Source organism: Glossina fuscipes, unplaced genomic scaffold, assembly GCF_014805625.2.
Source record: "Glossina fuscipes isolate IAEA_lab_2018 unplaced genomic scaffold, Yale_Gfus_2 108, whole genome shotgun sequence".
In the NCBI taxonomy this organism is placed as follows: domain Eukaryota; kingdom Metazoa; phylum Arthropoda; class Insecta; order Diptera; family Glossinidae; genus Glossina; species Glossina fuscipes.
Window position 1 is genome coordinate 57007 of NW_023998451.1, and position 72089 is coordinate 129095.

General features: G+C 34.5%; 3 protein-coding genes across 8 annotated transcripts in view; 1 reads left to right on the top strand and 2 right to left on the bottom strand.

Moving 5' to 3' along the window:
- LOC119638684 (protein sarah) overlaps positions 1 to 15562 on the top strand; it is a 37808-nt gene extending 22246 nt beyond the window's left edge. For 2 of the 5 annotated variants that reach the window (XM_038035628.1, XM_038035631.1), the window contains exon 2: positions 14514 to 15562. In XM_038035628.1, coding sequence (XP_037891556.1) covers positions 14515 to 15336 — 822 coding nt within the window. In that variant the 5' untranslated portion in view covers position 14514 and the 3' untranslated portion in view covers positions 15337 to 15562. Of the gene's footprint in view, positions 1 to 8511; positions 8569 to 12494; positions 12612 to 14513 lie in introns of those variants that run through there. The other 3 variants (XM_038035627.1, XM_038035629.1, XM_038035630.1) reach the window with 3 other exon arrangements.
- Positions 15563 to 22904: 7342 nt separating this feature from the next.
- Positions 22905 to 55412, bottom strand: LOC119638688 (organic cation transporter protein). Of its 2 annotated transcripts, none has more exons than XM_038035634.1 (3): positions 55314 to 55412; positions 24132 to 24760; positions 22905 to 24069 (listed from the first exon to the last, which is right to left on the bottom strand). In XM_038035634.1, exons 1-3 carry the CDS (start codon positions 55354 to 55356, stop codon positions 23089 to 23091), a joined length of 1653 nt encoding a protein of 550 aa, XP_037891562.1. In that variant the 5' UTR covers positions 55357 to 55412; the 3' UTR covers positions 22905 to 23088. The 2 variants fall into 2 exon arrangements, with proteins under 2 accessions (XP_037891562.1, XP_037891563.1); XM_038035635.1 differs by lacking the exon at positions 55314 to 55412 and adding an exon at positions 43961 to 44185.
- A 13355-nt stretch (positions 55413 to 68767) lies between these two features.
- On the bottom strand, positions 68768 to 69693 carry LOC119638700 (single-stranded DNA-binding protein, mitochondrial). The gene is made up of 4 exons (XM_038035645.1): positions 69539 to 69693; positions 69389 to 69479; positions 69215 to 69323; positions 68768 to 69147 (listed from the first exon to the last, which is right to left on the bottom strand). Exons 1-4 carry the CDS (start codon positions 69569 to 69571, stop codon positions 68931 to 68933), a joined length of 450 nt encoding a protein of 149 aa, XP_037891573.1. The 5' UTR covers positions 69572 to 69693; the 3' UTR covers positions 68768 to 68930.
- Between the last annotated feature and the right edge of the window lie 2396 nt (positions 69694 to 72089).

Below are 72089 nucleotides of genomic sequence, written 5' to 3' on the forward strand. Positions count from 1 at the left end.
GGGCAGTAAACGATCTGTGCAAAGCGTAAGATTTAATGAAGTTTGTGTAAAGTCTTGCACACCATCAGCTGGTATCAAGCTAAACTTCTTCATTCAACTCGTTTGAAAGAGATCAATTTCTATATCTACCAGCTGTTGTGGTTAAATCTGATTTTACCGGAAAATTCGCTTTAATATCCATCAATCGGCGTTAAATCTCACAGTTTTGTCCAATAGTAAAATTCTGAATCGATTTAAACCTTTGTCACAGGGACAAACAATGATTTAACAATGTGCTTGATCCATTTATGACTAAAAGTAAGAGAAATTGTAAAAAAATGTAGCTTATAAGTCATAAGAAATTCTAAAACTAAAGCTTTGAATAAATCTTCTCCTCCTGCGATAGATGAAATTTCTCAACTTACTAATGCAATAATTTTATAGGATAGCGGCGTATACATAAATTGGCAGTCTCAAACGAAATGTGTCATAATTGGCTGACATAAGTTTACAAGTTTCGGGTTTTGAAGCTACAGTCTTTTCAGTCTAAATGAAAAATTGAAACTTTTTGTGTTGGTAAAGCATTACTTTGCCGTTCAAGCAAAGCAATGGCTTGATAAGTATTCTTTGAACCCTGGTCCATCTAGACAAATCGCAGAGAGCGAACTTTAAACGCGACCATTCTGAACCCGCTCTAATCGTTCAAATTCGGCAATTGTCCCAGAAAATACAAAAAATGGGCACAAAATCATTTTGGAGGAGTGTAAAGTGAAGTTGTGTGACATTTTATGAGGGTAGATAGATCACTGAAAATTTTTCCTCTTAATGACATTAATATGCAGTTTAGTTGCCAGTTCGCAGGAGTATTTCTTCATGAGAAAGTGCTATTCGAAGTGAGTAACGTGTTTGTCCACTTCCAAAGGTCTCTTTGAAACTGTTTAGGCTAAATGAAAAGACGTTTTCATGCAATATTTGACGGCGGGTAAAACATGAATGCATCACTACACACCAGAGTTAAATTCGTAGTCAATGTCGAATGCAAAGGTCGGCTTATGACGTCCATATTTAGAGATGTGTCGACAATCTTGAAAGGAGTAATAGTGAATTTTATATAGCATCATTAGTGGGTTTCAATGATTGCAAAAAAGCTGGCCCGAAAGAAGATGAAAAAAGACACCAAGACATTGCACGGTGTCATGTGTTGGCCACAACAAGAGCAAAAGTGCGCAACTTATACTATTATCTGTTCGCGAATCTCAAAGGAATGCTCGTCAGAAAGAGAAGAGAAAAATCAATCTATAAGGATAGCATAGAAATATTAGAGAAGCCTTGGAATGAATATACTTTTTACTTTTCTTATAAATGACCAATCAATCAGTGGATGTGCTCTACTCGTATAATACAGTGACGGCGGTAAAGAAGTGAGGGGAGAAAATGAGATAGGGAAGCTGTCGCAAGCTTAATGGTTAAGCACCCGCTACAACTAAGACCAAAGTAAACTCTACCCCACTCAGATTTGAATCCGTGGACACTGACTTGGCAGTCGCGAGTCTTACTTATTCGGCTGCTCATGCTTATGTCACTTTTCAAGGGGATTATGTTAAAGTATAAAATTACATTCTGGCTAAGAGTTGTTTTAGTGGTGATCTTACGAGCTTAATGGGTAACGTGTTAACTGTTAACGAAACCAGAACTCGGAATTATAGAATGATTTTACGTCTTATTCCTTTCTCTTTCTCTCTTTTAATAAGAAAAATGAATTGTTTTTTCATGATCATACTTTAATAAAATATTGTAAGTAGTAATTATTGCATTAGTTGATTGTTTAAGCTTTACATTCGTTTTTAGTAAATACATTAATCCTCATTTATTTAATGGTCAAGCAATTGCAATTATTTGAACAATTTTACCCAGAACTGTTCTTTTATTTATTGACATATTCATAATTAACAAAATGTTTCATTTGCTCTTTCTATATATTGGCCTGAGTTTGTATGTATCAAAGACATACGACGACTTGCTTATTTGTAGTGTTCACAGTAAACGAACTTTATGCGATTAGTTGATGATAATAAAAAATACTTAATACATTATTTTATATATATATATATATATTTACATGGATATAGACATGGTATATATTGGTATTTATAAATATATTTTTATATGTATATAAAGATGAATAAAAAAAGAGATGCCCTTCTTCTGTCCATTTTTTGTTGTAATGTATGTGTATGCTTATAAATTAATAAAAATTTATAACAACTAGAAAAAAAACAACGTTCATATTTTATATATATACAAAGAGATTCAATAAATTCATCTTGCGCGTATTGTGGAGAATCACTAATTTTCGCAAGAAGTTGAAAGATTCATAGAATTTTCAGGTTATTAATAACTTTTGAAGAGACTTTATTAACTTATTGGATAACATCACGGCTATCTACAAACAACAAGCAAAGCTACTTTTACGGAACCCATGGTACGAAAATGCTGTTAGTACTTTTTATCGACAAGGTATTAAAGGCAATTAGTTTCATTTGTTGGGACAATTTGTTAAAAAATTGTTTTTATTCGTGATTTATAAACTGTTAAGCATTTCATTAAATTTACTTTGGACTAAAACGCTAAAACACCGCTTGCCGTGCAGGGCATATTAAGTTTGTGCGAACGGTTGTAACACTCAGAAGAATTTGAGATAGACACAATTTTTATTGCACTAATCGATTCAAAATCTAAGGAAGTGATAACATTATAGTTGGGCAAGGTCGACTATTAAATACCGTACTCCACATTGTCTAACACAATTCTTGTTTTTATTGTAGAACGCAAAGATTAATGTCTTGTTTCTAGATAAAGGAATATTTTTCACGTGCGTATTTATGGGGAATCATATCCAAAACTTAACCTAACGTAGTACAAGTTTAATCCTTACCTAGAGTAGGAGACCAAAAAGGCGTAGACAGATGGTTCAAATTATATAGAGTTGAAATTACTATTATGGATTAATTTCCATCACTACTTGTTAAAACTTATACTTTTGTGCTCTATAAAGAATCAATATTCGTGAAAATCGTTATTAGGTAGGATCCAAAATGTTCATCATGGAGCTTTGAAAATTATAACTTTCTTTGTTTTATGAACTTCAGTTCTCGCTCTATGGGGGGGGATGTTCAAAACTTGCCACAGCCAATCCAAAGTTTTCGTTCCAATTTAGAATGCCGAAATATTACTTGCTAATTAGTCACTTCTGCTGAGAAAATTTGAAAATTGCAATTATTTCCCACATAACGACTTTTCAGAATACGGGGTTAGGTGTGGGAAATGGTCAAAAAGTGGACCGATCCGAACCATTTTCAACAGCGTTCGTCCTTGGGCCAAATTTCATTAAAATATATTCAAAAATGGTGACCTGCTGCTTGAACACATATTTACATGGACAGATATTAGACGACCAGACAGGCTTACACTAATTCATTCTGAATCCATCGATGTAATAAAAGGTGGATCCATTTTAAGGCATTCTGCGTGTTACATACGACGGCACTAAGTTAATACACCCTGTACCACAAGTGGTGTAGGGTATAATTAGCGTTATCGAATTTGAACCAAGTAGGTTTGTTTTTTAGATCCCAACCCATAGAAGAGCTTTAATAAAAAACAAGACTTTATATGGAAAAAGATCTAACTTTTAATAAGGTATGAGGAAAATTTGTCCTTAGTAAATCATCAGGAAAGGGACTTTGGTTTACATAGGTCTGTTTTTGGACCAACCATATAAAAACGTTTTGATGAAAGCAATTGGTTTTATGGCAGCAAACCCCAATTTGGGATTCATTATGCGTGAAGCAAATGGAAAGTAGTGAGAGCTTTGACAGGTTGAGGTTTGCGTATTCTTCAATATGAAAATTATGCGGTTACATAAAAATAATTTATAATTTTTGATAATTTATAATTTTTAGTGAGGCAAAGTGGTGTTGTGTATCTAATGGTCGGCCTTGCCAGACAATAGCATTCTTACTTGTTTCTCTCTCTTTCTTGCTTGTCTTCATGATACTAGCGAATAGAAAGAGAGTTTAATTAAAATTTAAGCGAATTTGTATGACAGCATGCATTGTGGTACAACGAAATTTCGTCTATCATAATCCCAACGCGATATTAATGATTGAACGCGTAAATAATATCGTCGACCTTAATCGCTGTTTTAAAAAACTATATTCACCTTAGAGTGATTACATACATATATTGATCTTTTCGATCGAAATTTTTATCTGTATAGCAATTTCGAAGAAAGAAGGTTCCCCCTAGGGCTCCTATGGAGAGTGAGCATTTATATGGTGACCTTTACTATATGATATTAAAAATTAATTAATTAATCTTATATTAGGCCGAACGATGTAGGCTTCTTAATCGTCAGCCTTTGCCAACTACAATAGCAGGTGCTTGAATTAATTTTAATCATTTTTTTAATAACAAAAAACATTTATTGAGAAAAGTTGGTACAATGTATATTAATCAAAATATTTCCCATCATTTTCTACGATTTTACCTGTGTTTCTGGCAACATGGCGACAGCGTGTCGAAATAACTTGTATTGGTTCGACAGCGATTCAATCATCGATCCATTTTCACGCCTCTTCAACTTTGCGAAGCTGTGTGCCAGTCATGCCACGTTGTATGGATCTGAACAAGTGCTAATCAAAAGGAGCTATATCTGGTGAGCACGCTGGGGGCAGCAGAACTTCCCATTCCTAGCTGCAACAGGCTACCCTTGATAACTCTGGCAACAAGTGGCCAAAATGATATTTGCAGTCAATTCGCGTGGTAAAGATTTTAGCCGCTGTTGCAAAAAAGATCAGCAATAGCGGCTAAAATCTTTACCACGCGAATTGACTAAAAACGCTATGTTGGCCATTTGTTGCAAGACGTGTTACAGCTCGAATAAAAAGTCTCCCACACCCAGCCTGCTCACTAGACGGAGCGCCTTTTGGTTACCACTTGTCGATGCAGCATGGCTTCGTTCGCATGCGGTTTCAACACGCTGAAGATGTGCAAAAAAGGTTCGTTGATTGGATCGCCGCAGAATCAATATAAATTCTTGCGACACGCTGTCGCCATGTTGCCAGAAAGATGGAGAAAAGCTGTACAACCTGCAAGCACTTCATAGCTCGTCTCGAAATATTTCATGTTGATCAAGGAGAATTTGCAATCTGTTGTGCCTGCTCTTAGGTGTTGCAAGCAGAATGACAATTTGATTTTACCTTTCCTTTAAACGGTGGTGTGGCTTATAAATAAGGGCTTTCAGTTAATAACTTGGTCTTCATCAAATATTATTATAAAGATTGCGGATTTTATTTCTAGATTTCGGAAAATTAATGTAGAGAAAACAATGAACTTTTTCTTAAAAAGCAATGGCTATGTGCAATTGTCCTTTTTGTTATTTTTAAATCATTGTTATATTATTATTATTGTATTTGTTGTTGTTTAATAGGAAAACAAACAAATGCCTTTACATTAACATCGACCTTGTTCAGATATATGTATGCATATATGCGATTTCGTATTCCAGTGAACGTTGTGTGTGTAAAGTTTTTGATAAAATTCTCAAATTCTACAGAAATTGTGTATTAAATACTGGCTGACTGGTCTGGCGTCTTTTAAGTGCATATTCAACGTCGATATTTACGTATACGTGATACTTGCGTGAGAGTGAGTATCTTATGGCATACAACACGTGGTATGAGTGACGTACAATAATGTGTGTATTTTTACAATCATCGCTCATACGTTCGTGTACTTTGTCTTTGTACACATACGTATTGTTTGTTTGCATGCATGCATCCATGCATGCATACATTTTTTGTCTCTTCCTCCCTGCCCAGCTGTTTGCTTGCGAAACTGCTTGACTGTTTGACTGACTCACTGACTAACTGCTTGCTATGTACGTACTTTTTAAGTACTCGTTCTTGTTGTTGTTGTTGCACATGTGTATGTATTGTGAAATCAATTTAAATTTTATTGATTTAATTTTGCAAAAAAGGAAAAAATTAAAAATATTATGTACGTATGTACGTATGTACTGATTGCCATTACCTTTGGGGAAATGGAAATAATATTAAAAAAATAAAAACTTTTAAAACATTCATAGCTGCGTACAGCCAATCGTTGTTGATAAATGTAAATAGCAAGTTTTTCTTAAGCCAATTTGTCACAAAAAACTTTCAATCTCTTGAGTTTCCCTTTGACAGATGCAAGGGATTAGTACCCGCTTTCATAGAAATAGCATAGAATATGTGTACGAATCAGTGCATATATTTGCACTCAGATGAAAAATTTCTATCTGTTCTTGTGAATCTTTGCAAAAACAAAAACGTTGACAACGCTATCGATTTAGAGTAACTGCGCAAAGCTTTTACCATTGTTTACTATCTAGTATTCATTACTATAGAGAAAGTTAGTGTAAAAAAAGTCATGAAAAGTGAATTTTTGCATTTGTTTCTTACGTACTCGGTACGATATGTACAGCGTCCTTCCAGTTTCTGAAAGTTACAAGCCCTCTTCAGATAGGACCACTTTATGTTCTATTGGCTTTGTGCGTTCAAGTGTCTTACCTCTAAGCTTTTTCAACACTGACAGCAAAAGCAATGGCAGCTTGTCAACTGCCTGAATAAACTGCTGAAGATGTAGCCAATTGCATATGTGTTACTAGTCACTATATCTGTGAGCTTGCATCGATTACCAAAGACAGCTCTGTATTCTAGGGAGCTGAGCGTAGTAGCATTGCAGATGGATGATGAATGCGTTGATGGGTTCTTTCTATGTTCAATAATGCACTCGTTTTTGATATACGGGCTCTAGTTTTACACTGAAGTCCTATTAGAGTTGTCTGCACTTGGGAACAATACAAGTAAACAATTATTTCGAGTGACCGTTATCATCATTAAAGCTTCACGCGTTCGCAAACTATAGCGACTATAAATTTAAATTGATGCGAAGTATGGCTTTGAATGCTAAGGAGTTGAGGATGGTAGCATAACTTTACAAATAAATATTTATCCGTATTCTCCTGACGACGGCTCTACTCCCGATTGAATTTCGCGAGTTAAAGTGATCAAACTTTTAAAGGACTGCACGTGAACGCATGTTCACCTTGAATTCATCCTCTGATTATTATCTCTAAAGCGTAGTACCCCGCCCTTGTTTTGTTATGAAAATTTATTGACTTCAGCTTAAGCTTTTTCTTTTTTTTTCACATACAACAGCAATTCAAATCTAAAATAAGTAACTCATCGAAGGTCACAAAAACGATTCTAGCTTTAAGCCCAACTAATGATATTTGTACGCTCTTAGAAATGAAGTCTTTATAGACGACCACGAATTTATTCTCCATTGTATGGATAAGTCGACTACTCCTATGAACGGGCGAAAGCTTCCTGATATAGCCTCTGCTCATGCCGATTACGTTCAACGAAATTCTGCGATACTTATGGGCGATGAAAACATGCCCCATATTCTCAATACTTTTCAACATTGGCGTACTGTGAGCTGTTCTGAGCATATGTTCCTGGGCCAGTGTTTTTATGCCACGTGTTCTGCACGGACTAATCGGCTTTTCCAGCTTTCCTACCTTTAGATGTACGTTCCCTATATACCTGACGGCATGCTCCCGTGACTACCGCACAGCCCACCTTACGAACAATGCACTTGTGGAAGCCTTTTCGTACTATTTTTGATGCTTCTTTAGTGGCTTCTACGAAACAATTACACGCTTATAATTGCAGTCTGAAGTTAAATTGACGGATATTGCACTATTGCTGTTTAGCACGAAAATTTTTATTTCGTTTTAGGTCCATATACAGCTTACGACCAGCATACAGTTAGGATAACGCATTCTAGGTTTTTGCTGGTGTTTCGCACTCTGTAAAGGGATATTTTTAGGCTGAAGACCGTTGTATCATGTTTTCTGACATATTGCCGCGATTCATTGTTTGGCGATCGGAACAATTGCATTTGTTTTTATGAGTAGCGTTTGTAGTTCAAAGTTCTGTCAGGTTGGACCAAACTGTAATATCTTACATGTGATTTCCTTAAATGTCTTCGTCATGACTATACAAACTTACTGGCAGTGTTAACAATTCGCTTGGCCTGCATCATGATTCTTTCGAAATTGTCGTGTTTGTAAGCATTTTTCATCACCCGTCTCGATGCAGGAAGACTTTCTTTTGAATTAAACACGAAGATTGCATGATAACTGCATATAATCAAAGCTCAAGAAAATGTTGCTTGCACTTCGTCTAGTATAGAATGTAAAAGTAGTGCTTACAGAGAGTGAAGAACTTACATTGCTATCCAGTATGGTATTTTATCAAAACCCCACGTCTTAGACAAGGCCACGAAACTTGATCATGTAACTAACCCTTTCTTAATTGCACTATAAATCAGTTGCTTGCTCTAAGAAGTAAATAGAAATTTTTCCTTTTCTTTCTGAAATATTTTATAATAACATTTGCTTCATTTTACCCATAGACGCCTTTTTAAATGTACGGCGACAGTTTGTCTTGGACGATTAATGGTTATTTGTAGCGATAGGTAAACACAAGGTATTCAAAATATGGTATAAGTGTAAAGCTAATGTTTATTTTTTTTCGCATATATATATATATTTATTTCCATTGGTAACAGTCACGATTTTTCATTTATTTATCTATCAGTTTACGTTATACACGAATATAAGTCTTATTTGTCATCACAATGTTTTTTTTTCTTTTGAAAATATTTTATTGAATGCATTTATTTATTAAACAAGATAAATTGAGACATGAGTAACCATACGTATGCAGGCATGCATGCATATGTGCATACAATATCATCTATACAGGGTGTTCATAGTAGACTACTGAACGAAGTTGCAAAACTACATTTACTGCTTTTACATACCCACCCATCGTTATTAGTCAACTTTTATGAAGATCGCTCCGTTTTTGGAAAGTTATAGGAATATCGATGCAGCGTTATGAAAGCCAAAAGGGTTACTGGGAGCTCTTATGAATCTTTGAAACAAAGTATAATTCGATTTCCGCAAGAAACTCTTCAGTCCTTACTTAAAATCACTTAAAAATTATCGATTTTTTTGCAACTTGCATTCCTTTCGGACTTTGCGGGCATGTTTGTGGGCAGGTAGCCTGACCTATGAAAGGGTGTCAAGTAAAGCTGTGAAGAATCGAAATAACTCATACACTAATCTTGACTTACCGAGCCGCTCAGAATATTTTCGTTTATAAGACAATTGGTTAAGTCGAAAAAAGCAGAAAATCTCATCATTAAGTACTACGCAAGTTGTCATCAGTGAAGAGATGATAGGAAATTGGTTACACGCATGATCATGTTGGATTCCATTATAAATCAAATGATTTTGCTCAGCGGCGCATTTGTCCATAAATCGATCGGCATAATAAAAGGTGCGTCGATTTTAAGACTTTATGCGTGTTACATACGTGCCCACAAACTTAATATACCTACCACCCCAAGCAATGTAAGGCATAATAAGTAACTTTATTGACTTAACTAACTAATAGCAATGTCGTAGAAGAAACAGAGACGGCTTTGTGTCCTCACATTAGACGCAAAGTCTCCTTCACATTGTCTCTTCAGTTTTTTTGACCTTGGAAAAAGCAACACCGCACATACCGCAAGGCAGCCAGGATCATATCTGTTCGTAATCTTATCCTTAGTCTACATATACTTTGATAAATCTTTGTCTCGTTAATTTTTATATTACAAATACAAGGATCATAATATAAAAGTTACACTCCAAATTTTCCAATACAACTCTGATTACTTGACCAGCTAAATAGGAAAACTTTCCCAAATCGTAGCTAAATTCAGCCTTTTTTCCACAGGGAAGTAATTACCATATCCAGCATTCCTGAATTCGCCTTCCAGTTACAGTTATTAACTATCGAAATGATATAAAAGCAAGCAAATTTAATTTAATCGTTTATTATACCGCATACACGTGTATGTGAAATTGCTGTCATAATAATTTGCGTAACGGTCTTCATAACAATTACCATAAAAGAGATTTTTGCAAGGGCATGAAACGTTATCTTTAAATATATTAAAATAATATTAAAATATTCGAAACGAGAACGACTGTTAAATATTTCAACATTATGGAAATTTTATATTTTGCTTACATGTCCAAGGAATCATAACAATAGCTACTGTCGTAGACAGTAGTTCAAGTTTGTTGGGCGATAATCGTAAGCTAAATTTGCAAACTAGTGAGAACTAAGTGAGATCTTCTACATGATTTACAAATAATGAGATAGTGCTTCAGCTAATACATGACCTTTGACTTTTCCATTAATTTTGCATGTAACCTGCTTCAGGATAAGCCTATTATCTTACTCATCAATCAATTAAATGCACGAATGGAACGAGTGTGTTGTCGCAGGTTACTTTGTTCAGAGGCTTTCTTTTGATATATCTTCAGAATACTTACACTTGTGCGGAATCTATAAGTGATGGCAAGTTACGTTTTAAGGGACAAGAAAGTAGTAAAAACAAAAATCATATGTTATTGTATAAATGATAAAGCAAAGGAAAGAATGAAATTAATGGAAGAAATCGCTTATAAGGAGAAAACTAGAATTAAGCTTTACCACGACAACATTGAGATGAAAGAAAAATAAGTTGAAAGTACTGTTGATCATACAACACGTTTTGTTTATAGACTCAAACTTAGACCATATCAAGACCATATCTTTTCTTTCGTCCGTGTTCTCTTAAAACTCTTCTTTCATTTAAACTCGACTCCGAAGCCTTTGAATTGAACGGCTGGAATTTTATATTCATTTGGGTTCACCTTACGCTTTGTTGCGGACCTGTGCTCTGATCAGTTTCAAATTAAACCCTTCCCATGTTTTTACTAAACTGGAAATTGATATCTTCAGTTTTTTTACTAGAAGAGCGTCAACAACACACACTACACATACGCACAGACGGACAAACAGGGCTTAATCGCTTCAGAGTTTCAAGCCGATCAAGAATTTATATACGTTATAGAGTCTCTGGAGCTTCCTTTTGCGCAAACATTTTGTTGCAAACATTACAACAAAAATAGGAGTAGGACTACACCTCCATCCTTCAATGTTGAGCACGAAAAAGCAAATATTTATGTTGGGACTTTATTTAATGAATTTAATTTTTGTTCTTTTTCCGGCATTTCTCTTTTCCTGTTACTTTTGAAATTAAACAAATACAATATTGGATGGGCGTGGCAGATTTTTTCAATTCCTGTAGAATAAAACTAGAAATTTATGTCATGCATCTGTTGCAGTTTATGGACACAGATACTACAGAGCCGGACAGACGGGCAAACGAACAGACAGATGTGCTTAGGTGCCTTCCCAATGCGACACTAGTCAAGAATGCCTAGTTTGCGGAGTCTTTGAAGCGTACTTTTTACATTGTGCATTGCAAAGGATTTGACAAAAAAATAAAATTTTGATACACTCTAATATTGGGTGGTTATAGTAACGAGTAAGTAAGGGACTAATAAAAATTTTTTTCTTTGGGAAACAGATATGGTATCTGGTAATGATGCATAGTGAACATGTCTTCTGAGCTGCCAAATTTGAAGGCGGCTGCTTCATTTTTGCAACGAGAAGAATGGACAGACGGAAAGACGAACCGATTTAGGATTCAAAAATTGACACCACACCTCCAAAGTTTTCACACCAGTTTAGAATGTCGAAATACTATTAGTTAGCTCATTTTGTCGACAAATTTTGAAAATTGAATTTTTTTTCCAAATAATGACTTCTCAAAACGGACTTTTTTATGTGAAGCGGTCGGAAAGGTGAACCGATTCTAACCATTTTCAATACCGTTTGTTCTTGGATCAGAGGAAATTAGTGTATCAAAATATTCCAAAAATTGCGGTCTGTAGTTTGAACAAAAATTTACAGAAGGACAAACAAGCTCAATATCATTTTCTGAATCGATCGGTAGAATAAAAGCTTGGTCTGGTTTTAGCCACTGTTGCTGCATACTTTCGCACGAACTTAATATAGCGTTTACTGCAAGTGATGTAGGGTATAAAACCACTTTCTACATTTCCGAGCTATTATGTCTGCAGGCATTGTGAGCACAAATTCAAACCATTTTTATATTCATGATCGAAGAATGAGATGCGCATTCATATTGTCAAAACGCTTGCAACAGGGAGTCCCCATTAAGTCCTTATGCTTTTGATCAGCATTAAATTTTGAATCGATTTAAGCATATCCGTCTTTTCGTCTGCCCTGGCCGCATAAATAAGGCTAAGGTTGGCATTGAAATTGGGCCAAATCAGAAACGCCTACCATGTCACGTAAACTGAGATCATCTCTATTTTTCCAAAAAGAAAAAAATGTTTGTGTCCCCTTTCAAAAAATCATTCAATATTGGAGTATGGAAATTTATTTTTTTGCTTTCCTTTGAGTCTTCGTTTAGAATAACGGCGAGAGGCATAAAACATTCTCGATCGCAGCTGAATATAATTGTCTTATTTATTAAACTAGATAGTAGTAAAGAATTTTGATTAACAAAATTCAGTCAGAATTTCGTGATTACGCAAAAAGGTACAGGTGAGCAATGATAAATTAAAATAATTTCAATATTAAAATATTGTAAATAAATGGATTTAATTTTGCGGAAATTCTCTACATCTTGTAAATAAAATAGAAAATAAAAATGGATCTTGGATCTTTGGAGGAGGATTTCAAAAGAGAAAAGATAAGTGCAAATTGAAAAGAATCTGTTTGTAAAATTCTTCGGTCACGGCAATCACTCTTCATGGGTATCATCCGGGAAAACCTGATCCTCTTTCGAAAGCCGTTGCAACTAGTTTATATGCGATAACAAGGCTAAGAAAGCGTTGTTTGTTGTTTTGGTATTTTGATGAACTGAATGCTGAAATGTTATTTGGCTAGATAGGAATGACTGTTTCTAAATAGGAGGCAGTGAAATAGGAATACAAAGAAGAAATAAAGTCATAATTAAGTGAAAACATGTAAAGAAAGAAAAATAAACAAAGCAATGCAAAGTTTATGAAAGCTTAGGGCTTAGACCAATGGAAATTTTTCATACCCTACACTATTTATGGTACAAAGGTGCACTAAGTTTGTGCGGACGTATGCAATTCGAGATCGGCCTAGCTTTTATTATATACATAGATATATATTATACTGTCTGTCCGGCTGTATGTATTGTTTTCTTGTCTTCAACCTAAAGACCCCAATCATTGAGATATTCAAAAAAAATTTCAGTACATCGACTTCTTTTAGGTCAAGGATGACCGTTGTTGAAAACGGCTCGGATTTAACCGCCTTTTCGATCACTTTCCCTGTCGTGGCGCATTATAGTGTTTTTGCTTACTTTCATTACGAGAAGAGTTTCTTCCTTAGTCTAAAATTGGACTTTTTCACTTAAATTCACAACCGTCACACTAAACGTAATATTTTTAAAATGTACTTCTCGGACATGTATATGAAATGATTTTTTTTTTAATTCCTTTTTGTACTGACATAATCCCCTGACAGGTATGAGTCCAATGTTGCCCTTTGTTAACAGTTTTCAAGAAAATTTTTGTATTGTTTTTCTAGTACTTAAAGGTGTGCTTAATAACCATAAATTATATTCTAATATTATTCTATATAACTATAACCCTTCCTTCTATTCAAAAAAAGTCAAAGAACCTACATTTTTTGTAGGCCGTTGTAGTGGTCTAATCATTCAAAGATTTTCTATGCACTAGTCGTGCTTTATACCACTTTTGGCACAAGAGTATATTAAGTTTTTGTGGATGTATGCAACAGAAGAACGTGAGATAAACCTCCTCCATCCTCAGAATCACCTTCTAAATCTATCTAAGTTCATCTGTCCGCCTGCTTGGGTGTCTTCCCTGTTTTCTTATGTTCAACCTAAGGATTGTCATTTTCGAAATAATTTGATAAAATTTGATGCATCGACAAGCTTAAGCGCAAGAACAAGCGCTGTTGAAAGTGATTCGGATCAGACTACTTTTTGTACACTGCCTATGTGAAGGCTTATTTTGAAAAGTCGTTATACGAATAATTATACAATACTAAGAGGTATCGAGCATTTAATAGTGAACCGCGTCCTGTTACAAGGTTCTCATTTTTTTCAATTCGTTTAAGCATTTGTGTGTTATGTAATAGAAACAATAAATTGTCTCCATATGTTAATTAAAAGAAATCGTTAGCTTAGCTCATCACAGTGGAATGGAAAGTAATCATTCACAAGCAACTTAAATCGAATTAAGAGGAGAAAAATTTACAGAATAGTTTTGGTAATAACTTATAGCATTATAGCGAATAACATAACATTCTTTCATTTGTTTATCTTACTAGCCTCGTTACTGGAAAACTTCAAACTTCAAAATTCGTTCTAAATCAAGCATAGATCTATCTCTATCTAGTCTTTTATTCGTTTCCTTTTCTAACAATTCTTCATTTCGTATTTTCTAGCATGTCATCTGCCATGGATAACAATTTACCAACGAATGTTGCTGCAAATGGTACAAATCATAGTTCACACAATAACACTGAAAGTAACAGTGCAAAACTTAAATCGGCACAAAATAGCAGTAGCAGTGAAGTGGGCAGCGCCGAGAAACTTTCACCCGATAACGATATTTTCATAAATCCCGCCGATGGTTTGTCCAGTCAACATCCGTCATTGCCGCCAGAATGCGATGTTGAAAGCGAAAATGAACCCGAAGTTGATCGTGACTCCTTTGACGATTTGCCAACATCCATTATAGTGACAAATATCCATTCAGAGGTGTTCGCCGATCCTCAGTTAAAACAGGAAATGGAAGATTTATTTCGGACATTTAGTGAATCGGCCACATTTCAATGGCTGCGCAGTTTTAGGCGATTGCGCGTCAATTATGACAGCGCCTTGGCAGCGGCGAATGCGCGCATCAAACTGCATCAGTATGAATTCAATAAGAAAACAGTAATTACTTGTTATTTCGCTCAGCCGGTAACGCCAGTCTCGCAAATAAATTTGCAACCACCTGCACCCGTTAAACAGTTTCTTATATCGCCACCGGCTTCACCGCCCGCTGGTTGGGAGCCACGCGAAGAAGCTGAACCATTGGTAAATCATGATCTTTTAGCAGCTTTAGCTAGTTTAACGCCGGGCGCATCACATGAATTGCATCCGCAAAGTGATGACCAACCCGGTATTATTGTGCACACAGCTAAATTGCCCGATGATGGTTCTGGTGTAATAGCGGGTCCTAAACGTCCCATTGTTCATACCAAATGTCCAGAAAGAGCATAAAAATTGAGCTTGATTTTCTACTAAGGATCGCTGATAGTTTAAGGATTAGTTAAAGTGTGAGTTGAAGTTGTTCGAAAAAAAAAAAAAAATAATATAATGTTTATATAAAAAATAAAAGAAAAAGTTTTTCTTTTTCTTCTTTTTGTTTGTTGCTGTGAATATTAAGCTCCTTTAAGTTTAGTTGAAAGAGAGAAATATGTGTAAAAAAAAACAAAAAAAAAAAAAACAAAATAAATAAATGAAAACAACAAAAATCGTAAAAAATGTTAAAAGTTCAAGCTTAATGAGTACGATGAGGCTGCCGTTTGTAGAATTTTAAACTGTAGCTGTTGCTATATATATATGTATATGTACATATACGTATATATACGTATATATAAAAGAATTGTTCTCTATAACTATATACAACAAAACAAAAACCAAAAACATATTAATATTTTATCTACACTTTGAAGTAAGCAAAGCGGAAGAAAATATAGAAAAAGTTAATTTCATGAAATGCTTGACCGCTCAGAGAGTTGTTTAGAATTTTTAATTTTTAGAAAAAATGAAAACATCAAAATATGCGCTCAACTTTAATCACATTAAATTTTTATATCTATATATATGTATACATATTTACACACTCACAAAAACGCATACATAAATATATACGCATATAAGTATATCTATATATATATTGTGTATGTAGGCGAAATTTCATATACGTTTACATACGCACATGTATATATTTACGTATGTGTAAAGACTATAAATAAAAAATCCCCATGCTAATGTGTGGAATCTATGGCCACCACCGAAGGCTATGGTATACTTTATCAATCCATTTTTAACGGACTATGTTTTATCAGCGTGACACTCATATCCGTCCTGGCCGTTTATGTTTTTCTTTCTTTAAAATGCTGTAAGTCGCAAAAATTGTGGCGTTTAGTTAAAACTGTCATACGTGGCAAGGCAAGGATATAATCAAAAAAACTCTGTTGTTAACAGGGTTTACTTTATTCTTTAGTACAAGTACACGCTGAAAAGTTTTCCAGAAAAATGTATTTTATTAAGGTATTTCATTATGTATCTTATTATTACTAGATCTTTAAAAAGACTTATCTACAACTCCGCGAAACCAGTCTTTTTTGAAGGCCCGGCATCCTGTGGAAACGGGTTTTTAAGTTTATGAATATTTTTGAAATATTTGGGGGGCCAGTTATTGCAAATACTGGTAACACTAAGAGCGTCCTAATGGAACTCCTTTAATTTGGTCTTTGCAAGAGCAATTCTATCAATCACGGATATATCTGGATCTTGCCTTTTCTAAATCAGAAACTTTTGATATCATTCGATCTGAAAAGTCTTTTATCCATATTTTTGCATCATTATATTGTATCACATCGAATGGATGAAATGCTTTTCGGCATTATATATACGTTGTATGTTATTGTGTACAACTGGAAGTTGCGATATTTCACGGTCATGTCAAGTACGAACTATGGGTTCAGTTTTAAAATTTAAACGCTTTAGAAATTTCTTACAGGAACAATTATTTATTATATGTAACCATATCATGTATTTTTTCTTTTCCTTTAGCTGAGAAGATTGAAGTGGTCGGCACGATTGTTAAGTTAAGTACTTTCGCATAGGAAAAAAGGGCCCTTTGGACTACATTAAAGAAGTCGGTGACTAAACTCTTCAATTTTTTGTCTCTTAAGTACGAACACGAAATACATTCGCTTTTCACCCTGGCGTAGGAGGAGAAACCCGCAATAGTTTTCATCCAAACATTCATGCTGGTTGTGTTTCGGAAGCAGTTCCGCGTTCTTAACAGCGTTGAAGTAAAAACACTACAGTGGGACATGGCCCGCCATTAAATATACCACTTCGTTTAATACACTAATTCATATAACAGAAGAAGGCTTTATACGGATACTGGTCCAAAACGTTGTCTGATTTGACCATTTTTAACAATGTTTGTCCATGGAAGCGCATACGACGGGGTACCAAATTTCATCAGAATATCTCAAAAATTTCAAACTGTTGAACGCAAGAAAATAAGGCGGACATATAGGTTTGCAGACAAGCTTAGTTATAATAAAAGTTAAATGGCCCATCTCAAGACCTTTTGGGTGTGGCATACGTCCGCACAAACTTAATATAATCTCGTACCATAAGTGATGTATGACATAAAAATGGACAATTTTCAATTGTGATCCTCTTCCAGAGCCGTAGCTGTTATGTGATGTAAAATCAAAATAATTTTATTATCGGGCGATGCATTGCTCACACTCTTCAAGAGGTACTTTAGGTACACTTATCTTAAGCTAAGCAATACAACTTCTCTTGCCATTGCAGTGTTAAACTTTACTTGGCTTTCTATGTGACCTTCTGAGGTCTATAGTCCACAGTTCCCCGCTAACAATTATCGAAAATTATGGGAAAATTTGGTCTACTCTTAGGGTAAAACATATCACGTTAATAATTTGTTTCATCTAAGAGCACTTATTTACCTTGACTAAACTTCAATTTGTTACGCACGTCGATTAGATTGGTTAAATATGTTTGACAGGTCCTGATAGGTCCATTATAATTAAAAACAAAAAATGTCTCTTAGGTGGTGGGCCTTTAAGATTCACTTTAAAGTGTCCGTAACTACCTACTACGTTTGTTCTCATTATTTACAATTAATATGAGTTTTTTTGTTTAATTTATTTTCAAATACTTTAAGCATTAAATTAATGTATGTCTAAGCGCGTATATAAATAATTTTACGCTAAATTGTAAGTATATTTATTACAAAATGTTCATAACACCGTGTGTACGATAGTAAATAAATATATAGAAATTTGGCTTAAATAGAAATTTGTACTCTTATGGTTCGTGTGTTATTTAGTTCTTATTATTATTAAATTATTAAAACAAAAAATTATTATTATTATAATTATTATTATTATTATTATTATTGTTATATAAACACAATTTAGTTAGAATTGATAAATTAAAAGAACATAATTTAAAATGATAATCAAATTAAAAGCAAAATAAAAACAAAAAAACCAAATAGTAAATAAATGTATTGAAGAAAAAAAAAAAAATACTTTTAAGTTCTTTCTTTTAAAACGATTAAAAAAAATTATTACTAATTGTCAGAATATAATTTTTAATTTTATTCCTTTTTTTATAATTAAATTACCAGTAGTTCTGAAGTTTAGCTTTTAAAGTTTAACCATGATGTGAATGAAACCATGAAAAGAATCTAAACCAAAAAAATGGTAAATGCATTGATCGGGTTACTCATAAACCATTTTGAAAATTTGATTAGCGGTTATCTTAATTAAAACAAATTCGTTGTACACTGACTTTTAAAAAAACAAAGAGCATTGAAAGCGTTTAGCGAAATACTTCGTTTTAAAAGGAGATAAAAACAAAGATTCACACACGGTTTCATATCGCCTTGTAGTGATTCACATAATTGCACAAATTTCTCCTGTAACTACATGCATTAGCAGTAGTCAGTACTGTTCTGCTTTGGTCATGATACCTGATGGCTTTGACGGAAACCATAGGTAGATTTTGGATCATATTTAATGATCTTTGTCTAAGGATGGTCATGTTTTGTCTCCAACTGATCAACGCTTTATATCTATACCGATCATCGAATAATCTCTCATAAGAAATTTGTCCCGTATGCAATATTCCAACATACGCTTTACAGATTCCGTAAAGTATATACTTTCGTGGCCAGCTTACGATGTTGAACGTATTTAGATCCTTTGGTTGTCTCGTCATCTTTCATTGCAACTATCTTTCCGGTAAAGAAAATCGATAACTTTTAATTGCCAGTTATTTTAACACTTGGGGCAAATATTTGCAAAGAGAATTGAAAACTTTGGCGTAGAAAAATATGGGATCCTCGTATAAAGACGTGTCTACCGTAAACGAAGCCTTTTTAATTCGGGCTTGATCCTAAAGTTTTCTGCGGCCATTTTAAAAGAAAGTTTCGATCGATCGGTCGACATAGTATAAAATTTTTATCTAGACGCCTTGAATATTGAAAATTCGCTCCCATGTAAATAAACATAATTTTTTTTATTTGTTAAATAATTTCTTTAGTCAAGTGAATATATTATTATAGTGATTATTAACTAAAGGATGAATTTTTCTGCCCACTTTTAAAACAGGTTTTAGATACTCAAAAATATAAGCAAGAAAATTATATTCGGCTGTGATCGTATCTTTTATGTCGGTCGCCGTTTTAGAAGAAACAAAGCAAGGTTCCCTTCTGTAATATTGAGTGGGCGTGGCCGATTTTTCCCACTTTGTATAGATACCGTAGGATGACCTGTACGAATTTCTTTGATGTGTTGATCGGTAGGAATGTGGGCGTATTCTTTCACTGATTTCGCCCATAATTAACATAAACTTGCCTACAAAGACAATCTAAAGTATTGCTAGAGACGAAAAACGAAAGGACAGGCGTGCCTAGAAAGATAGAATATTTCATACTGATCAAGATTATGTGTAGTTCATAGGGCCCTTGATACTTATTTCTGCTGTTTGCAGTTGTTTTAGCAGAAGAACTAACCTCCGTTAAACTATAATATGGGGCATGAACATGGCCGATTTTTTCCATCTTTGTACAGGGACTAAAAGCTTATCCATACAATATACGTTCAAATTTTTATAGCGTTGTCTACTGTAGTTTGCGAATGATGAGCAAAAAATTTATTCTTTTTTTGGCTTTTGGCAACAGGGGATCCCAAGTTTATATGCTATCGTACACACGTCCATTTAATATCGACCTGTGTGCAAGAATTTGCAACGTTTGTGATAAATTCGAAGCCAATTGTTTCGTTTTCATGGAAGTGGTTAGTTTGCCACAGACATTACACGTTGACCGACGAATGGACGGACATGCGTGGGCATGCTTAAATTGACACTGAATTTTATGGTGCTGCTGAGTGGGAGAAAGGAGGTCTCCAAAACATTTTTCTGGGTGTTGCAAATGTTTTGGCCAAATCAATAGGCCTTCAACTTTCGGTGACGGCTGTAAGAATAGCTTTCGAACTATTTGTTGCCCCATTATTTTTTTTCACTATGCGGACTATATTTACAAGGTAATTAGGCTGAATGGTTTTTAAAATTCTACTGAGAACGTATGAACGTGATTTCCACTTATCCATAAGTTCTGAATAGTTCAACTAATAATTCCAAACATAACCTCAAATAAAACAAATTAAAGCAACTTGGCTTACGATAAGGATATACGCTTCTTCGACTTTGCAAATGTCAATAATAGATGGACTTTGGCCACAAATGACCAAAATCAGATCTGGTTAAACATATCATATATATATTGCTTTTTGGTTGCTTCGATGCTTCTTTTTGAGTGATGCATATACCATGAGGAAACTAACGTACCATTGTACCAGGTTGAAACGGAGGAAACGATATTAAATTTTTTGAAAATTAAATGAAATAAATAAATAAAAAACAAGACTTAATAGAAATATATATATATATATATATATATATGTACTTTTTTTTATTAGAATTTTTAGTCAAGACTTAAAATGCTAATGTGATTTGATAACGAAAACGAATTAACCATAAAACAACTATGAGTAGAACATAAATAGAAATAAAAAGAAAAAAAAAAAGAAAAGAAAATAAAATAACAAAAAAATTTCCAACAGTGTTGCAACAATCCATTCTATGTATTTACTGGCAATGAAATATTATTAAATTTAAATGCAAAAAACCAAAAAAAAGGAAAATTTCACTTTCATTATTATTGTTTACTGTATGTATGTCGAGAAAAAAAGCTTAATGTTTTTTTCTTTAGTCCACAAAACACCTTACTGCTCCGTTTTCGATTTTAAATGTCTAAAACTTACACTATTAAGAAGATGATGCGAAGAAGCTGCATCACAATAACAAATGTCATAAAATCATCTTATGAAGGCATCTAAGAGTATCCACTGATCCATCTTTCTACTATTTAACAAAAGCATTATCGTTGAAGGCAATTGGTTGCGATTTACATTGTTGTTACCACAAATGACCGTAGAGTATATCCAAGCACGTCCCTGTTTGCGCAAATTATTTGTTAACCGGGATGACAAACGATTTGTAAGCAATCGCTTACAACGTGTATTCTTAACAAGAGAATTTTATAAGATAATTGGTTTAGAATGTTAGACTTTTTCAAAGTAACCGTTTACAGATAATTCTTTATTAAACTTTCAACTTGCTTCTTTAAGGTCGACCGTGCGTCCGTAGGCGTCGCTAATAATAAAAATATCACTGCTCAAGGCAATCACTTAATGCTTACGTAGCCACATTGATTTTTAAAAATGATTATATTATCCGAAAATGTCTAAAATCGTTTGTTTTTTTTTGTTACCACATGTGACGTCCCCTATTCGAGTATGCGGTGACGGTCAGAAACAAGTGAGCAAAGAGAAATAAAAAAAAGTAATAGGTAGGTGATGGCCGCAACCTAGGTGCATGCTGAATCGGTAAGTTTTATGCCTTTACCGACCGAGTACTCACAATAGCTACGACCGAAGTGAACTTTACCGCACTGGGTCAGTCGTGATTCCTACCCACTCGGCTAATCATTAGCCGTTCGTTCGTCTTTGAAAAAAAGTCAGCGTTGATCTAATCGTTTCATTCTAAAAGTCTTGCTTTACGGCTTGCTTTCGAACGATTACGTACTAGGTTAAAAAATAATTTTTCTCGAAAAAGGTTTAACGATTAGTTTCGAATTTATTTTCAAATTTTATTTATGTATAGCGTAACATTCCTCCTTGGCCCGATTTACAAAAGATTTTATATTTGAAAATGATCATTTGTAACCCATACAACTACAAATGAAAACAATTGCCTTCGAAACGTTTTCCGAATAAGGATTTCGTCCTCCGCCCGTTGGGACTTGGTTTGGATTAAAAAAGAAAATAAGAATCATGCACGATTTGCGTAATTAAGAGGACTAAACGTCCCTCCGTTAAGATGTCCATCCGTCTGCCTACGAAATTTCAAATAATTACCTTTGAACGGCTTTCAAAATCCATGTAAGGATAGAGGTTGTTCTGTTTTTGGGTGTTCACAATAACAGATAAGACAATAATCACTTAACAATACTTATACAATAACGCAATTAAATGGATCGAGACGTAGCTGGTGTAAGGTATTGAATAATCGGATATTATCGATTATGCAATTATCCGTTGTTTCTCTATATGTAAATTGAAAGAAAGAAATTTGTAAAAACCAGTTTTGAATGTACCTAAACCACATGCTATATACGTACACATAAGCGAATATATTGTTCACAAACACATAGCCACAGTCAAAGGAAGTCAATCATAAATCCTGATCATATAAAAACCATACCATATATTTGATAAACATATAAGTGTTACAAGGATTTGAAATATAATCAAATAAATAATAAAAAGAAAAAACTAAAATTTTAATGTATTTAAAGACAATGCATTTTTTAATTATTTATTATTATTAAAATCTAAAAATAAAATTTTTTTTTTTTTATATATTAAATTCAGGAATTCAAGCGTTTAAAAAGAAATTCTTTTCTAAATCTTTTCTTTATCCTAAAAAGATTCCTTAAAAACTTTCTACCAAAGAAAATTCTGATAAAATTTTCTAAACAAAAGTCATAGGGAAGTCAGTTAATCTTCTAATTATTGCTCTAAATTATTGGTGAGTATATTCCAAAGGGATTCAAATATAATATATGGCTTATTTCTTATCCATTGTCTTTAAAGGCACCATTTGTTCGGGGCTTTCTAGTTCGGTGCTCTCTCGCCGTCCGGCACATTGAGCAAACCATGTATCGCCTATACCAAAGTTTTCACCGTCTTCTATCGACTCCGGCATGGCTTTATCCATTGTTTCTGGCAAAAACATTACCCAGATTCCAGATATTAAAGCTAAAGCGCCAAAGGTAACGGCAGGTATTTTTGGATCAAAAGAATCTAAAAGAGTAATTAGAGGAGTTAACGCCCCCGAGAGACGTGCACACATTGAACCCAAGCCCATGGCTGAATTGCGTACCACAGTAGGAAACAACTCGGCCGAGTAATTATAGATGACTGCAAACGAGCCTGCTATAAACAATTTACCCATCATAACGACGGCAGTGGAAGCTGAAGAACCTTGTGCCATATTAGCAGCCACTATGCAGCACAAGCCACCAGCAATCATTAAGGTACTGGTAATGGATCGTCGACCTAAACGATCTAATATGAAGACTATTACAATATAGCTGGGAAACTCGACTAAACCCATTATAAATAACATCAAAAAAGGATTGCCTTTCAATTTCCCTGAACTTAAAGAGAGTCCGTAATAAACTAATGAGTTTGCGAACCAACATAGGCAGACATTTAGCGTTTTCATTCGCAAGTTAGGAGTTTTAAATAAATCACCGAGACCAGCACTCGTTTTATCATCTGCGCTCTGTTGCATTTTGGCTTTTTGTAAGAAATAATCTTTATCGATGGGTATGCCAGAGCGGTTCGTGCTTAAACCTTTTGCCACAATATCGATGGCTTCTCCACAGCGTCCCTGCATCCATAGCCAACGGGGTGACTCATCTAATAGCCACCAATGACCAATAAATATCAAGCCATGCAAGCCATAGACAATTTGTAAAATCTGACGATCTTTTATAACTGCCCCCCAGCCAGCCACCAACATGATGCCACTAGCGAAAACGGCCTGAAATGGTTATAATTTTCAATTATAGTTCCTTAAGTCCTTATTTCTTTTCTTTTACTCACCTGAAAAGCTATGCCACAGGCAGTTCGTTTACTGGTACCGACCAATTCCATCGTTAAAACAAAACCGCATATATACGAGCCGGCCGAACCGAATATTCCCAAAAAATAACGCGCCACCATGAACGAAAAGTATTCGGGTATAAAGGCAACTGCTACACCGAGTATTAGTTGCAATAAAGCTGACCAACAGAATACTGTCTTACGTCCTACCTTGTCTGCTAGACCACCCAAAGTCACAGCTCCCGTGAAAACACCCAACATGAATATGGTCTGCACAATACTACCCATCCAACGGCGATTGCACACGAAATTCCAATCAATTGTACGCGAGGTCTCATAATAAGTCCGATCATAAACATACGCATTACATGGTATAGAGGAATTCCCTTCTGCACTACTAAACATGCGACATGAATCTAAGTCACCTGTTGATGTAAGCGGTATAGAATGTAGAAAGTCTTCCTTATTCCAAGGAAAGTAACCATAACTGCTATTATCGAGACCGTCTATAAAGCAGCGATGTTCTGGTACGGCGGCGACTGTCACCAAGGAAAGCATATGCAAACCAGCTGTTAAGGCAGACAATATTTGGAGGAAGAACTGACAGGCTTGATAGCGACCGAAATCACCTGAAATATATCATTGATAATAAATGGAAAAAATTTGGAACAAAATTTCAGATAAATTTCACAAAAATCCTTATCCTGCTTAAAGCTTTTTACAACTTTCTATTTAAATTTAATATTTTTAAATAATTTATTAAAAATATTTCAAGTATTCCTTAAAATCATTGATTTTTTTTGTTCTTATTGCGAAGTATACTTTTAGCCATTGTTTCTTATAAGAGCCAGTTACTTTATCCAGTGCTTAAGGTAAATATATTAAAAAATATATAAGTTTGCTTGGAGATGTGCTTCGTTTAGCTACAGTATATCTTAGGGTGGTTCAAGAGATAGTGATTTTTAAAAAAATAAATTTCATTTTCATACCCGTCACAGAAGGATGAGGCGTATATTCATTTTATGAAACGTTTGTAACGCCCAGAAATTTCAGAGACTCCACAAAGTATATATACTCTTGATGAACATCAAATTCTCTCCGTCCGTCCGTCTGTCCGAAGTCTGTTGCAAGCATTCTCCTGGCCGCAAAAATGAAGCTATCGACTTCAAATTTGGCAGAAGCTTTGGAATTTCTTGCTCACAGGTTGGTATTGAAAATGCACCAAGTCGGTCGGATGACCCGCCTGCACTATTGCGTGAAGTGAAAACATCGCCGTTTTACAAAAGGAATCGAAAATAGGTTTTTTGTCCATTGCTCATAAAAATCTATAAAATCTATACAATTTTACCTTTACAAAAATGCTAAAGATTCGCCACGCCTCCTTAGCGTTACAGTGTATCAAAATTGAATTATGTTTTCAATACCTTTATAATGCGTAAAAACAAGTTTCAAAAACCCCACAGAGTATATAAATTCTTGGCCAAGTTCTAATTTAAAATTCACCTAAATATGATCGTACGCTTGCTTGTTCATCTGTCTCTCTGCGCAACTTTTTAGTATTTGTGGTAAACGTTGTCCCATTAGCGAAAATGAAAATATCGCTTAGAAAATGGCAAAAGAATTTGGAAAAGACTTAAGCTTTTCCAAGGACACGCCTACAATGCACACACGCCTATGCGAGAAAAACGCTTACTTTGAAAATAGAAAAACTCAGCCGCACCCACTCTATTTTATAGAACATGGAAATTTAGTTCTTGTATTTATTTTGCCTTTTTTAGGGTAAGGGTGATGGGTATAAAACACAAATATAATTTTCTTACTTGCCATTAAATGCAAAATAATTTCGATATTGACTGAAAAATCTAGGCACGTGTGCGCTTATTAAGCACGTGCAAGATTCACATTTAAAATCATTTATGAAATAAAACAAAAGACGATGTAATGAGCCATTCTAATGAAATGCAAGCATTATGCATAGAATTAATTACTATTTTAGTTTTCAAATTTGGAACCAAAAGGAGAAATGAAATTTTTTTGAATTTTTAAAACTAAGCAATCACAAAAAAATTAGTTTAGATAACATAACCTCACTTTTGAAAGCTTTATTAAATTCTTTAATTGAATTACAATGGAAACTAAAAGAAATTGACTTAATTTTTTTGTAGTCACTTAAATCAAAATCAAAAACTTGGTCGCAATTTAAGGCCGATTGAATAGATATTTATGTGAAAAGAATTCTTTTTATATATCTTCACAATTGTGGCTGAATACATAGATATTTATATTTTTTTTAGGTAAATCTTAGGTCCGACTTCTGTCGAGATTATGTTTGTGTCACGGATTTGTTGTTTTTTAGAATAGCACAAGTTTCATTTTACAATTTTTAGGAAATCTATTTACAGTAACTTATATTTGCAATGCCTTTTCTGGTATTGCCGTTTGAAAATTACGATTCAATTCCCTTGGCTTGCTGTCGGCAAATATTCTGCTTATATACCCTTTTATAATATAAGCAAGCATTAGTATTGGTAAATACCTAAGTTCATTGTGTGTGTGCGTTCGTTAATCGGTTTTTCCGCGAATTCTGGTTAATCGTTTCTTGAGCTATCAGCTGGGCCGGCCGTAGACAAAGAATTGGTAAGAAATGCAGGCGATTTTAAGCTGAATATTAAATTTGATTTATTTTTCCAAAAATTCACTATCTTACAAAGGAGCGACCGAGTAGGATAAAGATCTCTATTAACAACACATTGGTCGTGGGTTCAAATTTCAACTGCGGCAGGGTTTTCAATAAAGCCGATGCCCTCAAATGCTAGTGTTCTGCTATTGTTTTGCGGCCAGGAGGATGTTTGCAACAGACATTACCAAGACGGGCAGACGGGCATGCCTATAAGGATTTCGAATTTGATGCTGACCAAGAATACATATACCTTGTGGGTTTTCTGATGCTTGGTTCTGGGCATTGACAAAATGAATATACTCTTCATTCTTCGGCGATAGGTATAAAAAGTAAAAATTCAAAATGTAAGGTATGTCACGAAGTTGGCATTCATCTCTCATCTGATTCTCGCACTTATCGCAAATAACAAAATATAAATTTCGATCTATATAGAAAGAATAATAGCGTTCCCTACTTGGTTACAGTTTTACAAAACCTACGTTTTCTTTATATTCGCAGCAAAAATGAACGAAAGGATTTTAAGGTAAAAATTGGGTCCCTCCGGAGGGTGCGTGAACACGACTTTGCCTGTCGGAATAGGTGTCGTACTGCTTGCATGCACTATAAAATCGCAATATTTATATTCGAGTGCGAGATGCCAGCAAAACTTCATTCAATCAAAAGTTGCAGTCAAATCAAATGAAAGAACTTCATCATCGGGTAAGTCACCATTATCTAGTTCCACATTAGATGTTATTGCAAGTATGGGATTTAAGTCAGTGACGCCTGTAATGTGTGCACTATTTCCAATGCAATATTAAAGATTGTTTTTATTTTGATAACCAAAGGTTGCTGCTTTACCGTTGCCTTTGTCACGTAAAGATGTTTCTGCCTTTTTTGGTGTCTACTCCTGGAGTGGGTTCACGTTATTTTTGCCTTGCAAAGATCCTACAAACTACACTAAGGCGATTCCGAATTCGATATTGATATTGACGTTAATAGATCCGTACAATTGCATTGAAGGTAAAATTTCGGGACCTTTGATCTATTAGTGATACCAAAAGCGGGATTCGGCACTGAAAAAGATTTTGAATGAATATAGTTATCAGGCGCTGAAATCACATCAATTGTTCTCGGCTTTACTTGTGATCGCAGGGATATCCAATTTGCAGGGCACGTCGACACTCGTGTCGGCCGCCGTATTATCCTCTCTCTTATTCTGGTCTTATTAACCATTTTTCACCAATCGCAACGATTATGGTAATGAGAGGATAACATTTCCAAATGGTAGATTGTGACCCCTTAAATTTTAAAAATCTCATCGCAACTAACAGAACTTAAGATGACATGACGCACATACTTGACGTACAGGATAAAATTAAAGTTGCATATTATAAAATACACCAACGATGTTAACGAAATGGAAGATAGTCCTTATAAGGGTAATTACAAAAGCGCGTGAACTAAGACGGCGTTCTGGAAGCCCCCTTAAAGAGCTTAAGGGCAAAGAATAGATCCTTGACAAATTTGAAAATAACGGTTCACTTTTAAATGCATAGAGAATTTGTGGGCGTATGTTGAGCTCAGACGCAAATGTTATTCGGCTGATTGGCAATGGTTTCGATTTTCTTTCTTATTATCTTCCTTTCATTTTAAGGTATTGTAATTGGCTATGCGTGTGTAGGTCCTGATCAAGTCTTCAACTTTGCAAAAATATTCGAGATGAATTAAGCAAACACCTGCATTGGCTTTAATCACTTTATCCCTAAAATCAGGCAGATGGATAATATACACAATAAGCACTATTCCTTAGTTGTGTTGTAATATCACTTTCAGTTCATATTTTTGAGAAAACATTTTTAATCAATAATTTTAATTGGTTTTCATTCATTTCATTAAAAAATTATATAAAAATTTCAAATTTCCATTTTTATTTATTGCAAAATGATATTAAAATTTCTTTTTTTTTATCATTTACTAATACCACGCTACTTTTCTAATATGTTAATTTTAAATGAATTTGTGTGTTTATGTGTATTAAGCACAGGGAGAATTGAATCCCACCCAAAAATTTTTAAAGAAATTGCATTGGAAGCGAACAGACCTGATGTGATATATTAATCGATCAACAGTTTACAGAACGTTTGATAGAATGGGAACAGGCAGAATAGTTATAAAATAAAACGAGTAAGAAAATTAAATTCGTTCAGGGCCGAATTTTTTATACCCATCACTGTTGTCCTAAAAAGAAAGACGAACCAAGTAGAAGAACAACATTTCCGTGCTCCATAGTAAGGAGAGGGCGCAGATGATTTCTCCTACTTTCAAAACGAAAGTTTTTATCGCATAGGCGTGTGGACGTTGTAGGCCTGTCCTTGGAAAAGTTTAGGTCAATTCCAAATTCTTTTACAAATTTGCAAAAAGTTTTAGGCGAGATCTTCATTTTCGCTACCGGAGGATGTTTAGCATAAACACTACAAACCGATCATGAATTTATTTACTGATCATGAATTTATATACCTTATGGGGTTTTTGGAGCCTGCTTTTACGCGTTATAAAAGTGTTGAAAAAAAATTGCATTTTGATAACGCTAAGTAGGTGTGGTCAATTTTTATCATTTTTGTACAGGTACTACATCGCCCATAGACTATCCTTAAATTCTTATAGATTTATCTCTTTATGAGTAGTGGACAAGAAGCCAATTTTCGATTCCTTTTGCAAAACAGCTGCATTCACTTTACACAGTATTGTAGGCGCATCCTTCGTCCGATTTGGTGCATTTTCAATACCAACCTGTGTGCAAGAACTTTCAATGCTTCTGCCAAATTTAAAATCGAGAGCTTTAATTTTGCCGCCAGGAGAATGTTTACGACAGGCATTACACAAACGATCAAGGGGACGGACGACCAGACGGACACGCTTAAATTGATTTAGAATTTGATGCTGATCAGAAATAGGTATATAGGTGTGGGGTTTCTGGTGTTTCCTTCTGGACGTTGCAAACGCTTTGACAAAATGAATGTACCCCTCAACCTTCGGTGATGGTTATGAAAAAGAAGAAGTAAGAGCAAGAGAAGACAAATGAAATTCATTAAGTTAATTCTTAATGTAAATGTTTATTGGTTTTTTTTCATAGTTGAGTTTTTTTCAGTATGCTGAATTTCTCTCTCTCTCGAGCTTTCTTGCCATGAATATTTTCATATCTTCCATAACTTTATTTTTTCCCTCCCTTTCATTATGTTATGACAACATCTGGTCTTTGCTCACTATTGCATGAAGCATAAATTGCATTAATTTCAAATTCAACATAAATTATGCGTTGCGAGCGCGACGACAATCCCACTATAATAAATATATAAGCACGATTCTTCATCAAAGGCCTCACCAAACTTCAATTATAGAGATGCAACCCTTATGCTAATTGTACAACGTTTTCCAAAGCTCGTGGGAGAAGCTTTTCCAAATTTTCACGAAATACTATACTGCATAGCTTGGCAAGAAAATGTAAGTTATCATTGATATGAATTGGAAACCAAACAGTGACATTAAAATTTATAAGTTGGTGGAGGCAGTTTTGCTTCCTATTTGCCTGAAAATGGATCTTATCGTTGAGCAAATTTTTCCAGTAAAGTTTGCATGTTTCGTTGCCCACATTGAGTGGGACTATAAGTATCTTTTTATATTGCTTAACTTGCCCTTGGAGTGTTATGTGAGTTCTTCTGTGCTTGCTTTTCCTCTTTTGATTTCAAAATGACTTTCAACGTAATAGGTGTTTGCATGTATTGTGATCAGCGACATCCATCTATTGGTAAAAATGACAAAGTAATGCAAAGTATCAATGTACATAACCGTCAAATTCGCTGATTTCAACGTTTTTCTGTATAAAATGAAAGATCCCCATTTAATGTTATTGAGTTAATGAGTAAATGCAGGGATTCCCCAAAATTGCATTGCCGACATTCATTACTTTTGTTGCTTGTTTTGAAGAAACGTACCGCCAAAGTACATCAAAAACTTTCATAAGCTTATGATGATGCTGCTTCATCATATTTCAATTGTCGGTTTTGGTTTCAACGGCTTAAAACTGATGATTTTGCTGTCAATAGCAAAGAAGGGCTTGGAGAGCTCAAAAAGTTCGAAGACAATGAGTTATTGGATGAAAACCCAGCTCAAACTTGCAAAAAACTTTCGAACAACTTAGCAGTTGAGGAATCAACCGTTTTCTTTGGTGTATTGTGAGTGGCGATGAAAAGTGGCTCTGCTACGACAATCCCAATCGAAAAAGTTGTGGGCTATTCCTACAGAGTCATCCACATGGGCACCGAAGCGGAATATTCAGGTTCATAAAGGTAAGTTCTGCATGTGGCGGGTTCAGCACGGTGTGGCTTATTACGAACTGCTACGACCGAATGAAACGCTTACTGCAGATACCTGTCCATATTAGTAGGACAAATTGAACATCGTATTGTTGCAAAAAAGCCCAACAACAGGGGTTAACGGACGCAAAGTCGTCCTCTTGCATGGCGACGCACGGCCACACGTTGCAAAAGTTGTCAACGACACATTGTTGCAGCTCGAATGAAAAGTTCTGGCGCATCCACCGTACTCATCAGGCATAGCGTCTTCTGACTACCACTTGTTCAGATCGCTGGCATATGGTTTGGCTGACACACTGTTTCGAAATGCTGAAGAAGTGCGAGAGTGATCATGTTGTCAGAAAGATGGGAAAAACTTGTAAAAAATGGCGGAAAATATTTCTTAATAAATATATATTGTACCAATGTTTGCCTTTTTTAAGTGAAAAAATGATCAAAATATATGCAAAGTATTAGATATTTATAAGCCACCGATTTTATTTTAAGTCATTTAATTTACACATTACTTTATAAATTTTTTCGATCGTAGAATTACTGAAAACTCATTGACATATTTTCGATATTCCTGTTTTTTGATTCTTTAAGGATATCTTGGGAGTGCTAATAACTACTTCTAGCGACCTGCCACCTGCCTATATAGATAACAGCATATTAGATGTTTTACAAAGGACTTCGGATTGCTTTGCGCCGGTATTAGTTTGAAGAATTCTGCTTTTTCAGGAACGTTTGAATCGATTTTTCTTATTCTTTCGCTCAAGTTAAAGAAAACCGAGAAATCAGCAAATGTTTGTTTAAATGATAAAATTTCTTCTCAAAGCTATACAACATTTTGGATATGTCTATAAAATAACATATTATGCCTATCGAAAAGTTCTGTCCCTTTGTAAAATCTTTCTTTCCGAATATGATCCGAAATGACTTGTTAAGCTGGAACAAGACTTTTTGCACCAACACGATCTTGGCAGTGTCGTTGTCGGTTAAAGACGGTCGCTCAGAGCGTTATCTGGGGGTCGCAATAACGTATTTGAAATTTTTTGTTGGAATTCCTAGGAAAATCTAGTGGTATGGGTGAGCTTTGTCAGCAGCCATGCATACAGAAACGTGTCTCACTTGATACTAATATAAAGTTTTCGTTTTAGCTCATTTGCTAAGTCAGTATGTCAGCAATAAAAAGAGAGAGCCAAGTAAACTTCAAATGAATATGCTTATTCTTGTTGAAAATCGAAACATCGAGTTTCATACAGAAGTTTCCGGGAGACCTGCTATTAGAATTTTCCAAAAATTTTTAAAATGTTAATTTTTATATCCATTACCGAAGGATAACAGGGGTATATTCATATCGTCAAAACGTTTCCAACACAAAGTGTTGGTCAGCATTAAGTTCTGAATCAATTGTCTGTCCATCTCTGTAGTATTTGTAAAGAACATGCCCGCAAAAATGAAACTAACGACTTCAAAATTACCAGAAAGACTGTATTGAAAGTGGCCAAATCGGTCCAATGACACGTAAACTGACCATACGTCTAAAATAAAATTGAATCAAAAATTTCATTTTTGCTCATTACGCATAAACTACAGCAGTAAATCTCTAAAAATTTAAACATATATTCCACAGCCGATGTGGTATGACGTCTACAAAAATTCGGACGCGCCTATTCAATTGCCTGGTGTGCCATAGTTTCATTTATTTTTCAAAAACTTGATAACGCAAAGAAACATTATTCCAAAACCCCATAAATTATATATATTCTTGTCCAGTTTCAAATTCAGAGGGCACATAAGTGTGTCCGTCCGGTCATCTGTCTATTTGCCCATCTGCACAACTGTGTAGTATCTGTGGTTCGCAAAAATGAGAATATCGCCTCGCTATAAACTTGCAAGAGAATTTGAAAAGAATCCGAATTTTTCAAAAAACACACCTACAAAACGCCCACAAATGGATGCAATAAAAACTGCGAACACCTTTGCTTTCTCTGTTTTTTTGTTTACTATTCTTAAAGTGCAACATGTACATCATGTAATTTTCCAATTTTATTCTGAAAATAGAAATAATCATCCATCCATCCGTCCAATCCATTCAATGTTATAGAGTATGAAAATTTAGATATTTTCTTTTTCTCTAGTTTTTTTAGGATAACGGTGATGGGCATAAAAGATTCCGTCACCTCACTAGTCGAGCTCGTCACTTAGTTTGTCTAAATTTGAATTATCTTTGGCTGGCTTTACTAATTAAGCTATAGCTGAATTAATATTTGACTAAAAATAAACTTTAAATAACGTCTGATTAAAAATAGTATGCTTAGAGGGAATTATGCAATTCCATCGATAACATTTTCCCTTTTATTTTCGTTTATAATGTCGTTCAGCAGTAGACAAACTTTCTTCTGCAGCAGTCAAAGTTAAACTACTAAGCAATTTGCTCTCATTCGCACTGAGTGCAACTTGGTTTAAGTGAAAGTGACGCCCTTCCTTTCCTTTGGAGGGAGTGCGCCTTTGAAAGAGAGGTCAGTTTTCCGAGTAAGGACTTTAAAGGAAGTTTCAAACTTCACTTATATTTCCTAATAGCATTTTTAATTGGAGGCGAATTTTAAGCAAATGAATAATGGCCCTACTTCAACCATTTATAACATTTTGAATTCACCTGCGCACAGGTGTAAAGCATTTGTGACAAAAACGTTTATTAACATTTTGTTTTCTTTATAAGCAAATTTGGGTTATCCTAATAGATACACACTTACGGGCACACATTTATGTTCACATAGCGCGCATACATAAATAATTTCAAATTTTAATTGTAGATTTTCTTTGTTGCCTATTTATTTATTTATTTTTTTCAATGAACAAAGGTGCACGAGAAGGTTCAACACATTAAAAAAGATTCACCTTAATGACGATATAAATTTTAAGTAGAAACATTATTTTAATTAAAAAACAAGGAAAAATCTTATAGTCGGTCACGGCGGCCGTTAAATACCCGACACCACTTCTCTTATCTTTTTTTTTGTAGAGTGACTTGTTAAAGTAAAGCATTACATGGGAAGTAATCGAAAAAGTGATCCGACCCAAACATTTCGAAAAGCTTTCGTTCTTGAACCAACGCATGTCGTTGTACCAAGTTTCATCAAAAAATCTCATAAATTGCGAATATAGGTCGGTCCCAAGTCCCTCTAACTATTGCACACATTCGCATCAATTAATCCGAGTTTATATCCTTCTAGGAGATTTTCACAAAAAATTCAGCTTCATTAACTTATAAAGGTACCCAAAATAGCGAAAAAATTGCTAGAAAAATAAATTATTCCAAAGCTCTTCTTATGGTCACTACAAAAAGTTGGGGACACATTCGTTTTGTCAAAACATTAGAAGCATCCAGAAAGAAGCTGTGCATTCTTGATCAGTATCAAATTCGGAGTCAATTTAAGCAAGCCCATGTGGTAGTCGATCCACGTGCAAAGTCTGCGGTAAACATTTCCTTCCCAATGAATCCAGCCTCTTCAAATTTACCAGAAACATTGCAAGTTCTTGCACGTAGGTCAATATTAAATAAAGAAGCCCACATTACTACGTTAACTGGGCCTAACAAAAAAAAGCAGACGTAATAGATTATTTGCTCATTACACTGTCTTCCCAACCGTCACGTTTGTCAGAAGAAAAGAATTTGGAAAGATTGGGCCATTATCAATTTAATATACCAGAATACTAACACTCATCGATCTTTATAGAGAACTTGTCAACGTGTAATTTTTTTTTCAAGTAACGGCTCTTTCAAACGGCCTTATGTGAGAAATGATCGAAAAAATGATCCTCTCCAAATTATTTTGCTGGCCCGAAATATGTCAGTGTATCATATTTCATTAAAATATGTCGAAACACTTGTAGGTTGTGAACATGGACTTTAGACGGACAGACGGACAGACAAAAGAACAAGGTTAGATTGGAATAATAAATAGATAGGTAAGTATAATCCAAGCCCTTCCGGATGTTGATTATATATCCCAACAAACGTTGTAAATAAGTAAGCAAACAGCAAACACTTTAATTAAAAAGCGGGTCAAGGAATTTTTCTTCTTAATATTCATATATAAAATATACCCCTCCTAGATCTTGATGAGCCGGTGAAGCGAGGTGGAAATGGTTTCTTTACATTACTCTCAGCTCTTCCCTTCATTTTTATCTTTGCGTTTGCCCAATCGGTCTGCCTTCGTAGGGTTTACAATTTTATTATTCGGAGACATAGGCTTCAAGAAAGAAATTATGCAAATTTTTAATTTTTTCGATGTGAAGCTAATACAGAAATGTACTAACGAAAGATCTTTAAACTCAGCAAAAACAGCGGATCAATATGATTTTTGGATTCGCTTAATTGGTTACCCCTTCCGAATTACAATGAAGATTCCGCTACTATGAATGGAGAGTGCTGTAGATAGATGCCTATCGTTTGAATGGGATCTAAACTACATCTCGTAAAATGCGACCAGAGTACTCATGGACTTCGTTTCAGTAAGACGTGGCATAATTGATGTTGCGTCTAGATGAAGAAGAAATTACACCGAAAAAGCAGTGAGCATCCAGCGGATGTGCTTACCATGCGCAAGGCAACATCAAAAAAATCTTGAAAATTATTCATGGTGACCGTACAGTCGCTAGAGATGGTCAAGTTCCTAAGTACTGGAAAATTATATGAAAGTTTGGGTATTAAATATCTGCCTTTCTAGTGAATACCCTGCTTACCCTAAGTGGATGTAACGTATGTTGCTGATTTGAAGCGCTCGAAAAATGGTGCGAATTAGAATTCGAATTCCTACCCTGCCAACGATATTCTGCAGATTTGGACTTCAGCGGCTATTCATCTATAAGAAAATCTCATGCTACGAGGGAAGTGATTTGTTAGCTCATTTTGGAACTTTCTTACTTACTTACTTTTGGTCTTACTAATCTTAAGTCAAAGAGAAATCAAGATGTGAAAGAAGCGTTGAGTTTATTACATAAGCTTTGTATAAATCTGATCATGGATGGACAAAGTCGAACTTTGAAAAGAAAAATGGGTTTTTGCTTACTTAGTCCAGGGAGGAGTTATTGTTCAATATATTAACATACAATTGCTAGATGAAGTACTTATGGAGATATCAGTTACTTAGAGCAACTAACGGGTAGTAGACAACGCTCTTGTATGCGAAAGTATTTCTTGAACAGAATTTTTCGTTTATAGCGACAAGTATGAAAATTGAATAAATTGAATATTGAATCGAATTGAAAAATACTTCTCATAAGCAAATTCGATAATTTACAAACGTTCTCCAGGCGATTAAAGATCTCTCTACCAATTTTTTTTAGTTCCTTTTTTTTTCTTGTTTTTTATGGAAGGTCAATCCAAGCAAGTGAGGAAAACGGGATAAGACGTAGCTACAGCCTGGAAGATATATCTTCAATCTAGATAAGGCCGCAAGCCCATCGTGAGTACAATATACTCTATGCTCATCCAGGCTACGCTGATTTGATAAACGCTTTCCTTACATAGTATATGAAGAAAAAAATCTGACCTTTTCAAAGTAAATAAATCATAATAAAACATTTTATAACAAAAATTAAGAGCATTTAGCATGAGATGATAATAAACAATTTATGTTCTTTTCACTGAAGTTTCCTGTAGCGTCATTTATAAGCAATGGCCGCAAACACGCGAATGAAAAGACTAAATTTATTTTAAAACGGATGTTGCAATTATGGACATTTTAGCGAAATTATTGGAATGGCATAAATGAAGTGACTAAAGTTTTTTGCAGAAGCGACATTGATACTTGGCATCCATTTCCGATATTTTGACGTCTAAATATGAATTTCCCTTTTACTTGTGGCAATTCTTGCAAAATATATTCGATTGTGATTGAATCCTAAGAAAGACAAAAAAAAAATGTAAGGAACTGAGAAGATATTTTCATCCTCTACAATATGGAGTGGCCGAGGTTGATTTATACTATTTTCAAATCAAAAGTTTTGTCGCAGAAGCGTGTGAGCATTGTAGGCTTGTCCTTGGAAAAGTTTACGTCACTTCCAAATGTTTTGTGCGAATTTGTAGGTGATATCTTCATTTTTGCAAACGAGAGGACTAGAGACAAACAGACTACACAGTTGAGCAGGCGGTTTTTTGCTCATTACTCGCAATTTGTAGGAGACAGAAGAAGGAAATTTTCCGGAAAACTCTACTGTTTATGTGCAAAGTTGGGAGTGTGTGAGTTTTTGGGTTTTTGGGATTTTCTGCTTATCAATCCTAAGGTCAAGGAAATAGAATGTTCAAAACTACTTTGCACATTCCTCAAATGCAAAGCTTTTGAAACTTGGGCTACCTCAGTATACATCTACTTCTTAGGTGTAGTAAAATGTAGTAACACGGACCTAGAGACAACAAGAACAAGAATCAACGAGGACAACCTGCATCACCCAACGTTAAAAAGCGACTCAACCCACCTCGCCAACTCGGCAGTCGTAGGCCGCTCGGCCGTACGTGATGCTCAGATTAAGAACTTCAGATGGCTAACATCATGTCCTATCAAAGAAATGTTGAATGAAAACATATAAAAATTACGCATCACTAAATTTAAATAGCCATGAGATTTCAAAGCGCATTAGCTGACCAACAGATGCTACCTAATTGGACCCAAAAACACGCATATGGAAATCGTGCGAGTGAAATGAGAAAATACAATAATATGCATACAGAGTACATAACAAGGGTCAGCTCTTTTCCGATCGCTGCTATAGAAAATAATATAATATCCACAGGACATTATCAATGGGATGACAAATAGAAACAGACTCATGCTGAAAACGCAGAATTGATATAGAATAAATTTATATCTCATTGCTGAATGCAGAATGCTACCTAGCGCGAAATACCTTAACACGCACAACCAGATTTGCAAAATAGTGCATCAAACAATGGTGGAGAAACATAACGTACGAACGCCCAAAGTCCCATATTACAAGAAGACGAGAAAGCTGTGATGTACTGGACCACAAAGGTTATAATCGACCGACAAATTAACTCCAGTAAATCGGATGTAGTTGTACTAAATTGGCAGAACAAGATGATCGACATTGTAGATGCGAAAATCCCGTTTGTGCAAAACATGCAAACAACGTACTCCAATAAGATTGTCAAACACATGAAGCTGGCACAAAAGATGGAAGTTATGTAGGAAAAGTTACAATAACTTAAACCGCGATTTCATGTACGGAAGTAGTGCCATGTACGGCAATGAAGCGCCTAAATAACTTACGAATACCTAATGTACTGCAGAAGGCACAAAAAGCGGTCCTGCTCTCTACACCGTATTAGAGGCGCATATTTCTAAATAAAACTAAATGCTGAAAACGGACCCATTTCTTGAGAACCATTAACGTGGACGATGGAACCGAATATGCTTAGATTAGCTCGGTATGCAGTGCGTTATAAGCTGCTTCAACACGATCAAATCATCGCTCAAAGAGTCTACTATCAACAGCTGTGTGTTCACAGCAGTGGCCTAGAATATGGTACTATCCGGGCAATATCCACTAGACAAACGCTTGGTTTCCTGAGCACTTCCTTAAATCAATGACTTGTTGTCTGTCAGCACAGAGCTTCCATCCTTACCACGATGGCTTGCGCTTACATAATCAATCTCGGTATTCGGGCAGAAAGGCGAAAAAAATGACTGATTAGCGCTGGACAATATTTTCAAACAAAGTATCCTGTCAGGATTGTCTTCTTCATGTAGCACCATATTCGCGTTAATTGTGAGTTTGCAAGGTTTCTTAATCCTCGATTGGTTTATATATTGGAATCAACTGTGCTTTGCTTGTATATTTGTGCTTTGTGTTTACCTTAAGTGTACGATTTGCGACGAATATTTCATTAAAAGCATTAAAAATTGAAAGAAACCGTAAACATGATTGTAACAGACTTCAAACTGACAATCTTATCGAATTATTAGGTTCATCTTATCAAACTATACGGTCTTTCAGAGGTCTGTCAGCGGAAAACATCTGAACTAAACAATGGAAAACGAAGATGTCGAAAAGACATTCGAGGAACTACTTTCTTGTGACATTTTATGGAGATTAAACAGGCAATTGACTAATGTTACTATGAATTTTTATATCAGAAAATGCAATATACATCGCTAGGGACAAAAACTCTTACGTGATTGCCGTAAACGAAGGGTAGTCTTTATTCTCTCCAAGATAGACATAGTCTTCTTTTTATTTATTCTGTCTTCCTTGGAAAGAGCTGGTAAAAGTACATCCATGGAGGTTACCAATTAAAAACCTTATAATGGTTAAATGGGCTGTTAATCGATTCAGGGGCAATTTGTGGATCGCGATTGTTTGCTTCTCTTGTTATCGCAACTTATTTATTTTCATTAACTATCAACGTTGAGCGGTCCTCTTTTTTGGATGGTAAAGAAAAAGCAAGACCTCCCGAAAATGGGTTTATTTGGCATTAAGCTTAAAAGGAACAGCTGCACATAGAGTTACCGAAATCATTAGAATAGATATCTCCAAAAACTGTTCATATTATAAATTGAGTTCCATTCCATTGAGTTCCATATGTCGCGTTCAGAAGTGGAAAAGAGGAAGAAGAAGGGAGAACAAAGAGCGAAAAGGAATTGCTTTTTAAATGTATTCCGTAACAATTTGGAACTAATAGTAGATATCAAACTTTAAGTCGGCAATAATTCTTATCAGACAGTGTGTATAAAAATGTGTATGAGAATGCTTTCAATCAATCTATTTTTCATGTAATAATCACAGATACTATATACGGAGCTTTCTCTACTTGTTTTTTATTTTTTGTTGGCATCAATTATCATTGATAACGAACAACAACTATTCGAAATTGTAACATAGAAGCATAGTTGTGGTTTTTATCGTAAGTGTTCGATATAAAAACATTCACTTTACATTTAAGGCAAATTGTTAAAATGTTTAGTAGACTAAGTAAATTTGTGTGGTTTTAAATTGAGGCTGATAAGATTTCATTGAAATCTAATAACTCTTTACGTAACATCGCTCAAATCAAAGAAAACACAAAAAAAAAAAAAACAAAGCGTAAAAATAGTGTAGAAAGAGTATTACTACCGTATCCATAATATTATCCAATGCTATAAACCGTATTAGTTACACCGTCTCTTGAGAGTTTATCAAGTATTTATCGGCTTCGAAAAGAATCGAAATTAAACGTTTGCTATGTTCCGCAAGTATATAAAAATGTAATATTGTAATATATGGTTAATTGTGGACTTGCTAGTGAAACGACTGGAACGGGACCGAATCAGATGTTAAGCTAAATTTGAAATTCTTGCAAGTTTACGAAAATCTTGCAAGTCGAGAAATGTTTGCGTTTTTGCAATACGGATCACTTTGGGCGAAGACGATTGAAAGAAAGGCGGATAGATCGCAAATATCCAAGGCCAGACCTAGCATTAAATATCTCCCCCACATTGTTCAGCCATTTCTGTGATAACTCACTAAGAATGACGTGCAGTTTCTCATGTGTAACCATACCTTGTATGAAAACCATTATATGGTCAAACCGTAGTAGGGTCCATAGTGAATTTATATTATTTTTCACCTATTTTCACCGCAACAAAGCACATCGTTGCCATATAAAAGCCTAAATTTCATAAAAACGCTTAAGTAGGATTATCCGCTACAGTTAAGTTTTGTATCAAATTACTATAGTGAACCGAAGTTCATCATGAAATATAACAAAATTAGAACCTTTTTACAGTACAAAGTTTTATTTTTCATGGTCAGTTTCATGGGGTTCAAAAAACAGATCTAGGTGTTGCAAATTACGCATAGTGAATTTTTAGATCAAATTAATGTTATGGACTAATTTTTACTAGAAATATTGAAAATTAGACCTTTTCGTCTTCGTAGGAACGGTTATATGGGGAAGAGGATTGACCCAATTCAAATTTTCTAGACCAATCTCGTATTCTGGCATTCTATTATTTATTGATTATTTGATTTTTATTGAGCAATTTTGAGAATTGCAATTTTTTAAATATAAGGGCTTTTTGAAAACAAGGCATTGTAAAAGAAGTGGCCACAAAGGTGTTCTACAATAGTGTAGAGGTCGCATAATTAATATATGCAGTCAGCAAACATAAAAAAACTGTTACATCTCAGCCAAGTTAGTATCTTTCAAGTTGTGTCGCTAAAATCTTTTCAGAACATCCCCGTTCCACTTGTTCTCTCAGCGATTAGAAAGTGGTCCGTCAAATTTTGCTTAAATACTTTAGTTTTGATATATGATTCGATCACAACAGAAGCAGCATACTAAATGCACAATGGTTGCGAACACTTCTGAAGTTCATTGAACTGGTAAGACGGCGAGTGCATACATTAGTTGAGACCTGTCTACATACACGATATGTCTATTAAAAAATTTGAGTAAGAGATATTGTTTAGCACACAGTTGCCATTTTTTATGTCCATCGCCGAAGGATGGAATGTATGTATCATAGAAGCTTCAGATACCCTACAAAGTTTATATATATTGTTAATCAGCGTGAAATTCTGAATCGATTAAGCCTATCCACCTGTGAGCCCGTGTGGTGTATGTTGTTGACAATCTCCTGGTCGCAAAAATGAACCCGTCAATTTCAAAGTTGGTAGAAACATTGAAAATTTCTGCACGCAGGGTTGCTGTTGAATATGGGCCAACTTGGTCAGGGCACCCGCTCGCAGCAGAGCATAAACTAAACGCATAAATTGATGGACATTTGCTCTTTACCCACAAATTGTGAAATTTTCTACATTTACTTTATGGAAAACTCGTTAAAAGAATTGCCAAATCTCAAATAAATATGGTGGACACCACGGCATGATGGATTAAGTTTTTTTAATAATACCATCGACATGGATGTTAAACAAAAGGACTCGGAGAGTAAAATGCGACAAACTAATAATGGTAACTGTAAATTATTTATGGTGGACGTCACGACGTGATGGATTAATTTTTCTTAACAATGCCTTTTAAAAGGTGGAGGCCAAATTTTATCGCATTCACTTTTGGTAACGGTGGCGGGTGTGTGACATTCAGCCTACTTGCTTTTTTTTTGTAATGTTACCAATCACTCAGGGAGTGCCCCCTATTCGTGCAACAAGGTGAAGGTCAAAAAGAATTGAAGTAAGAGAGATAACAAGGCGGCCGCAGCCTTTTGGGCGCCCACTCGGCATATGTTGTGTCTTTGCCGATTGAGCACTCACGATAGATAAGTAAACACCACCACATAGTCGTCATTAAGACCAGGTTGTGTACACTGGTGTTAAAGCCCAATAGATAAGAACATATTTTAATTAACTTACTCATGTCACACGGAAAACAGTTTAGCTAAAAGGAAATCGTATAGAACTTTAAAAGAGAAAGTTTATCGCAAAAGTGACTCTGGAATGGAAGCCGGATATTTAAATTTTTTTGAATCTCTGCACGAACTAGAGGGAAGCGAAGTTTAATTTGAAGACAATAAAATGAGTAAACTTAAGTTTGTATTTATTGTTCCAACGATAGTGTGTAAGCGATACTTTTTTCCCTCAAATTTTACATTGATTTATTTATTGTACTGTTTGACATTTTTTCAAATTTTTTTATTGAGACTATTTTTGTGTGCGAACTAATCCCCGATTTTCTAAATTAATATTTTCAATTTTGCGAATTTCAAGAAAGCCGACAGACAAACATAAATGACTTCAGGTTGATGATCTCCGCTTATCCCTCTGTCTGTCTGTCCGTCCGTCTCATCTCTGCGCAACCATTCTGGCGTTCAGCCTAAAGGCCACTTTGAGCTATTTTGCTGAAATTTGTCATATTCACGTGTTTTGATCCGAAGACGTATTTTATTGAAAATGGATTGGTACGAGCTGTTTTTTTTTTCAACTATTCCTCATATAGTGCGTTAGTTTGAAAAATCGTTATATGAAAGCAAAGTAGAATTTTCAAAATTCCTCTACAAAAATCGCTGAGTAACAGGATTTCGGCATTCTAAGTGAAGGTAAGAAATTTGAATCAATTTTTTGAACTCCCTTTCAGTTTGACATAGAAATCAGGTGTACCAAATTTGAACCACGTGGGTCTATTTTTGAGCCTTATTTCATATAAGGGTGTAAGCGGATGAGTAAAAAGCAATTTAGGGCAAAAAGGTTGAAAGTGCTCTCATAGTAGCAATTTGGCATAAAAATGAATCGTAAGACAATTTGGATCATATAAGTTTATTTTGTAGATCCTCCACCGTACATATGGACCCTGATGTGGCGACAAAGTCTAATTTGTACTCCTAAAAATAATAAAATCTCTAACGAGTGAATTAAATTTGTTACATTTGAATCGAGTCAGTTAATGAGCGGATCAAGTATATGAGCACACTTATGAAAATAATGTAAAATAATAATTTTTGATATATTATCACGAAAAAGAATGAATAACTGTATTAAGTATATGATCGACCTTGCCCGATTACAAAGTTTTCATTGTTGACCTATGCTACCTTTGAGCTATCGTCAAACAATAAGATATGCATTTAACTTATTTCTGAATGTTCCAGCCGTATATTGAATGAGTGGCTCTCGTAGAATTTTATCATAGATCGATTCTGTTGTTTTTTTTTTTTTTTTTTTTTTTTTTTTAAAAAAAATATATTTAAAAAAAAAAAAAACGAGTTTTTTTTTTCAAATTATTCACGAAGACGTGTAAATTCATTAAAACTACCGATACATATGGTGCGAAGTCAGCACTAAATGGCTCTTACATGACAAAAGTGGATTAAAGTTCATTCTCAACAAAAATCGGGACAATTAGCGAAGTAGCCAAGCAAGACTTGCGACATCGCGACCGTAAATCATTCTTGGAGAGAATACACTTTAAAAATTAGTAAACTTTACGACAGAAAATCGAATTTATAAACACAAGAATTGTCATATCGGTCGGTTTAATGGTTGACATTCGCGAACCATTAACCCCTTAAAAAAAGGTTCGTTAATGAATATAACAAATAAATATTTTATTCTGAACCTAATTAGTTATTTCATAAGAAAAACAAGTATATATATATATATATATATATACATATTTTATTATTTTCGAAGTTCTCACAATTAACTAAATTCGATTGCAAGGTGAGTCTGATTTTAAAATATAAATAAGTTTTTTTTTTATTGTTTCAGTGTTAAGCAAAACAGTAATTAATTCGTTTGTTGCAAACAATGAAAAGAAAATGAAAAAATTAAATGAAATAAAATTTACATGAATGAAGAAAATTCTTCCTTCCTTCAATTCCTTTCAATAATGATAAAAGAAAACTGCAGCCAGTTATAAGCGGAATGATTGCATGTCAACAACAAGGGCCGGTATTAATAACACTTAAAAGGAAAATGTTATTGATAACGTTTTGCATAAATACTACATTCGCACTGACTGACTGACTCATATACGCATACTCGCGAATACAAGCATAAGTATTTAAATTCCAAGCATTTATGTTCTTTTTGGTTTTGCTTTATTATTTTACTCTCTGACATCAAAATGCAAATTAGTCTCAATTGAAAAGTTTTGAATTGAAATCAATTGATCTGATCATAGCAAAAGTATACGGCGTCTATAATGAATTGTTTTGTTTTTTTCTATTTTTTATTGTTTTGTTTTTAATATGTTTCGCTTTGGTACTCAATTTCTACACTTGTTGTTTCTGTTGTTGCTCATTGAAGCATAACAGCGTAAAAGAATATTTAGTTCAAATATCAATTTTATCTTAACTGCACTCTTTTTAATTGACTTAATTAACAAGACCAGCGAAGTAATATTTTGTACCGCACCTAGAAATATGCACCAAAAAAAACTTTACAAAAAATTTATACTTTTCTTTAACTTTTATGGGGACATAGTTAGTGCCCTGTAGTCCGAGAACCAACTAAAAGTTTTCCACGTAGTCTGGTCTCGTATTCTATTATCGCTTTTCTACGTTAAGTTCAAGTTCAAAGTTCATTAGGTAGATTCGGCAAGAGAAGACGTTACTTTCTCTTCCTAAGTGTAAATTTCTATGTGAAAACTATTTTTTTTTGCATGGTCTTCATAGTGAGTACAGTTCTTAGTCGCTTAATGTCGTGTGGAGAAATTCAGATATGAAGCGTAAGCAGAGAAACTGGATTCATAAGTCACTACTTAAAGATCATATCTCCTACGGGTCAGTAAGAGCGAAGTGGAAAAGTTTAAAGTTTTGGACCTGCTTGTTATTGTGATCTTAGAAGTCTAGAAGAAGGTTATTACAGGTCAGCTAAGAATTTGAACAAGGTATGTATTCTGCCGTTGCCTATTCTCATGTCGCTCTCATATAAAACATAACCTTCCCAACCAAAAACTTCCCCCCTTGTCGCTTGCAGTTATTTTTGACCCTACTTCATATGGAGACTAACTGATAGCAGTTCTACTAAGGACCAGAAAATCGTTGTGGCATATATTTCGTATGAACCCTTACTAACAACAGTTAACAGCTTCAACCACGCAAGAATTCTGCGATGGCTAGAGTTCTAATGTTCAGATCATATTTAGCCTAACCGATAACTATGCACCTAATCAGAAATTTATTCTGATGCTTTTAGCTCTCACATCCCGTTCGCTCAACAACAGCCAAGAAAAAAAAGTTTGAGCGGAGACTTGGTTAACTTGTAAGATAGCGATTCCAAGAACATGTGATGTCTAGCTGTCAATAATTCGGCGAATTCTGTTTGACATTAATTCTAGAAGCTCGGGGTTGCAGAGTTTTTCTTAAAGCGGAAGAGGAAAGCTTTTTCTCGCAATCCTGAAAAAGGCCAGGAGGTGAAAGTTTTTGCATAGTAAACCTTAGTGTTGTTGCTGCTAAGGAGCAAGAGGCTTTCGAGTGTGCGCATGATTGTACACGTGACTGAAGACTTTGTGAACATATTTCTTACTTTACTTCAGAACAACTAGATGACGGAGTATGTACGACTGGATGTAAAACCTTTGTTAATTCCAAAAAAAAATTTTTAATTAATGAAACAAACTAATTGAGGCAAGTCTCCATTCACATCTTTAAAATAATGTTACGATTCCTTTTCTAGTTTTTTTCTAATAATTTAATCTAACAATAGCCCTTTAGATAGGTTTATAGGTTATTCCGATTTCTTGTGAAATTTTGCAATTAGCCAAGGCAACTTTCCGAAGACGAAGATCAACTCACGATCGTTACAATCGCCCTAATTAATGAATAACTAAGTGGCCTGGCAAGAAAGCCGAAAGAGCGGATGAATTTCATAAGCTTCCCATCTTAATAAGACAAAGCTTTGTGAGGAATGTAGAAAACATTACGGGTTATACACGCGGGCGCTGGTACCCATCCCAGCTTAAGAATTACGTATAGCTTGTTGCTTATCGGTTATTTTCTGTTCAGTACGTATTTTTTGCGCGTAAAACTTTCATACTCATCGTTGTCCGAGAATATAAAAGGGTAAAAAGTGAATTTTAATAACATTAGATGGGCGTGGCTAATTTTTTCTATCTTTGTAGAATAAAAGCGGAAATTCATATCGTATGCCTGAGGCGGATATCTTCATTTTCAGGACTATGAGGGCGTTCATCAGTGTAATTAACGCACAGATAGACAGGCGGAGTGACAAACGGTTTAGAGTTGATACTGGCCAGCAATACGAAGACTTTATAGGGTGCCTACATTTTCTTCCTGGGTACTACGAACGCTTTGGCAAGACAACCCATAGAATATAAATGCCAATTTCACATTGCGGTATCTGTTGCGTTTTATAAGTAACGAGCAAGAAACCGGCTGTTTTGTTTGTTTTTTAAAGCAAAGGTAGTCTGAGGTTAGTCGTGTGCTTTGATGGATTTGGCCCAATTTCAATATCAAACTGCGTGCGAGAGCTTGCCATGCTTCTGCCACATTTGAAACAGATAGATCCCTTTTTGTCATCAAGAGCATATTTACTACAGACCTTACACAGGTAGACAGACGGACCTGCTTAAATTATGATGTTGATCATAGATACGAATACTCTATGGTGTTTCTCGAGCTTACATCCGAGTATTGCAAAATGATTCTACCCCTTATCCTTCGGTGATGGGTATAAGGTTCAATAAGTGTTCCATTTAAACTTTGCAGTTAATATGAAATCATGAAATCACTTTGTTTTGTGTGGGTTGATAGAACAGTCTTAGATGTTCATTCCAAAATATTAAATTGCTGCGCAGATGCAAGAGGTTATTTTAAACAAAGAATTTATGTTAAATTTTGTTTGAGAATGCTTCATTAGAATTTTGGTAATGAGGCTACGTTGCAAACAAATGTTTACAAGACTACGCAAAAGAGAGTAAGAGTAACTTCAAGGAGAACAGCAATTCGGACGACCATCAACATCTACTGGCGGAACCTAGGTCAAGGCAATCAAATATTTGATGCGACGAAATCGTCAATTGACGTTGGAGATCTTCGTGATGCGGCAGGCATTTCATTACTTTGTGGTCTTGCTTATGAAAGCAAACGCATCTGTCAAAGCATTGATTTCTGACCAGTGACGGTCATTCGAATGATTCAGTACCACACGGTTTTCCTGGCTGTTCAACAGGCTCAAAAAACTGCTCTAGGCGCACAGGTTCCACTTGGCTGATGAAGTAAAAGCTATCGCTTACAAACTAGCATAAGAATTTGAAACTGATCCAAACTTTCTAAAGAACACGCCTACAATGCCCATATGCTTATATAGCAAAGCCAGTGAACACTTTTGCTTCCCTCTCTCTTGCTCATTGCTGATAAACTTCAACAGATACAGGGCATGAGTTTCCAAAATATTATTCCACAAAACTGGAATAACGTACAAGAAATTCGGTCACAACCGAATGTAATTTTCTTATATATTTTTTTATTTACAATAATAATATTACAAGCATTGTATTTTATTATGTTAAAAACAACTTTTTTTGAGGTGACACTAAAAACACTTTTAATTTAAGTTTACATTAATTTATGAAAATGTCATTAAATGTTGTTAACAATAATGAGAATAAATTACATTAAGGATGACAGCGTGAACAGTTCATAGCATTAAGAAAAATTTCGGCTTAAATTTTGATTTAAGATATAAGTTTAGGTGCAAGATTTTAAAATTTAAATCCGTTCCAATTTCCATATGTGAGGTGATCTCAATTCAAGCCAGAATAAGCCAAATTGGTTTCGATCGTATTACAATATGAAGCGCGCATATATTAAATGAGCATTTATTTATTTATTTATGGATATTATTACAATTATTTGTAATGATAATTGTAATAAATCTAAATATTAACATGTGGGCGGACAGAGAACCAGGCATGATTAAATCCACTCTTACATAGATCAAGAATATGCATACTTTGTAAGGTTTGTGATGCGTTTTGCTGACTGCTATAAATGGAAAAACAATATATGTCTGACCATCGTACTACAGTGTTAGTTATAAAAACAAAGCTTGTTGAGAGATGCCCTTAATAAAAACACTTGGGAAAATTTAAGTCGCTTGCGACCGAATCTCTTCTGTCCCTTATCTTCAGAAAAGCAGAAAAAATTGAATTTTGATGCTCTATAGTACAGAGTGGGTGTGGCTGATTTTTTTCATTTTTCTAGAAAACATATCTTGTGAGTACTGAGCAAAAAAGCTAGAAAGCGAGAGGTGCCCCTAGTTTGTATTATACTGTAGGCGTGTTCATTTTCTATACCAACACACATTTAAACACTTTTGAGGACAAATTTTAAGCCAATATTTTTATTATTGCGATCAAAAGAATGCTACCCTGTGTTTTAAACAGATGGTACCATGGACAGATGGACATGTCCAAATGAATCCCGAATTTGATACTGGTCGAGAATGCATATATACTTTATAGAGGATCTGAAGCTTCCTTCTCGGTGTTTTGACATGACGACACTTTATAACGCATATTGATACTTTGATCTGTGATAGTTTATGAATAACGAGCAATGGAAAATCAATTTTTAGTTTTTTGCCTTTGAAAACAGAGTTGTTCTAAGTCTACGTTGTACTGTGCGGGCGCCTTTCGGCTGATTTGAACCGCTTTCAGTAACAATGTGGACTGAAAAACTCCCAATATTTTCGAGAGATTTCTTAATTTTTACCGCCAGCACAACGTTTACCACAGGGACGGACGAACGGACGCACGGACGAATATGCTTAAATCGATTCAGAGATTTGACAGAGATCAGAAGAATATGTACCCTATGTAAAGTCCCTAAAGCTTCGCAAATGTTTTGACAAAACGAACATCTGTAGATCTACTATTTGGTGCATATATAAAATTGGGGCAAATATTTGAAAGAGTGTTAATCAATATCCAAATTCTTTTATTTACTTTTTCCCATATGGGATATTGTTAGCAAAAAGTATTAAAGTGTAAAGAACTTTATTTGCTCATCTCATTTACGGCTTTATTGTGTTGAATCATTTATTTGGAAACACTTTAAAAGCTGTAGGAATGTAAAATAAAATTAAAATTAAATTGAATTTCAATTTGATTCATATAAATACAACACCGACTGAATTTTGTATATTCATATTTGTACTCTAGTAAGCAGCATATACGTATCTACTGACGGTTAGTTGTGTTGAATTTTGTTTTAATTGTGTTAAGACTTTCAAATATATGCGTATACAGTTATTTATATATTTATATATTTATAATTTGAATAAATAATTTACATTCATAGGTAGGTAGGTTAGCAAGCAAGTAGGTAGATAGGTAAGTGACTGCATACATATGCATATGGATATCTTTGGATATGTGAGCTGAACATTAGAGTGATTCTTGCATTTTAAAATTAATTATAGCAAAAGAAAAAAAAAATAAAACAAATGCTTACTAATTATGTAAGCATTAGTTAGCGCAAAACACATTTAACTTCCAAAATCAAGGTTAAATATTTTAGCTAATGCTTGTTCATGTCATGCTCCTCGATTTGAATCGTTCTAAAGTTCTATAGCACAAACAAAACTGGGCCAATAAAGTCATTTATTTATATTATATAACCACATGCTATGTTTATACAGACTATTGTGTACATACATATATAAGACAATTTTTTATAGCTTAAGCACTTGAGATAGGTGAAGTTAGATTAAGTTTTTTAATCCCTTTGTAACAGCTGGAAAAATATTTTAAATTAGCAACAAAGAGTCGAAAAATTCAGGACATAGGTTTGCCTTGTCGCCGTGAATCAAAATATTATTCAAGTTAGCATAAGTCATAAGACTTGAAATACAGAAACTGAAGCGTTTAATAGGTTCAGCTCCACTATCGAAAAGAACGCCAATGCGACCGGCATGTCTGTTTATAATTGATAACAAAAAAAAAAACTGAAGACTACAAAATTCTTTCTTTGCAATTCTTTCAACGACTTGCGATCGGTAACAGATATGTATCCCAGAATTTGACATAAATAGTTTTAGTCAAAATATTACATGTAAAATACAACCCAGGGCTTCTTGAGTGTTTTTATTTCAGTTGGCGGGCAAAACCGATTCGTTTGAACGCGATTATTATTATACTCTTGCATGTTTCGCTCGTTTTGTCCAAGGCTGACCTTGACTTTTATACACAAACATTTAAGTTTAAAGTTTTTATGTTGTTCTTGTTTTCTCTTTGCTTTTTTTTTCGATTTATTTGATAATACCCTTCGCAAAAAATGTTTGCTTACGGTATATGAAGTTTCATGTTAGACATTGCGTATGAGTTACACGTAAGAAATAAATAAGATTTTGTTTTTGCCTAAATATTTTTACAAAGTTTGAAATTCATCCCTTTCAGAAAAATGAATTCGGTTTTATTTAGCGCCGCTTAAAGAATTGTTTATTATTTATATTTGAATTTAAGTCAAGTAAAGCAGTAGTAAAAAAGAGAACGACTTTTTTCTTGCCTCTTATACAAATACACGGAAATTCCTTAATTAAGGAAATGTTATGGAAACTTCCAGCTAAATTCCCTCTGTACATTCATTACAACTTGATGGAAGATTAATTCGTCAAACCTGTTACGATACTCAGAAACGAGCTTTACAAGGGTTCATAAATATAAGAAAGTAAGAAAGCTGTAGCGGCTTTTCTCCTTTTTCTGCTCTTTAATATTTTCGTACGAACCATAGGACATATAAATTTTTGTGAAGCTGCGCAACGCCCCATAAAATTTTCATATGTCCTTAGTTAGAATGAATGAGTCAAACGTTTTACCGATGTCTGTCCATTTGCCTGACTATAAACCTGATTAGATGAGCAAAAATATGCTTGGATACCCCATTCGATATCAAAATTTTCGTTTATCATCCTCTTCAGGTTAGGTTAGAAAATCGAGTTAATCGATTTATTAAGGCGCATCGATATGTTATTTTCCCTTCTTACAATATACGATACTATATATAATAGATAAGAAACCTAATGCGATATATACGATGCGATATAAACTCGGGTGTATCAAGGGAATGAAAGTTGGATTGAGGTTTTTCGCTCACTACCCTTAAAAGAAGTACAAATTCGTGTTTTTTTTATGGATGATTCCATAATATTTGTTCAAAATTGAAAGCTTAGCCACGACAGTCTGATATTATCGATATCTAAGCCTTTATATCCTACACCACTTGTGGCACAGGGTATATTAAGTTGGTGCAGACGCATGTAACACGTGGGGGGGTTTAACGAGACCCATCTTTTATTGAACCAATCGATTCAGAATCATAACCTGAACTGATGTAAACTTGCCTGTCCGAACTATAACTGTCGATATAAATTTGTGATCAAGCTACAGATCGCAATTTTTGAGATATTTTAATCAAGTTTGATACAGTGATGTGTTTTGGCCCAATGGCAAACGCTACTGAAAATAATTTGGATGGGTCCCTCCCCATGTAATGTCCTATTCTGAAAAGTCTTTATTTGGGAAAAAATTGCAATTTTCGAAATGTCCCATCAAAAGTGGCTAAGCAGTAGTATTTCAGTATTCTAAATTGGTGTGATAACTTTGGACTGGCTGGGGCAGTTTTTGAATCCCCTTTCATATAACGGAAACTGGAGTTTGTTCATACGACAAAAAAAGGGTACAATTTTCAACGCTTTATGATAAACATAAGAAAATTAATTGCGCCAAATTTGAACCAACTCGGTCTATTTTTGGATCGTATCCTAATAAGAATTTTCACTAAAATTGATCATTTGTAAAGCAAAAAATCCCAAATTTTAATACGTGGTGATAAAAATTGACCTAGAATAGTAACTTAACACCACCTACGGACCGTCTACGCCTATTTCTTGATCCTGCCCAAAGTACTGATTAAAAATGTGCTCTTATATAGAAACAAGATATAATTTTTGTGTTCTATAATAAAAATAAGAATTGTGTTAGACAATGTGGTGTAGGGTATTTGGGATTGCTCGACTATAATATTCTCACTTGCTTTCATTTCATTTTATTTTTTCTCGTTTCTCTTATTTCGGTTTTTTTAACGCAGAGGTGATGGGTACAAAAGATTCGGCCACAATCGAATATAGTTCTCTTACTTGTTTGCTTTGACATTGAAATTTTTAAATTAGATGAATATTTCAAACATAATTCGCATACATACCGGTTGTCCGAGAACTAGAAATCGTTAGAATGTCGTGCGCATTGAAATTTAGAAATTTAGGCTATTTGTTTACTATTTACTGCAGAATTTCTGCAGATCATATCAATTGCGGAAGCATGTTTGCTCTTGAAGAGTGCAAGATTCTGACACCATATATATTCATGTCCTTGTTTTTGTTCGCTCTTTGCCTAAATTGTCGAAACTATAACTTGGTCTACTGTTTCGTTCTCTCTTTCTGTTCGTCTGTCCGTCCTATATTCCTGTGTATAACCTGCAGGTCGCAATTTTTCAGATATTTTTGATCAAATTTGTTGCACCGACATGTTTTGGCCCAAAGACAAATGCTATTGAAAATGGTTTGGATCGAACTTTTTCACTTTTTTCACTTTTTCAACGGATCCGCCTTGTTTTGAAAACTCATTGTACGACAAACTGTATTAACGAAAGTTAGGTAGGGTGTTTAGTTGTGCATCGTCGTCCAGTATTTTTAACTTATTACATTTTTTTTTATTTTTATATATAAATTTCCCGTCTCTAAAATTTCTATTTGAAAAATGGACAAATTGGGCCATGGATTCGCTAATATTCATAGGTAAACATAAAAACATTTATGAAAATTTCTTCACTTATTTATAGTGGACTTTGAGTGAACCACACAAAACGCCAAGTTATATTAAACTAGCAGGTTAAATGTATTAGAGAGGGTAAAGGAGCGATTTGATAGGATTTAAGAACGGTATCCTAAATATTTTTTTTTTTTTGTATGACGTGTAATACGGTGCTGGTCACAAGAAGTGTGGAAAGAGACATAGTACGGTGTACCGCAATGAGGTTTGAAACCATGAATACCGATTTTGTATTCGCGACTATTATCTACTCAGCTGTACGGAGCCCTAGTATGTATATATATATTTTGCAATGAGTTATCTTGCATAAGTTTAGTGAAAGATGCATTCCAAACGAAATATAAAATATTCTTTGCCCAATTTTCGTACTGAATCCTATTAACAAAACTCTTCGATTAGCCAGAGCTGTGTAGCATCTAAGAGGAGAGAAAGTTATGTAGTCAACTTAATCATGCCGTCTTTAGTAGCAAGAGTATGTTAATATGTAAATCTATTTTTGATCTAAGTATGTTAGCTTTTTAGCTTTGCTAATGGTAGCATAGCAAAAGCAAATACCCTCTTGGGCTATGTAAGATTCAAAGTTAATTTTAACCGCGACTGGAAGCTCTCAGTATCGCAAATTTCAATATAGAAAGATACAAGTTCTCAAATCTAACTCTTATGGATAAGGTGACTTTGTGAGACATTTTCGTTTTCGGAAATACGTAACGATGTTCTACTACTTCTCTACTTCAGATTGCTGTTGCTGTAGCCAAGCTCGTCTATCCATCTGTCTATGATGGAAACCCTCGTTGTCAAAAATTTTGAGTTCGAAAATGAAAGAGTTGGAAATACGGATTGAAAAACGCACACCTCATGCCTATACAGACAAGTTTGTAATTCCTAACAAGCTGAAAGTACGTCACAGCAATGTTTGCAACTTTTGACAATTTCGTTCCGGGAAAAAGCTTTCATTATTGTTGCGATTTACGCCAAATGTGAGTCCATGCCAACTTTTCCTTCTCCCACTACTTCTTGATACTTTTTTGGCAACCTCTAACCTACAAAATTTTCCGAATCATATGACGAAGCTATCTTTGCTTAAATTGCTTCTTGATAAAATGCGGCCCTGTAAAGAGCTCAACAAATTTTAATTTTGATTACACTCTCATATTAAATCTCATTCTAGTCTTTAGAAATGAATTAAAATTTTCTAAAAAAAAAAAGGAGAAATTTCATTGTCAATAGAATCTGTTATATATATAGTATATATGAGCGCATCATAATCAAACTAAACTGGTTGCAGCTCTCCCTCGTTATTGCCTTTAAATAACTGCTCGCTTTGTTTTCTTGTTAACTTGTACTAATATCGCTAAAGCTGACTATTGTTTTGAAAGACAGCAGCAATTATTATTTCATTAAACGCTTGTTATATACACCGAACGTCCAGCATTTCAAAGAAAAAAGAAACTGCGACGTTTTCTTCGATAAATAATTTGTATTTAAAGTATAATAAAATATGTTAAATAGATTTCACTTCTGATTAAGGATAACAATAATCAGAAAAAGAAAAAAAAAAATACGTTGTAATTATCAATACTAGGCTAACCGAACTGAGATCATTGGAAAAACTGACAACTGACTGCTGCTACTGATAAGTGCGGCAGTGAGTTATAATTTCTTGAATACCAGATAACCAAGCGTGTTAAGTTGTACTAAGTAGAGACCATAAAGTAAATTAAACAGCAAACACAACAAAAACAATAACAATAACATTGATAACAACATTATAACACGCATACATATTTTTGATTGAAGCAGATACGATAGTAATTGTGGTCACGGGTCTCTCTCTCTCTGTGTCGTAATCTTACCTAATTTCCCCATTAATTCTTCTAAAACATAATCCACAGCCATGCTGATGTTAGATAATAATTTTATTTACAAAAAAAAAAAAAAAAAAAATTATAATTAATAAACTTATGAGATGGATGGTGGTGGCGGTAGTATATGTGTGCGTATATATAAAAGTTTACGGCTTTTAATTATTTAATTTTATCACATTTTTTTCTTTTATTTATTTTTATTTTTATTATTCGTTCGCAATCGCTATGGAATGATTTATTACATTAATTATTATTGTTTTTTTTTTTTTTGTTTTCATAAAATTAATGTTGAAAAGATTCTTAGTTTTGTAAGGAAAATCGCAAAGTTGTCGTCAATCAATCGCTTTTTCACTTTTACTTTCGTTTCTCCGAATTCGTTTGACAATTATGTTTAAACGCTAGCACATGAACGTTACGACTAAAACAATAGCCAGTCAGGCTAACTGTTAGTATAGATTGTGTGCATGGTTAGGCTAGCTGGCTATACTAGCTGGAGATCTCAAATACATATAAAATGTATTGTACAACAAGTGCATTACAGCGAACGTACATATCTTTAGAGTAAAGGCTGGCGTTAAAGAGTCAACAAAATACAACGCCTGCTAATTGCCGCTCATTTGATAAACAATCAATTTTTTTTTTTTTTAATGCTCCGGTATTCTCTTGATTTCTGCGCTGTTAAAGAAATATTTCGCGATCATTATTGCTTGTGTCGCTGTTGTTGTTATGTATAATTTAAAACCTCAACGTAAGACAATAACTCTCATCGGTTACAGTGAGCAAGCAAACAGTATATAAAAATTGATTGTTTTGAATCAACTAATGTAGAAAACTATGTTCCATCAACTATAAGCAGAGACTCTTAATCATTAAAAACTTTTTGTTGCGAATGCATTTTAAGAAAATAAGGATCTACGGTGCGCTTAAGAATACAATACAATATAATTAATTATTAGAGGAAAAGAAACCTTACTCCCAAAGTTCTCCTTTAATTATGAGAAAGAAGAAGACATCTTTCTTAAGAATCGAAAATATGTAGAGAACGAATGTTTTTTCTCAAGAAAAAGCACAATACAATAATTCTGCAATTTTGCCTTATGTGCCATCATGTGCCAATTATATCTGGGAAGAGGATGGTACGGACTGAATTTTGACGGTGCACTAATTTTAATATTGCTCTTCGCGAATGGTTTTTATTCTATAAATATATAATATGGATTTCATTATTACTTTTTTTGCACGGTTTTTGGAAAAAATATGTAGGGCAGAGAAATGTATAGAGCTTTTTTATTTTACGCTTTTAAATCTTTTAAATTTACCACTCAATTAACCATATGTCGTATGTATTTTTTGCACCAGATGCATTCCTTAGATATCCGTGCACAATATTGATTGGGTGTAAACTAAAGGGAAGCGTTAAAGAATTGTGCGTGGGTTACCCTTCGTAAAAAAAAAAATCAAGATTTATTTCACATTTCCAACTAAAGTCGACTTTCTTAACTTTTCGCGTCTATACTCAATCTCTTGAGGGACAATTTATGGGCAGATAGTCTTCTCGTGAAAAAGAAACATTGAAAATCAGTTTTTAAACGCGTTCACGAAAGGAACTCTATCTGCTCCGCAATAGTCTCTAGAACTCTATCTGCTCGGCAATAGTCTCGTCTTCTATTATGAAAAAAAAAAAAACAAAAAAATTGGGAGGTAATTTTACAAAGTTTCAGGAATATTTTTTACGAGGAGCAAGCTGGACTCAACCACTCAGGAAGATTCTTTAATAATATTATGCAAAAATGCCTTGGAAATATCTTCCTTATGAAGAAAGCAGAAATCGCATTTGTTTAAAAGTTATAACCGATTTACCCAATATATCCTTTCGGGACCAAACGGTCTTCTACTGTGAAACACAACTTTCAAGATCGATTTGATCAAAGGTCGGATAAGTCTTCCACGGAAACGATTTACGTCTTTTTTAAGGTTGAACTTAATTTATTTAATCTGTCCCCTTTACACATTAGAGAAGAGTCTTCTATTATGGAGAAGAGAAAACTTGAAAGTTAATTTTACAAAGCTTAGGGAGTACCTTTCATGGCAAGAAAGCAGATTTCAAATTTCTTCTAGAATCAAAGTCGGTTTAGTTAAACGTATTCACCTATTTGTTGTAACCTTACGTTAGAATATTTAGCTGAAACTTTGGAAGAAACTTTGAAAATCAATTTAACGAAGTTTCGAATATATTTTCCACGACACCAGAACAGAATGCAATTTGTTTTTTATTTTTTTTAAAACCCAACTCGACCTATTCCATAAAATATAAGATTGCGGAAGCTTGCAATCCCGAGAAATCTGGTATTGAGAATGAATTCAGGCTTCGAATGTGATTTCTTCCGAAGTTATGCAACCGATTTATGTAACTCCCTGCATATTAAGGCTTTCTTCTTGCACCGGAACTCATGTTTGGACAAATGACTGTAATGTTTTCAGGGATGATTTTTTTTTTTTGTTTTATTTTATTTGTAATTCCTATTTTACCGCTGTGCTGTTTACCATAAGTACCGTTGTTGGTGCATCAGGCCATAAATTTGTATTTATCTTGTCTATCAAATTTTTCCCTTTTCTAGTTATGATGGTAGCTACCATTTGAGAAACCCTAATCGTTCACATACAAGGGCGCCAAGAGGTTAACATTCGAATTGGTAAACCTTTGGGGGTATTTGCCACGAAGCTGTAAGTGATGTTGCTTTAAAATCACTTACGGCTAAGGAAAACTGTGTCGGACGGAAAGTTTCCAGGGGTATCTCTCTAATGAAGGGGATTTGTGAAAGTAATTTATGATGATCGCGCAAGACAGCTTCATACGTGATTTCCCCCCACTGGTGTTTATCTACTTTATCTAGTCAGTATCGTTTTGAGAAGATAACGCTACTGCCACATGCAGTGAGAAATTTGAAAAATTCGTTATAAGTGACACGTACTTTGCGGTAGAGAACGTAACATATCTTTTTTAACAGAAAAGTGAGATTTCGGACAATCTTACCCAAAAAACCTATAGATGATTGAGCAGTCGATTTTGTGAATTAGGGCAAAATGCATCCTTTATATACTTCAGTTGTTTTCCCTTGCGAAGAGCACAACAAAATGCGATGGGAAATAGCCACCTAATCATAGAATCCGCAACCATAAAACTGGTTAACTGTTACGCCGAGTTCGATGTTTTCTCTTGAGAGCTCTTAAATAAGGGGCGGAAGGAAAAGACTTTACTTTTGAACGCAGCAACTTTTGCTGAAGAAGCAGCGTTACAGGTTACTAAACTTTTCTTTAAGGACGACTTTCAACTGAATTTAACTTTGCGATTTGCCAATATTTTTGGGATCAAAATACCTAGTTAGTTTATCGATTACCAAGCTCTTCCCATCCAGATTTACTTTTGGTTATCCGATCAAATTTTGCTAGTTGTCTCCTAACCGCCCTATTATTCCATTTGAGCTGGCAATTTAAGACGTTTTTTGGCAGACTCTGCATATACACAGTAAGCTTGTTCGTTTTTTACTTAAAAGCCTAGTAGCAGTAGAACAAATGGAGCCATTGAAATGCATCCTACATGTTAAAGAACGTTACAAGTCTTTAATAGAAAGTGAAGCCAATTTATTTATTCACTTGACTTTTCGAAATTTTCAAATACAATAGACTTTCTATTACCTGGCGTGTGAGAGAAAAGCTTAAGACACTCTGATCCATCAAAACATTCCAATTTAATGATTAGTTAGATATGTTGAAATTTTCAAATGCAAGCTTGTTCTCTTCGCAGCGCTTGCAAAGCATATAATTAATTAATTTCGATTTTCATTTTCGTTTTTATGTAAAAGACACAAGGGAGAGGTAATATTCGGCTTAGATGGAACCTATGAAGGTTTCCATCAATCGCTCTTTTGTTTTTCTTTGATTTTTTTTTTTTTTTTCTTTTAGGTGACATTAATTGCCTTGCATCGCTCGTGTCTACCGGTTATGTTTAGATTTACCCGGAATGCCGGGCTGATGAAAAGTCTTCTAAGCATACTTCTGATTATTGCGTAAAGAATGACGAAGTCAACGACAAATATGGTGGATATAAAAATCTGAAAATTTATTAACAGGTAAACATTTTTAAGTGGTTTTTACTACGTCTACATAGATAGCGTTAGCAACTGTTAAAATAGTTTAAAAAATGTACAAAAGCCAGAAAAAATATGACGGTTTATTGCTGCAATCAAATCACATAAGCAAACTGTTAGGTGTGACAAACGGTTCGTCTGTGCTAGAATGAGGCATCACTACTAGATTAGACATTCAATTTTTACGAATCACAGCATTCCGAAATTTTTGACTGACATTCGTCACCTTTCTTGTTCTTCTTGAGAATATTATTTGAGCCTTGTAGTGTTACATGTTCTGTAACCTTAAATTATATTCATCGTGCTCTAGTGCTGTAGAACAACTCAAAAATAGATCAATCAAATTTTTTAACTCTCTAAGAAAAATGTTTGCCAGGGAGATTTACAAGACTAGAAAATTGGTGAGTTTATTTCGTCACATTAATATTAGTTCTTATAGTTAGCATCAAGACCTGGAAGCAGATACACATTTTTGCAAAGGACAGAAAAAAGCGTCTGGACTTCTGCAAATTTCCTTTACTCCCAACTAGTTTTTTACACGATAGATGCGTCCCTTACAAACCAGTGCAAAAATACATTTGATATTTAAAAATACATGTGACGTATGGTAAGTTGATATGGTCCACAACTTTAAGAAATCGTGTAAGATGGAAAAACTCGAAATATGTTGCCAAAAAACCGTACAAAAAAAGTAAAAATGAAATCCATATAGCATATTATAAAACAAAAACCATTCACTTTTATTACAAAAAAACAAATTAAAATTTGTGTACAGTGAGAATTCACTCCATAAGTATACACAACATATGAAAATTGATATGGAAGTTAGAAATGAAAATCAATTTTCCAACTATTCATTACTACTGGATAACAAGCGCGCACGTTCGATCAAAAATTCTATTATCCATAGATATGTCAGATATGTCTTGCACGACTGTGGGGTTTGATTCAAATTCGTCAACGGCCAAGCAGAAGTAGAGCAAGTCATTACCATATGTGTGAGCATAATGTGACTGATTTCTGGTCACAATATTTCTTCAATGGTATTTCGTTGCACTTATACAGGTTTCTGTAAGCCACTGTCAAAATTAGAATAAAAAAAATTTTTTATTTTGGATTCGTGGTAGCATAAAAAATTCGTAAGAAAAAAGTGTATTTCCTCTCAATGGAAAAACGTATTATTTCAAATACGGGTGAAATGAGACCTTGTAAAGAAAGACTTGAATCTATATACATTTATATATGTATGTACTTTTGATTCAAATTCTGAAACAATATGAGCATTTCTCCATTTCCATCTATCCATCTGCACTGTGTTCTCTGATTCAAAGAAATTGAGATATCGATTTCGACCTTGGCAAAAGCTTTGAAAGTCCTTGCATGCAAATTGATATTGAAAACAAATGAAAGCATTATTGTCTTATTTTTTTACGAAATTACTATTATGAGTCAATTTTCATCACCATGTATTAAACCTTAGACTTTTCTGCTTTACAAATTATCAAATTTTCGTGAAACTTCTTATTAGAATAGGATCCAAAAAACCGAGGTAATCCAAATTTGATTTCATTTTTTTATTTTTAATTGCTATTATGATATAATTTTCTTTTTTTCTCATATGAACTTCAGTTTTCGTTATAAGAGAAGATGTTCAAAAATATCCCCAGCCGGTCCAAACCTTTCATACCAAATTAGAATGGCGAAACACTGCTTCTACTTTTAGGAAAAATTTAGAAAATTGTGGCTTTTCCCAACCGAATATTTTTCAATTATGTTCGCATTTGTCGAAAGAGTGGACCGATCTGAACCATTTTAAATAGCATTCGTCCTTGGATCAAAACACGTCACTTTACCGAATTTCACCAAAATATCTTAAAAATTGCGACCTGTAGCTTGAACACAAATTTACGTGGGCAGACGTCAGATGGACAGATAAGCTTAGATCAGTTCAGATTATAATGCTGAATCAATCGGTATAATATGAGATGGGCCTTTCTTAAGCCCTTCTGCGTGTTACATAAGTCCGCACTGACTTAATAAGTCATGTAGAACAAGTGGTAAAGGGCCAAATTTAATAAAGGACATGCCTCTAGTTCAAGATGACCTGCGATTACCTCTGTTTTCAAAAGCAAAGCATGTGTTTCTTTTTCTTCTGACTCATAGAGTGCATCAAATACTATACAACGATAATAATATCCAAATATTATTTGTAGGTCAGTGCAGTGTGGGAAAAATCGGTCACCATCACGCAATATTATGCAGTAGTTTTTAAGGTAGAGATAGTAGGTATAAAAGTTTCAGGATTAATAAACATTCGATATTTATCCAAAGTCTTTTCGATCAGAGCAATTTTGCCACGGCAGCAACAATTAAAGGCCAATGTAACAGTAGTAATAAGCAAACAATTGAAAATTGCGAAAATATGTGAATCGATCCTTTACGAATAAGAGAAAAGGGTGCAGGTAGTGAAACGGAATTGGCATTGTTTGTCAAGAGCTTTGCCGATGCTGTGAATAGGCAATCACGGAAACTACACAATTTTCTTATCAGCTCCTGGCGTACCTTGAACAAATAGTTTGCCATAGTTTGCCAAGATTGATGCATGGGTTGGCGAGTAGATGAGGATTGTGACTACCAAGTGAGTACTCAGTACGATAGAGTATACTCCGTCGTAGTTATGGTCAATGCTCAGTAGTTTAAAGCGTAACACTTACTACCTTACTAAACCCTTGCCTTTGCCTCTACTTTTCTTTCTTCGCCGTTTGTTTTTGCATGTTCTCTACTCCAACGCATGCAAAAGTCCTGTGGGTCTGATATAATCTTATCTAAAGTACTGTAGCACACTTACATATAGAATATAATATATTTTTAATTTCTCAAGCAAAAAAAAACAACAAAGCTAACCAACCTTTAAACCTTTAGTTTGGTATCAACATAAGTCTGACGGAAGGTACGAACTGATATCGATTCCAGTGATAAACTTCATTCGTAACTTGCAAAGATTTCATTTTCTCCCCTCTTCAAATTTCATTTCTCCTGCTCTCCTGATGATCTTTCCTTTAAGTCGGACGTACAAAAATCCTACTTCCTCTTTGTTCCATCCTTCACCTCGAATTATATATTATTATCTATAATTCTTCGTGATAGTCGTCATGTCTGCATGCTTAGATGACATACCCCAAGCGATTCGCCAATTTAAAAAGTAGCGAATTTGCCAACATATTTAGTTAGCTTAGTTTTGTCGTGGGCTAATAATATTCGAAGACGTCCGCAACCTTAACGTTGTTCGCTATTGCTTCTTATTAGCTGCCTGTATTTGTGAAAAATCGCATGCCTGGGAAGTTTTGTTTGTTCAAAACAAGCCGTTAGTAGTCATGTGTTCCATTTCAACAACCTACCTTCGGCAGTGTATCAAATGTCATGAAAACATCGCAAAAATTGCGACATTTAAGCTTTTTATTTCAGGTTTTTTTAAAAAAGGACAGGATTTTTCATTTGAACAACGTTCGTTGTTGTTCAATTGAAGTACTTACTCTAATTATGTGTCTCAGTTTATACCTTAATTGTGTCCGGGAAATTGCTGACTTGGGTATTATGGATATTCAGTAAATGTTTATTCTTAAGCGATCGTTTAATATGGGCAGTATCTTATCCACTGATCGTTTACAGATGTGGATGTGTGGTCTGTTTTATTAATGCTGTCATTGTCATTAATGCTCATAATTATCTAAATATTACGAATATCTTTGGGTTTTTTTACCATCTGCCGGCAGACATAGGGACAGACGGATAAATAAATCAATTCTGTAAATGATTCTGAATCGATAGGTATAAAAAGAGGCGTGTCCGCTTTAAATTCTTCTGAGCGTTACGTATACACCCTGTGTTAGGCGGACACAGGGACAGACGGATAGATAAATCTATTCTAGAACTGATGCTGAATCGATAGGTAAAAAAAGAGGCGTGTCCGCTTTAAATTCTTGTGAGCGTTACATATACACCCTGTGTTAGGCAGACATAGGGACAGACGGATAGATAAATCAATTCTGTAAATGATTCTGAATCGACAGGTATAAAAACAGGCCTGTCCGTCTTGAATTCTTCTGGTTGTTACACACATAACCTGTATGATGAAGGGCGTAGGGTATTTTAACTTTATACTCCTATGTTATCAGGTACCATAAAAACGTTCATTAAAGAAAAATGCCACAAAATTTGTGTTTACTTAATTACCGTGTAACAATTTTAAAATGGAGAACAACTAAAAGTAGGTGTTTACTTCATTTAAAACGAATTTTGAATACTTCACATGAACTGTTTTGTTGTTTGATCTATATCACTATATGGAATGGAGGATGAAGAGCATGCTGCTCAGAGTTTTGTTATATCTTCTTAATTCCTACTACTTTTCATTGTTTTCTAATGTTTGGTCGTCTCGCTTCGATCTGCGTTTATTTACATTTGCACCCAGCGAAATTTTACATATCTTGCTATCACACAAAATCCCTTCCTGAGAACAGTTTCAATCTATTTTTGTTATTTGTTCCTTTAAAACTTTACTCTGAGAGCTATAGCTTGCCAAAGCCAACTTCATAAATTCAAAGTGTAGCTTCTACTTTTTATACCCACCACCGAAGGATGGGGGTATATTTATTTTGACGTAGCATTTGAAACACCCAAAATGAAGCTTCCGACTCTCTATAAAGAATATACAAGAAGGATAATCTGAATTTACCTAACCCTTTCTGCCCGCCTGATGTCCGTCCACGTAAATATATGTTCAAACAACTATTTAGCAATTAACTATTTAGATATTTTGGTGAATTTTCGTACAGTGACGTCTTTTGAACCAAGGACGAAAGCTATTGAAAATGGTTCGGGTCGGTCCACTTATTTGACCACTTCCGACACAACGTCCTATTCTAAAAAGTCGTTATAGTATTATTTCGGCGTTCTAAACTGGCCACCAGCTCGAACCCGCTAGGCAAATTTTTGAACCACTTCTCATATAACGAAAACTGAAGTTTACTCAAGAAAAAGGTATAATTTTTAATGCTTTTTGATGAAAACTATATCATAATAGTAATTGAAAATAAAGAATTAACTATACCAAATTTGGATCTTTACTGTTTTCTGAAACCTACGCTAATAAGGATTTTCAGGAAAATTGATCCTTTGTAGAGCAGAAAAGTCTACATTTTAGTGATGGTGATGAAAGTTGACCTATAAAAGTAATTTCATGCAATAATTTTAACTCTACAAAATTTGCACCATTTATGCCCATTTTTGGATTTTGCCTTATGTAAGAACTTAAAATATGGAGTTATATATAAGATATAATTTTCGTGGTCTATAATAAAAAGAAGAATTGTGTTAGATAATGTGGTATAGTGTATTTAATATTCGGCCTTGCCCGACTGTAATATTCTTACTTACTACATATACTATATATACGATGCGTAAATATGTGCATCCCCGGCAAACAGTTGAAATAAACATTTGTCTGCTTTTGTGAATAAGTGAATAAAGCCCTTCTCTTTAATATATATTTTGTGCTCGCAATTATGAAAAATGTTCTTAAAGTCGTGCGGATTACGATTGGAGCGAAAAGTTCATCATCGTCATTGCTATAATATTTTCGTACAAAAGATATTTTGCCTCATTCTTCTCCATCTTGTTGATATCTTACTAGCAGGAAATCTTGTCATGAACTATTTACGGCGACAAGACATTTAATCACTCGCTTATGAATAAGAAAGACCGGAGATTGACGCTACGAAAAACTTCGAAAGGGTAGTATCTGAATAGTATTTGATAAATATCTGAGTGGTATTTGATAAAGTGAAAAAAAAGAAAAATCGGGAAGGAGCCTATCGTACATAACGACATGACCTCAAAAATCCATAAGGAAATAACGTGTCTTTTCGAATAATGGTTTGAGGGAAGCGAATAGAATTTTTGACAAGTAAATTGAACAGTCTTAAATAGTCTTAAACAGTTCTAAAGAGTTGTAAACACTTTGTTAAAATAGCGAAATTCCGGATCGAAAGTATATAAAATGTGAAAAAACTCGGTATTTTCAAAAGTGTAATATTAACTGGTTAAAAACATGATGCTTTATTGTGCATTTTCTCTTTCAATTGCTTTAATTAAAGTTTCTGCGACGGATATTTGCATATTTTTTAGTTAATGTTGCGGTGTTTCTACTATTTCCTATTTGGAAAAATTATTTTTACATATGTTGCGGAGAAATACCCAACAGCTTCTCCAGTCGTCTTTACCTTCGATTTTTATATTCCTCATCTGAATAAAAATCCTAATATCTTTAGAGGTTATAATTCAATTTTCTTTTATTGATTAAGTTTTGACACCAACTAAAGCACGTAATTTGAAAGAAAAGAAGAGAAAGGGGTTTATTTACCCACAAAGAACCTAGGCTAGCAGCTAAGAATGAATATTTAAATGCCTATATTTAACTTAAATTATCAATCGTTCGGACAGAACGGACTGTCTTCAAAGATCACAGACCTTATTAGAAGGCTGCCTTTGTAAAGTCCAACGTGTTGTGAGGTCAGAGCTTTTGCGCCATGCCGCAATAGACGTGGACTTATCCCGGCTGGTGCCGACGTCCGTTCCGCGCAAAAGATCATATTAACGAGACTGCGGTCCTTAGAACTCTGTATTCCTTGGAAACGTCTGATCCACAGGTCTCGTCTTCCACAGGCATTCCGAAAAATGGATCTCCTGCATGAGGCGACTGGTTTTCTTAGGACTACCGTTGTAATCACTGCTTGGCTTCTTCTTTCTGATGACAGCTTTCTAGGTAGACTTCGTTTACGTTCGAACAGAGTGCGCTTCTAGCTCAATATCCCCCGCGCAGTTGTGGAAATACGGAAATGCGTTCGTGTTTTCGGAAACTATAAAACAAAACAATTCCCAGTTTGTGAGACCTCTGTGGAGATATGCCACCGCGTGATAGAGGAACACATGAGCGAGTATAAGATCTAACACCTCTTTCCTAAATACGTTCCTAATGTGGGTTCGTGGGGAGAAGGTTGTATTATATCGAATAAGCAAGACCGCTATAGACAGCCTACGTTGGGAATTGTAAGCCAATTTACCTTTCTGGTTTCCTTTGCCTGGCGAAAAATTAAATCCTGGGAGCAAAAGCAATTTTGATTCAAGCACTTGTCAAAAATATTTTCTCACCTAATATCTAAGCCCATGATAGTTGCAGCTCTTATTAACCTACACCTAGGCGTACATACAGCACAAATGTTTATTAATGTACGAGCGAGTACGTTTCTAACGCGTTATAGCAGAAAACTCAAAATTATCTGAATTCGAAATAAAACAAGTAAGACCATTATAGTCGAGAAAAGCTGACTTTTAGATACCCTAAACCACTTCGCCTAATACAGTCATTTCATCGTTTTAATAATAATACATCAAAAGTTACACATTATTTTCATGTAAAAGTATACTTTTCATGAAAGCCCGAATATTGGAAGAATACTTATAGGCGGTGATCACAAAAAAGGAATACATGGGCCAAATTTCTATGTCAATTTACTATTATGAACTAGTTTTCAACATGAAATATTAGAAATTACACTTTCTACTGTATAAGGATTTAGTTTTCGTAGGAGCGGTTATATGAGAGAGCGAGTACAAAACACCGCCCAAGCCGAACCATATCAATTTAGAATATCCTAATACTGTTTTCAAGAAATTTTAAAAATTACAATTTTTTTTCCATATAATGACTTTTTAAAATATGTGTGCGCGTTATGTCCCAAGTGGTCGAAAAAGTAGACCGATCCGAACCATTTTCAATAGCGTTCGTCCTTGGGTCAAAACACGTCATCAAAATATCTCAAAAATTGCTACCGTTGTTTGAACATAAATTTAGATGGACAGACATCATATCGACAGAAATGCTTAGACTAAATGCGATTATAATTCTGAATCGATCGGTATAGTAAGAGATGGGCCCTTCTGGGTTTACATACGACCGCTCTAACTTAATATACCATGTGGCGCAAGTGGTGTAAGGTATAAATACATGAAAATAGAGGGTAACTGAAATTCATTTTGTAACTATCCTTTTGCCCAAATTATTTATTGAAAATTTTTGAAGCTTTCAGGGCATATATCTTTTAGAACATTTAGCTCAAAAACGATTAAAATTAAAATAAAAATTTTTTTTAAATTTTTTTGTGAAAAATTATTCAAAATGTCCGAAAATATCAATTGTACTGAACCAGAAAATAAAACAAAACGTAATTTAAATTTGGATATCTTAACATTCATGCAATTAGACGTTATGGCGACATGGCTGACGAACGAAACCAATGAACTTTATAGAGAATTTCTGAATAAAGCTCAGTTTGTTCGCGAGCAGGACGTAGCAATTTCGGTGAATGAAACAGAGGTAAGAGAAAAAGAAAACTCGCTCCAATAATGATTTTCATGTGAACCTTACTTCTTTTTTTTTATTACTTTTAGCTGCAAAAATTATTAGAAAATATAAAAAGATTGGAAACAATTAGCGCGGAAGTAACATTTGAAATTAAACAGTGGGATCGTCTGTTAGACAAATCATGTGAAACTGTTAGTAATGTATAACCACATTTCAAAAATGTTTGCTTATAAAATAGTCCTTAGAACAAATCATTTTTCGACCCCATTTAAATGTAAATGCGTTTTAACAGAAAATCATATATCGTTTACAGAGAACCACGCACTGTTTACAGAAAACTGTGCAAACCCATGCATTTTCACGAGACACTCTAGATTTTTACAAGAAAGCTGTGAACAGATGCATAAATTTCTTCTTCTTTTTCTTCATGACCCAGGTTCATTATATTAGCAGGCAGACCGGCGGGGAAGAACCACTAAGCAATTTAAAGCAAATGTTTAAAGATTATCGACTAGGTAAAGGTGAACGCGACAAGTGGTTGGAGATGTTACTAAGTACCGAGTTTGCAGTGTCGAATTTAAAAGATTTGTCAGATGATGTGCGCGAATTACAAAAATGTGTCGAGCTATCATCAAGTCCTTATAAAATTGTAAGTAAGATTTGTAATGTATGTAATATGAATAATAGCGTGTTAAACGATTTCACCTTATGCTGTAGATTTTTCAAATTTTGGACTATCAACGCGAAATTCTATGCAATACCGAGAAAAATCTGGATTTAATGCTCGACAAAATTGAGTACGTCACCCAGTTACACTCACGTCTTCTGTAAGATTTGTCCAAATTATATAAGTAAAAAAAAAGAATATTGAGAAATGTTCTTTTTTTTTCTTTTATTTCAGTAACGCTATAGTAAAAGATGAAAAGCCTTACCTAGCAGTCAATGAGTTTATGTAGCTTATTACATACGTTTATTTACAAAAAAATGCTTTTGTTGTACTTTTAGCTTATGATTTGCAAAAAATAAAAAATCTTGCTACGTCTCGCGAAAGAAAATTATGTCATCGGCCACAATACTGCAACTAGGCTTTTGATTGCCTTCCTGATCTTTTATTTCGCCGTAAGTTATTTTACCCTGAATCATGGTACGTTGTCCTTTCTTTAAGTACTCCATAACTAGTTCACGTAAATTTGGGCGAAAAACTATTATACGATGCCAATCGGTACGTTGCGCCCAGTCACCAGATTCATATCTTAATGCCGTTAAATAAAATTCATATTAAAATTGTGCACAAAATCTGAACAAAGCACATCACTCACTTATAATTTGTATGAGTTGCTACGGAAAATACAACAACGGGATGATCCGTAGTGCCTTTTAATTGGGGATCAGCTCCTACTCGTCCCAATAAAGTGACAGTATTAACAGCTGAAATCCCATAACATTATTTCCAACAAGTGAACTTATTGTTAGCCAAACCCAAGCTTACTTACATTTCTCGACACGAGTTGGGGCCGGAAATTCTTTATACTCTTTAGGTTCACTTTGTACGAAACGCAATGGTGTTGCAAACTTTGGTCGAACCTAGTATTTTATAAAGTTTATTATTTTGTGATAACGCAATTTATTATTAGAACTCTTACCACGGCTCTCACTTTAGTTAACAAGGAAAACATTTGGAATTTCTTTTACTGAGAATTTTAACAGGAGGAACTTTTTCTAAAAAGGTGTATATGAAAATAAAAGTTTTAATGCACGCGTAAATACCAGATGATTTGGATTGTGTATGCTTCTTCTTATTTAGTTAATAATGCAACTGCAATAAAAACATGATATTAACGACAACGTTGGACGCTGAAACGAGTCGTTTGCAGTGGTGCTGTAAAAGAGGAACTAATTGAGGACTCTTGCCGACGGCTTTGCAAATTAGTGTAGAGTATTACGTTTGTTCTGCTAATTAGCATAGAGTATTACGTTCGTTCGGCGCAGGAATAATTGTTTACAAAGGAAAACGAGAAGCTTCCTCCTCAGAATATCTAAAACAATCTTATATTATCTTATATTTATATATATATATATAAAAGTTTTTCAATCGAAATTAAAGAAATTATCTTTAACAGCACCGTCTGGTGCTGCATTTCCAAAGTTACTTGATAGCGAGCGTACAAGTGTAAAACTTTCCTATCGGACACAAGATGGCCATATTGTTATATTCTACGGAGTTACAATAAAATAGTAAGTTATGAAGAATTATTGACAGTATAAGATTTCCGTATTGGTTAATGCATTCGTTTCATTTTTTGCTTCATTCTTGGATTTGTTCCGCCGTTCCTTTAAATGTACCTCAATTTATAAAGAATTTACAAGCATACTCTACCTAGTCAATGCCGACTACACGCAAAATGAAAGGAATTAAGATAATGTTTTGGAAGTTCACAAGAGTAAGCATTCAAACGACGGGTTTGGCGCATACTTTTAAGGGCATAAAAAATACTTCGTAGTATTAAGCGCAGACATGAACCTACGTTGACGAGCTATTAATGCTGAAAAGCGGTAAAATTTCGGCCGAAATCTTATTAAGAAATGCGATGAGTTTCATTAAACATTCATACAATCTTTTAGGATACAATTGAAAACAAACCATTAGGCAAATGGGTTTATTGAATATCTTAACACTACTTTGCCTACTATATAGTCTATTACTATAGTTAAGAATTTGACACAAATTAGAAGTTTTAGATGTATAAAAATAACTCTTAAGCTGCAGTTTTCTAGATCGAATATAAATCCTTTCATTTTAATATCACATTTGTCTAACTCATCAGCCGAACGATGTTTCTGTTCGTGTTGCTAGATATTGAAATGCTTTACCATTGAGTTTTAAATTATGCGATGACACTTCGAATACATTTAGAAGAAAATTGCTGGCAGCAGTTTTCGATTACGCACTTTATAATGTATACCCACTTCTCAATTTCTTCTCGCACAGGAAATGTGTCTAGGTAACTAGGTAATAGGTTCATGCCTTTATAGATGAAATGAAAGAAGTGAAATGAAAAGTTTTATATGCAAGAAGATCCAAAATGTAGGTCACCCAATTAAATACTCATTTTCCTCTTCACTTGTCTTCAGTATTAATAATCAACCATGAGATTTTTTTGTCATATAAATGCACGAACTTGACGGAAACACTTGCGCGTGAATGAAGCGAAGAATAGACCGATATATTGATATGCCAAAATCATTATTTTATGTGGACCTATTTTCATCATGAGATAGTAAAAATTAAACTCTTGCTGCCGTACGAAAATTTAACTTTTTTAAAAACTTTTACATGGGAGTGATTTCAAATAATGTTCCCATTCATGAACCACGGCAAAATACTATTTCCTTAAGTATATCAAATTTCATTAAAATATCTTCAAAAATTTCGTTTTACGTCGAGCACAAAATGGATGAGCAGATGTCGGATAAACTAACAGACTGACAGACGGACAGCAGGCTTAAAGCGACGGACCATTGGCACCATAAAATGTGTTTCTATTGCAAGACGTTTTGGGCATTGCACATGTATTCGCATAAACTTTATACACTTGTACTATTACGAATGTATTGAAAAGTGTCAGCAAGAACAACAATGTGTCCGCGCAACTAAATCTCGAATTTCAGATAAGGAGGTAAAACAATTTTTTACTTTACATCCTCCACATCGACTCAATGAGTTGCTCGTGTCTTCTTTCATACTCAAGGCACGCAAAATGGCAATTTTTTTTTTGTTATTACTTTTTATACCCGCCATGTCTGTCCGTCTGTGTGCCTGTATTTGTCGTTAGAATTGTCCTAGTCGCAAAGATGAAAATACTGACTTCAAATTCGGTAGAAACGCTGGACGTTTTCACACGCAGGTTGAAAATAGGCCAAACTGGTCAGAGCAGACGCCGTCATTGGAGTATAAACTGAAAGCACTTCTTTTTAACAACAATTTCTGCGCCAGATATTGTAAAAGTTAGAAGTCTAAAATATACTTCCACATATACTTTACGAAACGCTCTCCCCTTTACGTTCGAAAATGGAAAACTTAGGCTCTGCCCACGCAAAGATATAAGTGACTCAATTATATTTTGTTCCCTTTTTTGAGGTTTCTTACTTATTTACGATAACGCAAACTAGAGAAAATGCTTAAAACTATTTTGT

Bases quoted from the DNA above. Each gene is read 5' to 3' on its own strand.
- LOC119638688 (XM_038035634.1), bottom strand. From the start codon at position 55,356: ATGGCTGTGGATTATGTTTTAGAAGAATTAATGGGGAAATTAG. The intron at 24,761-55,313 runs GTAAGATTACGA...GATATATTTCAG, and splicing joins AGAATTAATGGGGAAATTAG to GTGATTTCGGTCGCTATCAA. The intron at 24,070-24,131 runs GTGAGTAAAAGA...TAACCATTTCAG, and splicing joins CCTGTGGCATAGCTTTTCAG to GCCGTTTTCGCTAGTGGCAT.
- LOC119638700 (XM_038035645.1), bottom strand. From the start codon at position 69,571: ATGTTTTCCTTGTTAACTAAAGTGAGAGCCGTG. The intron at 69,480-69,538 runs GTAAGAGTTCTA...ATAAAATACTAG, and splicing joins TAACTAAAGTGAGAGCCGTG to GTTCGACCAAAGTTTGCAAC. The intron at 69,324-69,388 runs GTAAGTAAGCTT...ATGGGATTTCAG, and splicing joins CCCAACTCGTGTCGAGAAAT to CTGTTAATACTGTCACTTTA.